At 51.2% G+C, this 71,645-nt stretch overlaps 1 long non-coding RNA gene across 1 annotated transcript; it reads right to left on the bottom strand.

Annotated features, from left to right (window-relative positions):
- Nucleotides 1-18,941: 18,941 nt before the first annotated feature.
- On the bottom strand, nt 18,942-34,875 carry LOC121478288. The gene is made up of 4 exons (XR_005984447.1): nt 34,732-34,875; nt 33,015-33,050; nt 31,782-31,891; nt 18,942-19,538 (listed from the first exon to the last, which is right to left on the bottom strand). It is a non-coding gene; the product is annotated as an uncharacterized LOC121478288 (long non-coding RNA).
- Nucleotides 34,876-71,645: the final 36,770 nt, after the last annotated feature.

The following is a 71,645-nucleotide window of genomic DNA, read 5'->3' on the forward strand; positions in this document are numbered from 1 at the left end:
CTATGTCCTGCTTTATCCTCATGTCTGGCCTATAGTAGTTACTTGGTGAGTATCCATAGTTGACAAAGGAAGGATGGAGAGAGAGAGAGGGGGAAGGAAGGAGGGAAGGAGGGAGGGAGGGAGGGTAGGAGGGTAGCCCTAATCTCCAGTGTGATGGTATTTGGAGATAGGACCTCTAGGGAGATAATTAAGCTTCAATGAGGTCTTAAGGGTGAGGCCCTAATCCAATAGGACCGATGCCCTCATGAGGAGAGGAGGGGATACCCGGAGTGTGTGTGCACAGAGGAGAGGGTCGGCGAGGACACAGTGAGAAGGTGGTCGTCTAGGAGCCAGGAAGGGAGGTCTCACAAGAAACTGACCCTGCCAACACCCTGATCTTGGAATTCAGCCTCCAGAACTGGAAGAAAATAATTATCCTTGGTTTAAGCCCCCAAGTCTGGGATCCTCAGTTATGGCAGCCTGAGCTGACTAAGACAAGGATGCTGTTCTGGAAGGAACATTCCATTTCTGAAGCAGCCAGGGTCCCTGGAAGGGGCAGTTCAGAGCCTCTCTACCATCTACCACGTGGTGGGGAGAGCACAGACCTCCCCTTGACAACCGGAGAGAGGGGCATGCTTGCTCAAAATGCAAACCTCCGAGTTGATAAGGAGAGAAAAGGGACCTTTTGTTTTCTTTGTTTTGAGGCCTGGAACAGCAGTTCTTTCTCCCTGAGGCCAGGCGCAGGGGTGGGGGGGTCCTGTCAGAGACCATCTCAGGGATGTCTGTTAAAAAGAAGGATTTCTCACTCTGAGGCCCGCTTCACACCTTCTCCTGTCCACACTCTGGCCCCAGGCAGGGGCAGCCTCCTCACAGGTGTCATCTAAGGGGTGGCCCCAGAGCCACACCCACCAGAGTGACACCATGGCCTCCAACCTACAACCTTGAGCCTCCCCAAGCCTTGGTTTCTTCATCAGAAAAGACAGAGTGCCAATTCTCTCCTCCCTGAGAGGGTCAGTGGGAATGTGCAACCACAGGGGATGGGGTGGGGGTGGCAGGGCTGGTGGCCGGACAGCCCCGGGGATAGGCAGTTGTCTACATGAGGCCCCACACAACCGAAGCTCCTTCTTCTTTCTTTAAAGACAACTCAGAAATCTGGAGGCTCTCAACTAATTGAAATAATTTAAATAGCTTGCGGTTTGGATTGAGCCTGGGGCCTCCGTTTTCTGAACCCAGTGGAAGTGGAAAGAACAGTGGACGAGGCCCAGCTTTGTCACCTCCTAGCAGGATAACTGCCTTTCACCCTGCCACGACTCCGCTGCTTCATTTGTAACTTGGGGAGACTGATGGCACACCCCTCCGTGGTCAATGGATTACTGTGACATTCAAATGCAATAATGTAGAAGAAAGAACTCTATGAAGCACCACTCATTCGTTCATTTGTTCATTCACTCAACAAATTATGCTTGATGGACTGTTAGAGAGCAAGCACTGTTCCAAGTCTCTGTATGTGGAAACATGGAATAATGTAATAATTGAAGGTGAAGACCCTGGACCAGACTGCCTTGCACCAAATCCTGGCCTTCCACACGCATCAACTATAGGATAGTTTATTAATAATAATACCTAAAAAAATAATAATACCCGACTCTAAGGGTTATCCTCAAGTGTTTTTTTTTTTTTTAGGTTTTTTATTTATTCATTCATGAGAGAGAGAGAGAGAGAGGCAGAGACGCAGGCAGAGGGAGAAGCAGGCTCCACGTAGGGAGCCCGATGTGGGACTCGATCCCGGGTCTCCAGGGTCACGCCCTGGGCCAAAGGCAGACGCTCAAACTGCTGAGCCACCCAGGGATCCCTATCCTCAAGTTCAAGTGAGTTAATACTTGCAAAACATTCACAACATGCCTGGCACGGAAGAATTGCTATAGAGGTTTTGGATAATTCATTTTCTCTGACGCGAACAAGAAGTTACGTTGTGCTTTAAAATAAAAAAAAAAAAAACCATAGCTGAATATCGTACTTTAAAATATACAAGAATTAAAAGTGTAATGAACACCAGTATAACTGAATCATTTAAATAAAAAATAAAGTTTAAATTATTAATCGTTAGCCATTGAGAACACAGAGATATCCAGAATGCTTTAATTTATAAGGGTTACAGGGTAAGGGTTACTCCTGCTGCCAGCAGAGCACCTTAGGTTTCTTTTTATGAAGTGCCGTTTTAATGACACCAGCGATCCGTGAATATATTCCATTTATGAAAAATATGAAAACATTTGGACAGAGGCTACAGTTCCCTTTGATACCTGATGTTATTCTGCAGTAACATGAAAAGAAAAAGCCCAAATCTCAGTAGCCTCATTAGCTTCGCAAATCCAACCTCACAGTTCAAGGAAGGTCAATCCCAGCAGCTACGGGACTCCACCACTTAGCGCAGAGAAAGCTGCTTAACTTCCCCGTGCCTTGGTTTCCTCACTTGTGAAACAAATATACAAGTTGAACACAAGTGTGGGGCTTATCTCAAAGCCTGGATAAAAGGAGCAAACGAGGGGTTCCTGGGTGGCTTTGTGGGTTGAGTGTCTGCCTTCAGCTTAAGTCATGATGTCCAGGTCCTGGGATCAAGGCCCACAAGGCCTTCCTGCTCAGCAGGGAGTCTGCTTCTCTCTCTCTCTCCCTCTGCCCCTCCCCACCGCTCGTTCTCTCTCTCTCTCTCTCTCTCTCTCTCTCTCAAATAAAGACATAAAATCTTACAAAGAGAGACTAAATGAGATCATACGTGTGAAGTGCTGGGAGCTGTGCTCAGCCGAGCGAGCTCTGGTGCTGCCGACGGTGCTGGAGGTGATGATGATTTCCGCCTGTGAGTATAATATTGTGTGCTTCAGAGTGAAATCCTCAGGTTCTGTAATTTACCTGTGGCTCAATTTTCAGCGCTAGCATAAAGAATAATCTTCCATCATATTCCACAATTTCAGCACATGCGTGTGCATATAAAGTAATGCAATATAATAAATATAATATGATAAAATATACATGCAAACCACCTGTTTCCTTGTATTTTTGTGAGAAGTCTGATTGTGTCCGAGCCTTCCCGTCCCCGGCCTGGTACCAGCCCGCGGTGGGTCCCCGCTTGGCAGCTCCTCCCGCGAGCGGGGACCCAGGGCTGTTCTGCAGGTGGTGGGCCCGCGCCAGCGATTGGCCCAGGAGCAGCACGTGACTGCAGCCTCAGCCAATCAGAGCTCACCCTGGGCCCGGGAGGGAAGAACAGGTGAGAGATGGGGATGCCGAGGGCCCCCCGGGCGGGAGGAGGTGGAGGTGGCTGCAGAGGTCCCCATGGGGACGGTGCGCCTCGGTGTGATGTCAGACCAAGCCGACAGATGGAGTCAGAATTGGACATGCCCGAGCCCCTCTATCCCTGACCTCTCATTGGCATGAGCCAACAAACTGTCCAAAACCCTAAATCGGTTGGACCTGCGTTTTCTGTCACTTGCAACTAAGTGTCCCCTGATAGATGGAATGTGCCTCCTTGATGACTGATGATCACTGTCTTATTAGAGTGGACAAGCTGACTGCCCACTCGGCGGTGACACTCCACGGGATTTCTTGGCTCACTTGAGTAGGTTATCTCGGTGCCTCAAAAAATTGCATTTTACTTCAGCCAGCTCTGAGAAACCCACTGTTAATCCATCCTTGACGAGCACGTGTCTTTGGAAGAGCCTCCCCAGCCACTAATATCAATTTTCCTTTTGAAAATTTCTCTCTGCATTATTAATGTCACATGCAGCTCGGTGCCTATCCAGCCCGTGCAGAAATCCCCATGGTGGTCAAACATTGTTTGGTTGACTTGATTTTTTAAAACAAATTAGAAGCCCTAATTGAACCCCTAAAATGTGTTTACTCTGAATGCATTAATGTTGTACTTATCAAATCAGAACTGTACAACCCCCTTAAATTACCTTGAAAATAAAATCAATAGTTTATTTAACCAGAGTCAAGAAAAGAAAAAAAAAAGGGGAAAAAATGCCCTGAGGAATCTGGGTAATAAATTTTACTTGGAATGAAACAATATGGATAAACATGGGGAAAGAATTTCAGTGTAAAGCCAGGAATATGGGTAGCTTGGAGGAATAAACGGGCACCTAATTTAATAGTGTTCATTTCTGTGCACCTTCTAACAAATAGCTCATCCAGGCTTGTCAAGCACAGGTTGCTTTCGGAGCAAGCCATGGGAATAAACAACCTTATGGCATTTTTAATAGTGGCAGTGGTTGGATTTAACGCAGGTATTTATACCATTTCTTTAACCAAATATTTGAGATCATTAAAACACAAGGCTGCTTACGCATGCTTTCAAATTGGACTCCAGGGGCAAAATTTGTTCTAATTCAGATACCTCTACCTAAGTTCCCTGTGTGTGTGTTTCAAATTCACAATTTCTCAGGATTTTCTGCTCCTCTGTACAGAAGAGAAATGACAATTCCCTGTGGAGTGAAGGATACAGCCCAATATCCTCAAAGATCTGAGACTTCCCATCAAATAATCTCCTGCTGGCACTTTGAAAATATGTCCTGGGGAGCAGGAGGCACACATCTTCGAGAAAAGCTGATGGATGTCTTCTGGGAAAGGGATGGTGGACTGAGTCTGAACCTAGAAGTCAGAGGGGTTGGTGATTTTGCCAGCTTCCAAATCTCTCCCACTTGCTTCCCTGTTGGGTCTCCACATATTGCTCTTAGAAGCCATAGAATTCTAGAGTTGGGAGAGAATTAGAAATTCTGGAAATCAAGTCATTATTCATTCAATCGCTTGTGTGCGTTTTTATCACACATTTCCTGAGTGTTTTCCCTGCACCTGGCCCGGATCCTGGCCCTGTGGTCTCTGTCCGGTCAATTTGAGGAGACAGAAGGGTGGGGGTGGGGGAAGGACCAGCAAACATGTTAACAAGATCATTTCAGGTGATGACAAGTGCCACAAAGCATATAGGTCTGAAGCTTCCATGGCTCTCCTCATTCCTAAAACCCAACTCACAAGATTTGCTTCACTTGATGGCTTTCCTCATACCTTTCCAATAAAGCTCATTTTTTTGGCTTAACTAGAGGCAGCTTCTCCCATTTATAACCAAAGAGCCCAACAGACACAATTGAGAGTGTCTTTGAGAAAACATAAAGAATTCACCCTAATAAGACTGTCCTCAGAAGAACTGGAAACAAAATTGCCATCAGAACATTGGGGAGAGGAGGGTAAAGCCTTTCCCATTGGTAGGAGACACTTGGCTTGGTTTTGACCGCCCTATCTAAACACACTTCCTGCGTTTGGGAGAATTTCCCCTCTTAGCAACCACCCCATCTTCACACAGACGTGGGAGACTTGCTTCCTCCTCTTCCCTTAAAGGCAGAACACAGACAGGTGCCCTGGACTCCACCAGTGGGCACCCACGTGCGGACTTCCGCTAAAAGGCTTGGCATGTAAAGAAACAGGGTTCTGGGGTGCTCAGGGTCCTCACTGGAGAGTTCCACAGTATAATTCAGACATTATTCCAGCTGCGCAGACTCTGAGATGCCTGACTTCTTGTCTCCCCAGAGTCTGGGGGCTCCCCAACACTACTTACTAAATCCTTTCCTGCTCCAACAGCTGGAATGAACACTAGCGAGTGAGCACCCCACCCCGACTGATGCGCCACTAAAACTTCCCACTTTATGTGCTTATCCTCTCCGTGTTTGAACAGCTGGTGGCCCTGCATGGCCACCCCAAGTGTCTGATGTGAAAGAGCTTCTCCTTGTCACCTCCCCGCAGCAGCTGACAGACTAACAGAGCAGAAAACATTTCTTTTTGCTTCAAAATATGAAAATTGGATTGTAAATCAATGGAGAGCCCATCTGCGAACATGTTCTCACAAATTCTAAATGTTACAAGCTGGAGGACACCACGTCCCTGGAGATGACTCAGTGTCGATATTGGAAACTAGTAAGGTAGGATTTTCTTGAGTGGGAGAGGGGTTGGGGAGGAGGGCTGGTCACAGACAGGGAGACTGAGTGCTCTCTGGTCCCTGAAGTCCATGAGAAGTGAGACAGAGGGTTGGGGGCCAGGAGGAGGAGAAAGGTCATGGCCAAGTTGAAAGACCGTAGGCCACTCTGGCAGACCTACTGGTCCCTCAGTGCCCAAGATCTCCTTCTTCTCTAGTCAGAGAATCCCGGATCTGTATCTGGCCACTCAGAACACACTTTTGCTACCCTTAAAGGTACTCTTGGCCGCTCCTAAACTCCAGTTAGTGGAATGATAAGCCTCAGTGCTGTGTTCTAATTCTGAGAAGTATCTTAAGGAGAGAGAGCATTCCCTGCCTCCATCACTCTGTCCTGCTTCCTGCTGGCAGGAGCACAGACTAGGGTGTCCTATCCGGAGCAGGATCCGGGCTCATCAGTGAGATGCCACAGGCTGAGCATGGCAGCATAGTGGGGCAGGGGGCGCCTGGGTCCTTGATGTCTCGGGAGCTGCTGTCCTGGCCCTGGACCATCCACACGTAGATGAGACAGAAATACATTTTTAAAAAATCCTGTTTAAGGCACTGCCATTTGGGTTTTTAGAAATTCACAGCAGACTGGTCTCAATCAACACACAGACCACTCTGCTCATCACTAGCTAGAAACTTTGAGCAGAGGAAGAAGGCATTGAAGACCAGGTTGATAGGGAATTTTAGTTAAAAAAAAAAAATAGTCTGATTCTAAAGGCAGTACAATACTCCAGGGCCTGGGGATCGGGCTGCATGGAGCCCCAACTCAGGGACTGGGCAGGCAGGTGGAGCATGGGAGCCAGGCCCTAAGGTTGGAGAATGAGAGACGGGAGAGCAGAGAGCGGGCTTCCCTTCCGAGGCTCAGAAGGGCAGTCGTCCCTCCTTGCCAAGTCAGAAGGGGAGACTTAACCCACACCAGAGCAGATTTCTGCAGGAAATCGTGTCGATGAAGACCCACCAGCCAACTGACATGTATTGATAAATGTATCTAATACGCATAGTGCCCAGCATACCGCTGGCGCTCAGCAACCTTTTGTCATATGAAGGTAGGATCGAGTAACTATGTGAATGATCGATCAACCAGACAGCAAGAGGCAAACAAAGGATGGGTTCTAGAATCTGAGGACAGGGATTTAAATGTTTAAATTCTGGCTTTACCATTTGGCTGTTGCTGGGTGATGTGGGCAAGGTACTTAGCCAGGTCCCTCACGTAGAAGTTGGTGCTGCTGCTGCTGCTAAAGCCTCTCCTCTGGGGGACTGGGTTGAGTGGGATATATACATACAGGCACAGAAATAGATGTGCTTTGCTCAGCTCAGTGCCTGGAAAACATCAGCGGTCGATAAATGCAGAATTGTAACGTCATTATTGTTAATGGTTGTGAACAAGAGGATCTCAGGGTCTTTAAGCTAATTTCCTTCCTAAGATGTCCTGGCAGCCTTCCCCCTCCCCCCCCCCCCATGTATTCAAATCTCATCCGTCCTTCTAGGCGAGTCTCCGTTCCTCTCTAGGAAATCTGCAGCCTTTTCTCTTCCTGACATCATTACTGCCCTGTCATCGGGTACCCGAGGCAGGCTGTCCTCGACATCTTGTAGATTCTTCTCTTGTTCCCTCCCCTGATTTCTCAGCCACGTGAGGGGCCAAATATCGGACCACCGAATTCTCAATTCTCCAGACTAATCCCTTCCGTTTCCTCCCACATGTAAAAATCCACGTACCCCTTCTCACATTGTTAACAATTTTGTAAAAAGATTTATTTATTTATTCATGAAGAAAGAAAGAGAGAGGCAGAGACCTAGGCAGAGAGGGAAACAGGCTGCGCTCAGGGAGCCCGATGTGGGACTCGATCCCCAGACCCGGGATCACGCCCGGAGCCAAAGGCAGACACTCAACCGCTGAGCCACCCAGGCGCCCCGACACCTAAATTTTTATCACAAGTTCAAATCATTGCACCCGAAGTATTTAATATTTATATAATGAAAGAAAACTGTTCTTTCGTTTTTAAAAACTGTGTGGTCAAGTGGAAACTCAATACCACAGTCATTTGATATCTACCATCGTCAGTTTTAAAAATACATGAGCAGCTCTTCTCTGATTGTTGGAAATTTTGCATTATTTCTTTGTCTCCTGGAGCTAGTCCCCTGGCAAGATTTGAGGCAAAGGTATCATATTTTTACGCTGGCAAGTCTTTTATTCCAACAAAAGCAACAAAGCATGTATGTTCCAAGGAAAACATGTATACATCATAATTGAAAATTTACAGATGTCTGTGACCGTAACACTTTAAATGTTAAACACATGACTCTGCGTTCGGTTATCACAATTGTGAATAGTACACAATTGATCAAAGCCATGTCACTGTTGTGAGACTGTTTTTCGATTAATTCATGTATTCATGAATGAATGTGGCTTACTGTTATAATGAGAAGTTACAGCATCAATGCATCTCGCTCATTTTTTTTTGGGGGGGGGGTGGGCTGATGTAAGCCTGCTGAACCTTGTTCACATAAATAAACAGATGACAATTAAAGAGTATCTGTCCAATGTCACTCAGCCCTTTGAATGACCTTCCGCCAACATGGGCTGCCTTGTTTTCTGCCTCCTGATTGTGTTGGCCACTGGGTGAGGAGAAGCGGTGGGAGATGAGAGAGGTGGGTCCTCATGCCCCTGGCTCCCACCTCATGCCCCTGGCTCCCACCTCATGCCCCTGGCTCCCACAGGTAGCTGCTGCGGCCTGTCCTCTCCAGGTCACCGCCTGTCTCGAGGCTCACTGTGTACCACCCCTCTGTCTCCGGGTTCCAGAAACATCCCTCTCCTCTCCTCACCCCCCCTCGCACCCCGTACTAGCTGAGGTCTACACTATCCTTTGTACTTTCCCTTCGTCCTCCGCCCACTCGTTTGAAATAGTACCTTTGTGAAATGATCCTCAAGTTAGCCCACAGGAGTGTGCCATCTGTTCCCTGTTGGAATCCTGACGGATCAATCTTTCTTTTATCAACTGCGAGAAGGGCATTTGTAAAGGAGGATGTGGAAAAGAAGAACCCACGGAGCGCACATGTCAGTCAAGGATCTAGAAATTGATTCTCTTAAAGCTGTCTGCGCCCGGGAGCCTTTAGGAAGTCCCCACGTACCGCCAGGGGTCTGAGTGCTTCGATTTGACGATCGCTGATCTAATACCTGACCATCTGCCCTTCTCTCTCTCTCTCTCTGCCCCATAATTGCAGAAGCAGTGCTGGGAACCAGAATGTCATTAAGAAAGCTAGTGAGGTGTTTAGCATCCAGGCTAAAGGATGCAGAGAGATCCCAGGTAGTCAGGATGAGTGACACCCCCATTGCTCTCATAGCAGGGAAGCCAAGTCCCTCCTTGAGCTGATGTTTGAGGGACTGACCCCAGAAGGCCAGGCCTCCAGGGTCACCTGCTTGAGCTGAGCATTTATCAGTCTTGTAGGGCAGCCTGTCTTGTTTCTTTACCTGCCAGGCTCTCTGCAGTGCTGATTTAGAAATTCCAGACAACCCATTGAGAGTTCTTTATTGCAGTGGCGGGCAGCCGATCTGCAGTAACGCGTAAAGAGATAGGGGTCCCCAGGCCAGGACGGCAGCTGCTGTTTAAGTTGGAATTGGAAGTAAAATGTGTGCTGAATCCACCTGCTAACAGAGCCAGGGGTGGGGGCCAGCGGGGGGTGAATGGGGGGAGTGCGGTCCAGCAGGCAAGGGGGCTGGGGTGCTGATCTCCTGCTTCCCATCCCTGAATCCTGCTGCAAACCCCAGGGTCAGCAGCCCAATATTCGAGGTGTCGTCATCCCCACTGAGACTGGAGGTGCCAGGCAGTGGCTGTGGGTGTGCTTGCATTAGCTGCCAGCAGGTGTTTGCCTTTGGGGTCACTCAGATGTAAGCATTTCTTCCTGCCTTTTCACACAAGGGGAGAGGCTCACATATCTTTGTCCATCGAGTTGTCACTGGGTCTTCATGAGGGAAATGGAGTTATAGATGTGCACATTCTTAGAACACTTTGCTGGGAAGGCAGGTATAAATCCAGCCTACTGTTTAGCAGCATGACATTCTCTGAGGTCGGGCTGAGGTGGGGTGAGTGGGGAGGAATCCTGCTCCTGCCTGGACAGGCTCGGAGGGTCCCCCGCCTCCCTCCCCAGCATCACATCAGCGGCTGTGGAGGAGACAGGATGGAGGAAGGTGATGCTTATCATCTCCCCTGAGGAGAGCAGGTGTTCTCACCTCTTGCCTGGGTTAATTGGCTCAGCCACTTGGGGGTTGGCCTTGTTTCTGTTTTCAGAAGAAGAAATGGAAGCTCAGAGAGGGGCAGTAACTCACTCAAGGTCACACAGCTGGCATAGGGCAAGAGCAGAATTTGCACACAAGAACCCTCTTATCCATCTAGTCATTCGATGATGTTGAGCTTCATTTAGGGGATAGTCACTGGAGAAAGAGCAATGAACACAATCAGCAAAACCCATAGTGGGCTGAGTTGAGGAAGACAGACAAGGAGCAACACACAGTCCACCAGGCAGCAATTGTGGCTGTGGGGAAAAAGTAAAAGAGAATAAAGGGTATCCTTGGGAGTGGTATCCCTTTTTATAAGGTAGGAAAGTGACAGCCAAGTACAGATCTGAAGGACATGAAGGCATGAACCAAGCTTCTAAATGAGGAAAGAGAGCTGTAGGAAGAGGACACAGCAGGGGCAAGGGCCCTGGGGCAGGACTGCGTCTCACATGTTGGATTGCAATGGCAGGTCACTGTTTATGTACTGCGTGGAGTTCCACTCAAGGAGATACAGTCAGCGAGGAGCGGCGGAGCGGTCTGCCCCAGGTACAGGCAGGAAGGGGGTGCATTATCTCTAGAGAGTTTCAAACCAATAATAAAACTGACTCAAATTTAGTGATGAAACACTCCTCCCCACCAGGGCAGATAGCTCCTCCCCCGCCCCCCCCGCCCCATGCCCAGAATGCTGCACAAGGCCAGAAAATGTTGCAGGGCCAAGCCTGTGTGTCCTGTTTCTTGTCACCTCCCTAGGATTCAACATCTTGGTCTAGAATCCAGTTTTTGTTGAAGGAAAAAACAAGTGAGGAAAAAAAAAAAAACAAAAACCATGTGTCCTGGGAGGGCTGTGAGCATGTGGCCAAATGTGAATGACATGCTGGGTGGGGAAGGACAGCTTAAAAATGATATGCTGGACCCACTGGCAGGGCCTGGACAGGGCCACTGGCGAGGTCTTCACATGGATGGATGGGTGTGATGTGGATACTGGGACCAGGGCCCCTGGGTGGGCTGTGGCAGGTACATGGCAGTGCCGTCCTGTCTGCTCCACTGCTCTGTGCAAACATCACAGGAGGCCCCGAGTGCAGAAGCCCCAAGCCCGGTCTCTGTCCTGGGAAGAGTGATGCCTCCAGCCCACTGCCCACCTCACGCTGCTCTGGTGGGATCTGAGCAGCCAGTGAGGACGGTGAGGGAGCAGAGCCCTTGGAGTGCCAAGGCCAAGTTCAAGTCCTGGCTCCATCAGCAACTGGCTGTCTGACATGGGCCAGGAAGTTTTTCCACCTTCTGAGCCTTGTTTGTGGTCCAGGGCTCTGGATCCAGTGACCTAGAAGATATTTTTAACACCAACTTCACAGGAATCCAGATATCTTCCCCCAAGGACTATTTTATGCAAACGCTGTCAGAAATTCAGAGCCTTGAAAGACTCGGTCCTTCCCGAGGTGATGGGAGTCACACGCGTGTGGAGATGGGTGCCTATGTGTATTAGGCTCTTCGATTGTTTATTGAACAGCTTCTGTGCTCTCCTCGGCGGGAGAAGAGTGGGCAGAAACAGCAAAAGCAGTGACATCTATTTGCCTTATAAACCACCAGGCACTGTGGTTCATTTGCCAGCTCATTAGCACCTCACAGCAGTCCCGTATGTGCTATTATCATGCACATGGCACAGGTGGGGAAACTGAGGCACACTGCCCAGCTTCTTCACAGACTTCTCAGGAGCAGATTTCCCACCATTCCCTCCTCCCCGGGTCTTTTCCCCAGGCCTCAGTGATGGTCCCTTACATCCCTCCAGACCCCAGGGAACTGCAACCATAGAGATGAATGGAAAATGGACTAGGATGTATCACATACCCCATCAACCTCGGCCCTCACCGAGTGGCCCCCAGGAGGAATCATGCTTATTCCAACAATGGAGTCGTTGTCAAGGCGATCATGGCCTCCACCGGGAGGAGGAGCTGGGGTGGGAACCACAGAGAAATCTGGCCCATTAGTGCACAGTCACACCTCGCCTGGCCCTCCGACAGTACTCTGAGCAGCAGCACATTTTCTTACCATTAACATTGAACCTGAGTCACCTCCAGACAGGTCTAAATGTCAACCTCACTCTCCAGGGCCAGCGAGGTGGGCATGTGACCTGCACAGTTACACAGAACCCTAGGTGGCTCAGAAGGGCCTGTACCTGATTTAATCCTCTGCCATGGCTGACTTGGAATTCTTTCTTTTTCCTTTTTAAAGATTTTATTTATTTACTTACTTGAGAGAGAGCAATATTGGAGGCAGGAGTGGAGGGAGAGGGACAAGCAGATTCTGTGCTGAGCACGGAGACCAATATGGGGCTCAATCCTACCCACGACCCTGAGATCATGACCTACGCCAAAATCAAGAATCGGATGCTCAACTGACTGAGCCACCCAGGTGCCCCAGCTGACCTGAAATTCTTAAGAATTTTTGGACATAGGACTCTGCATTATTTTACACTGGGCCCCAAACATTATATATTTGGACCTACTACCAGTTTGCCCCTTCTTGGGCGTTGAGAAGCAGGGATTCCAGAATAAAGGCAACTCCCTTCCTGAGAGAAATCCCCAAGTGTCTGATCAATCGGTGTGTCGTCAGAGGTCCCCTTCAGAAAAGATTGTGCTCATTGAGATTCATCAGTGTCACTGAGTTGGCTAAACAACATAGGTCTTACCGTTGCTCAGCTCATACCCCGAGAGCCAAGTCATGATTTTAATATCTGAGCCTGGCCAGAGATGGAACGTCACTGGAGTGTGGCCAGGAGGCCCCTGGTTAGTTTCTTCCCTTCTCATTTCTTGGCTCTGCCCTCCCTGCCTCAGGAGAGGTTTGATTAGGATGTCACTGAGCTCCAGCTGCTCTGTTGATAAGTTTGGGGCTGGGGTAGTTTGTGTTCTGTGCCCTGGATTGTCTATGCTTGGGTAGAACGATGCCCCCCTCCTTTGGTTGGCTTGTCCTGCAGGCTCATTCAGCTGAGGTCCCTCTCATGTCCCCAAGGCCCCCGTCCTCAACCACCCAGGAGGTGTTGCAAGAACCCATACCACTCCCTAATCACAGTCCCAGGAATGCCCCCCATCCCAGGTCATCCTTCCCTCTGAAAGATTTGACAGAAGGGTATGGAAATGAGGCAGACAGTTTTCCAGCACAAAATGAAAACATGGGGCCTCTTGTTAAAAAATTATGAAGGATTTCAGTCCAGCAGAGCATTGAATCAAGCGGGAACCCTCCTAAACAGGTCCTGCGACCCTGCCTGGTTTGTATATGTAGCCGGAGAGGCTTCCAGGGGCCTGAAACTCATCCTGGGATGAAGCCAGGCTGTGTGTGTCTTTGGAAAATAATTAAGAGCCTCATTTTCCATTCATCTGTATTGCATGAGTCCCAGCCAGCCGAGCCACACATAGCTAATCAAAGCCAGAGCCGAAGGCTGCCCGGTTTGATCTCAGGATGAGCAGAAGGAGGATGCAGAGGCTTGCCCGTGAACTTCTTACAGTCTGCGTGCGTGGCCCAGGATGCCAGCGAAGTGACTTTGCCCCCCAAACCCTCCCAATCTCCAGCTTCTGAGTGTGTTCACTCTTCCTACTCAGAAGGCAGCCTCTCTGTGTTGTTATTTCAAATTCCAGCTTCGTGGTTCTAAGTGTCCTTGCTTTTACCTTATCTTTTGATTATTGGTAAATCGAGTTTTTATCCATTACTGTGTGTGTGTTTATGTCTCGGTGCAGTGAACTGAGGGGCTGGTCGGGAAGGTGAGGCTGCTAAGGCACACGGATTTTGCTTAGCTTTTACTTGTATTCGGGGGTGGTTTATTCAGAAGCTATGAGGAGTCTGGGAGGGCAGATCTAAGTCCTCCAAGGCCACATCTTCTATTGTCTATGGGAGGGGAATTGAGAAAAATCTTTTACTTCATTAGAAAATTCTGTTTATGTTTTTTAAAGAAATCATTTAAAGATGTCCAGGTTCTCCCTCTGTGTATGACCTCCAGCCCTACCAGTCCAAGCCACTGTCTATGCCCATGGCCTCCTAACTGCTCTTTCTGCTTCCGCTTTTGCATCTTTGCCTCACAGAGGCCAGTCTTTTTAAAAACCATTACTTAAATATTTTTACACCTCTGCTTAAAATATTCCAGTGAGTTTTACTGGTGCTGAGGTTGGGATTTGGGGATTTTGTATCTCCTCTCTGAAGATGAGACACTTGAACAGAGACAGGGATGAAATGTGGTGATAAGACTTGGGAGGGAAAAGAACATCCTGGGCAGAGGAAGCAAGTGCAAAGGCCCTGGGGTGGGAATATTCTTGCAGTGAGACCAGTAAGGCTGGATTGGAGAGCGAGGGGGAGCCAACTCCAGGGTTTGTGTAGACACATGAAGCCTGGAGATGAGGACCATTGGAGGGTTTCAAGTAGAGCAATGGTATGGTCGGGTTATCATTCACTTCTGGCTGCTGTATGGAGAAAAGGCTGTAGGAGGTAAGGGCAGAAGCCCAGGGGACCAGTTAGGGCCCTATTACTGTTACCTGGCCGAGAGGCAACGGTGGTTCATTTCAACTTTTCTCGACCTTGACACTAGTGGCAATCCGAGCTGGCTCACCGTCTGCCGTGGGAGCTGTCTAGGGCATCGTGGGGTGTTTAGCAGCCTCCCTGGCCTCCACCCCCTACGTGACAGTAGCTCTTCCAGTCCCGTTGTGACAATAATGTTCTCAGACACGGCCAGATGCCCCCTGGGGGACAAAATCGCCCCCTGGTTAGAACCACTGCCCCAGCTGAACGCTTCCTGCTAGTTCTGGCGACATCCAGCCCAGGTAAGACAGTCCTCTCTCCCTGCAGGCGCCTCTCTCTCCTTAGGCTTTGGGACTGTTAACTGCCCTGTTGGGACCTAGAAAAGTCATGCACTTGCTGCTATTCTGGCTTCTGTCCTTTGCAAGCTTCGGGGTTATGTTCTTTCCAGCTGTGGCTCTGAATAGAAACTAGAAGGGGGCCCTCTAGTTTTCTGGGAGAAAAACATTTCCCAGAAGCCCCCAGCCGAGGGGCCCTCCCAGCTCATTGGCCAGAAGTGGTTAAATGCCCACTCGTGGGATTGTCATGATTGGCAGGGTTGATCTGTCCCCTTGAGTTGGACACTTTGCTTCCCAAACGGATCCCCTTTCTATCAGCAAAGGAGAGGTTAGCAGCCAGCAGTCCGACACCAACTTGGCTGTGCTCACTTGTCATATCTGCTTCAGCACTAGCCTCGAGGCAGAGGCCATATCCTATTTACAGTCCCTGTGTTTGTTTATGACCTGGTGCTTAACTCAGTAATATCTGTCAGACGAATGAATCCTTGAGCAGGAGTCTCATCAGAGATCTCCAAGGCAGCTTTGAGTTCTGAGAACCCCAAATCAAAGCATCCTCTGAAAGATCTTACACGTGGCTTCCCTTTCAATGTGTCCCCACGGGGGAGATCCGTCTTCCTGCTCTGAAGTGACATCGGAGGATCAGAACTGGCCTCTGCGGTACATCTGCACTCACGTCAACTTCACTTAATGCGCATGACAGCCGCGCAATAGCCTTGATACCATTCCCGTTCTTGAGATGAGGACGCTGAGGCCCGGGGAGGTTGGCAAAGGAGTCACCGGCCAGGGACACAGAGCCGGGTTGGTTAGAGCCCCAGCTTCGGGGCTGCTCTGTTCTTTTATTAAATCAACAGCCACATTAATGAGCTCACAAGTGAGTTTTCTGAAAGGTGATCGTCAAACAAGCTCCGTGGTCACAGAGAGACCTAAATTGAATCGCACTTATTGTCAAGTGGACCCGCTTCTCAAACCTTTAGAACACGGTCCCCCAGCGAGGGCCACAGAGATTTGCAGCGGGGCTGCCCAGGGCGTGCACAGGGTGACACACGACCCCGTGCGCACAAATGTTCCTTGTGGGCACCTGTTCCATCACACGCTGAGAGCTGCGTGTTCAATCTGCCTCCATCGCTCACCCAAAAGAGAATTACTGATGGACCATAAAGCAGACAGACAAATTGCCACCTTTATCTGTTCTCAGAGCAGTGTCCTAACTGGTCATGGCCCTGAGATCCTAAGAGTGAGAATTTAGTGTCGCCACCGCTGCCGCAGGAGGTCACACATAAAACAGCTCGCGGTTTGCAATCTCCTGCTTCCCAGCGCCACCCTCCCTCCGCGGGGATGCGCTGTCGGGCACCGGGTGCCCGGATAAATTAGACTTCCGCAGTTACGTGTAATTAAGAGGGGAAATGGGTACCGAGCCTCAGAGATGAGCCCCGCTTCGCCGGGGTGAATCTATCTCCGTGTCAGCGAGCCAGCCCAGGGAGGCTGCAGGAAACGCAATTATCTTTCTTCTGACTTAATGGGGGTTTATGGTGCTATGTTTCAGTATCATAACTTCTCAAGACATACAAACCTTTTTTTCCCCCTAATGCAATTACAATTCTACAGACAAGATGGCTTGTGTCTAAGAAAGTTCAGGCGGAGCTAGCCGCGAGAGTGCAGGGTTCTGGATGATGCTGGAATTTCTATTCGAGAACACGTGCATCGCTCTTCCTGCTCCAGAGGTGAGGTGTTTGGCCCCTAACCCCCGAGAGTTGACTGTGCTGTCTTTTGCTCTTGAAAAGCAAGTTTTGGCCCAACGTTGTGACTCTTAAAGTCCCCTTGCTCCGGCTCTGTGCCTTCTTTTTCGGATCTTCCAAGCCCAGGCCAAGCCGCAGTCATTTTCCCCACTTTCAATGGTTTCTCCTTCACACACTGATTTGTTCGACTTACTGAAAGCATGACTTTTACAATCTCATAAATCCCCTCAGCTTCAACCCAAACTCAGCCAGAAAGTGCTCAGATAAAAATGGTTCAGGTTATATTTCAGCTCTTGATGGAGATAAACACAGCAGGATTGATTCTTCTTTTTTTAATTGTTGTATAGGAGTTCCGGAAATAACACAGCATTCTGGCTTTGCGAGGGGGGTAGAGCCGGCCAGGCCTTGTGCGCAGAGGGCCACCAAGGAACTCCCGGAAGGATGAAATGAGGCGTGTGGGTGTCAACAGAAAGGTCCCCGCGAGGTTAGACCAGCGAGGGGGTGGGGAGTCAGGACTGGCATGAGGAGCCTGAAAAGCCCGATTATCCAGCCAGGACGCTCACAGAGAGAGGTACCGTCAGGGTGGCAAGGGACAGGAAGAGAGAGGCTGTCCCGGGCCATGGGGTTAGAGACAGGCCGGAGCTGGACTGTCAGGAGGCCAGAGGGTCCTGGAAATCACACTGGGGCCCCACCCGGGCCCTGCGCAGTGGCTGAGCGACTTCCCAGGCTGGGGGACATCTGAGCCCCTGAGTCCCCCCTTGTCTCCCAGGCACACACTGAGCCCCCTCCTGCCTGGAAGGGAGCTGGAAAAGTCAGGCTGAGGCCTCAGACCCAGAGGACCAGGGAGTTTGCTGTGAATTATGGGAGTGAGACGTGGCCAGAGGGTGCTTTGCAGACCTTAGACTCTGGGAGCCTCTGAGCTGGTGAGTGAAGTCCTCACCTGAAATCGGATCCACAGCACCTGCTTATAGTGAGGACACGCCCATGTGCTTGCACACACACACGTGCACAAAGGCACCTACATGCAAACCCATGCTCACGTGTCATTGCTTGAACAAGAGCTCATGTGTCCCTTCTGTAAGCATTTCTGTAGTGCCTCCCCTTGCCAGATGTTGCATTATGATTCGGGAAAACTCATATGAACAGTGTCCAGTTCCTATATACCAGAAACTCTTGGTCCACTTGGAGGACAGCTGGGAAAAGCAATGGGATCTTAGGGTGGAAGAATGTAAGGAGATCCCTCCCTGAATATCCTAGTTTTGGACAGTGGCCTCTGTCCAACCCGCCTGGAGACTGAAGACCCCTCCCTCCGCCCCGCACACAGTAGGCACCTGTGCAGAGTAGGACAAGTGCAGACTTTCCTGCTGACAATCCCCTTCTACCTCTTTCCCTTCCTGAAAGTTCTGATTCTTTCCCTGCCCCCTCTATGCTCTGGACAGTCTTTTCTGCAGCTTGTTTTAATGACTTTTTGAGTTAAAAGTCAATATTTAATTAAGCAAGTAATTACATTCAGCTTACGCTTGAATCTGGGTATTTGCACATCTGTGCATGCCCGGGTGTCCATCCCGGCCCCCTCCATCTGCCCCACCCTCCCTTCTTTTGGGGCAGCGAAGGGGAGGCTGCTCTTGAGCGGGTGCTCAGGTAGGATGGGCTTTCCCTGGAGGACACCAGCGTCTCTCCCCGGAGCAGCAAGAGTCACTCTCATCTCGTGGTTAATAGTGAAGGGGATTTCTTACTGCATCTCCACTACCCACCACAGAACCACTGGAGGGCTTTAATTAAATGAAAACCATTCCTACCTGTGTAAAGGGGGTGGGGAGGACAGAGACCACTCACCTTGTCAGATAGGTCCTCCCAGCTTTGCTTGTCCTAATCCTGGAGGAGAGAACACTCCTCAAAGCAGCCTGTCTGGGGGTGTGACTTAGGGTTCTACTAAGCATCTCGAAGGGCACCCCTGGTAGGCTTGGCTGATACCAGGCTCATTGCACATTTATTTGCACATGAAGGATCTGGCTTCCTGGGGCCAAGCTCACGTACAAAAATACACAGTGTTGGCATAACTGCCAATGCCGAGGAGTGAGTGGGTAAGGGTGTGTATATACACCCACGGGCATATACATATATACATACACACATGGACATGTTTTATTTGAATTTAGGACTTTTCCTTAAACATAATAGCAGATCCATGAGTTAACTGTAAAATGCCTAGTCTGGAGGACAGTGTCTCTGTGTGTCCTGTGTGTGCACATAAACGTGTGTTTGTGCATCTACCTGCCCCGGGTGTGAGGCACATGGAACGCTTACCCAGCGATCTGGGTGGTGCGGAGCTGCGAAGCCACCACAGAGGATTCCTGGTGGCTGGTTTGGTTGCCAGTTGTAGAGCATTTGGGAAAAGTACCTCCATAGCATTTCATCATTCGACAAAATGAAAATGGCTTATGTTTGAAGGCATCAGGAATCCCCACTTTGCGGTGGTTCCTTTGTATCTGTTTGAAGTGCCAAGCACCCCACAATGATTCCCAGAGGGTGGGGCAGGGATACTGATAAACAAAGCCCCTAGAGGATCCTCTCCATTAGTTGGGGTAGTTGAGCAACCACATTAAATACCGGTGAATAAGGCAGCTGAGAAGTTATGTTTTTCCACCCTCTGCTAGCTCTTGTAGAACCTCAGATGGTTAGATGGTTTCAGGCTGGTGCTAATAGGCCTTTACAGTGACCTGGAGAGAGAGAGAGAGAGAGAGGAGTTTCAAGGAAATATTATTAGTTAGAAATTCATAATTTTGTTTGTTTTTAACAACTTTTTACTTTAGATTCATGGGCAGCGGGCAGAGAATTGCTTAAGGGGCTTCTGTGAGCCTCCCCTGAGGGTAACATCTTGAATCAGGAAATTGATATTGATACAATCCACAGGGTTTATTCAGACTTCACCGGTTATGTACACACTCATTTGTGTGTGTACGTGCGTGTCTGTAGTTCCATGCAATTTTATCACGCGTGTGGCTTTGTGCAACCACTATCACACTCAAGGTATGGAAGTGCTCGGTTGCCAGAAGGACCCTTGTGCTACCCAGTGTAGCTACACCCACCCACTCCTAACCCCTGGCAACCCCTAACGGATTGCCATCTCTAAAATTCTTTTATTTCAACAATGCTGTGTAAATACAACCTTTCGAGACTGGCTTTTTTTTTTTTTTTCACTGTAAAATTCCCTTGAGGTTCATCCAAGTTGTATTTCTCAATAGCTTCTCCTTCATATTGTTGGCATGTTCTGTGGTGTGGATATCCTACGTCTAAACCACTTACCCGCTGAAGGACTTTTGGGTAGTTTGAGGCTGTTATAAATCAAGTTGCTGTGAAATTTCAGGTACAAATTGTTCATGTGAATACCATCTGGATAAATGCTCAAGGATGTGATGGTTGGGGCTGTGGCAACTCCACTTTTAGTTTTAAAAGAAACTGTCCTGCAGTTCTGGGACAAGATGGTGTAGTCATTTTTTCCTGCTCTCCCCCTCTGAATCCAACAAAATACCCTGGAAATAATTTGTATCCTAAATTCGACAATCCTGTGCAAACAATGCTATAATCCTACAATCCTAAAAGACTCAGAAAGAGGAACCGTCTAGCAACCTCAGGACTGGAATAACAGAACCTCGTGTGAGTTACCAGAGTCTTCCTTTACTTCACGTGTGTCCTTCATGGGGCTCTGCAGAGGCCTGCGACCCAAAGCCACCAAAAGGCATAGACAGAAACAAAACAATCCAACCAATGGAATAGGAAATGGAAGGCCGGGTGGAGACCCACCGAGTGGTAGGGGTGGGTTAATTCTGTCAGCGGCAGCACCCCCAGTGGGGTGGGGGTTGACCCACTCCAAACCCCATACTCACCTGCAGCCTGCAGGCCCTTCAGCTCACCCTGGGAGCACCAGCCAGCCTGGCATCTCGTGACCCTCCACCCAAGAGCAGAGGGTAACTTAGACCAGGTATCCCCGCCAATCTGCATCCAGCAGTAGAAGGTGAACAAGGCCCACGGTCTTCCGACACTTCCCCCATGGCAGAGAGCTACTCCGGCCCCTACCAGGAGGAAGCCAGGTGGGAGCTTCCCTCCCCTGGCGGCATCAGCAGTAGAATGGAATGCCAGTGGCTTGTCTGTGCCTACGGAGACCTTGGGATTTTAACTCAAGATGTGTTTAACGTGAAGATCAGGGGATCCCTGGGTGACTCAGCGGTTTAGCGCCTGCCTTTGGCCCAGGGGCGCGGTCCTGGAGTCCCGGGATCGAGTCCCACGTTGGGCTCCGGCATGGAGCCTGCTTCTCCCTCCTCCTGTGTCTCTGCCTCTCTCTCAGTCTCTCTCTCTATCATAAATAAATAAAATAAATAAATCTTTAAAAAAAATTTTAACATGAAGATCAGTTGGGAGAGAACTGACATTTTGCTCTGTTGAGTTTTCCAATCCACCAACAAGGTCTTTCTATTTAGCTCTTGAATTTCTTTCATTAGCATTTTGTCGTTTTCAGCATATAGATCTTGTACATGTTTTGTTAATTTTTGCATCTAAGTACTTCATTGTATTTGGAGCATTTATAAGAGGCATTGCAATTTAGATTTCACTTCCCATTTGTTCATTGTTAGGTATAAGGAAATGTGATCGATTGGCTTTTGTGTTTTGATCTTGCATCCTGCAACCTTGCTGAACTCACTAGTTCTAGGAGCTTCTGGGGGTAGGTTCTTTGGGATTTTCTCTGTAAGCAATCGTGTCATTTTCAAATACAGACATTTTCATTTCTTCTGTTTTCTTTCTTTCTTTCTTCTCTTTATTTTATGGCACTGTCTAGAAGTTCCAGTATTAAGGTATATAAAAGTGGTGAAAATGGACATTCTTGCCTTCTTCCTAGTCTTAGAGACAAAGCATTCAGTCTTTCACCATTAAGTATGTTGTTAACTGTAGCTTTTTTGTAGATGTTCTCTGTGAGACAAAGAAAGTTACCCTCTGTTCCTAGTTTGCTGAGCATTTTTTCATGAATGGATACTTTTTTCTGCATCCGTTAAAATGATTTTCTTTTTCTTTCTTAGCCTGTTGATATGGTGGATTATATTGATGGATTTTTTAATATTGAACCAGTCTTGCATATCTGGAGTTAAATCCCACTGGGTCACATTATAGAATTCCCTTATACGTTATTGGATTCAGTTTGCTAATAAATTGGAAAATTCTTGTGTCTAAATTCACAAAAGAGGTCTACAGTTTCCTATTTTTGTACTGTTTTTGTCGGGCTTTGGTATCAGTATCATTTCATGAGGCTGATAATTTTTTTTAGGTTTTTAAAATTAAATTTATTTTTTTAAAAGTTAACAAGTGTGTAATAGAAAAATGAAAAACCCAAGAAGCAAAGAACAAAGCCTCTGCTTGGAAGTGTTCCTTTATCTGTTTTCTAGAAGAGATTGTATAAAGTTGCTGTTATTTTTTTTTAAATGTTGGATGTTTTAAATGTTTTAAGTGTTGGATAAAATTCTCCAGTGGAAAATTCTGCGTCTGGCGACTTCTTCAGGAGCTTCTTCAAGAGCTTTCAAATGACAAATGCAATTTCTTACATAGTTCAGGACTGTTCATGTTGCCTACTTCATCTTGATTGAGTTTGGTAGTTTTTGGTTTTTGAAGAATTGGTCTGTTTTTTCTAGTATATGGAATCTACGAGTGTAAAGTCATTCACAGCACTCCTTTATTATGCTTTTACTGGCTATATGATCTGTAGTGTTTTATTCAGGGCATGGTGATTTGATTTTTTTTTCTCTCTTTTTATCTTTGTCAGTCTTGCTAGAATCTTGTCGATTTTATTGATCTTTTTCAAAGAAACTGTTCTTTGTTTCATTGATTTTTTTCTATTCTGTCTGTTTTCAATTTCACTGATTCCTGCTCTTATCTTCATTTGGTCCCTCCTTCTGTTCACTTTGGATTTACTTTGCTCTTCTTTATCTAGTTTCATAGGTAGAAGCTGAGATTACTGATTTGATATCTCACCTTTCTTCCCCCAGCGTGAGCATTTTAGCACTCTAAATTCCTCTCCGGCATGACTTCAGCTGCATCTCACATCTGTTGATATGTTTTATTTTCATTTTCATTCAATTCTATGTATTTTAAAAATGTCCTTTGAGATTTCCTCTTTGACTCGTGGGTTACATAGAGGTGTGCTGTGTAATATTCATGTGTTTGAAGAGTTTCCTGCTGTCTTTCTGTTACTGATTTTTAGTTTGATTTCATTATGGTGAAAGAACATCCTCTTCGTGATCTGAATTATTTTCCACTTGTTAGCGTTTGCTTTATGAACCAGGATATGGTCTCTCTTGGCAAATGTTCCATTATGAGCTGGGGAAGGATGTGTATTCTGTTGTTGATGATGAAGTAGTCTATAAATGTCAGTTAGATCCGGTTGATTTATGGTGATGTTCAGTTTAACTATATCCTTAACTGATTCCTGGCTGCAAGATCAGGCTTCCAGGTGTGTCAATTACTGATAGAAGGTGTCAAATCCTGATAAGTTAGGCGCTGAAGTCTCCACCTATAATTGTGGATTTATCTGTTTCTCCTTTCAGCTCCATCAGTTTCTGCCTCCTGTGATTTGAGGCTCCATTGTTTGGTGCGCACATGTTTAGGTTCGCTATATCTTCTTGGGAGAGTGGTCCTTTTATGATTACACAATGGCCCTCGTTGTCCCTAGTCATTTTCTTTGCAATCAAGTATACTTAATCTGATATCAATACATCCCCTCCTGCTTTTATTAAGTTAATGTTTGCACGACACAATTTCATCCATTCTTTTATTATTTTTTTAAGATTTTATTTATTTATTCATGAGAGACACACATGCACAGAGAGGCAGAGACACAGGCAGAGGGAGAAGCAGGCTCTATGCAGGGAGCCCGAAGTGGGACTCGATCCCGGGTCTCTAGAATCAGGCCCTGGACCGAAGGCGACGCTAAACCTGCTGAACCACCCGGGCTGCCCTCATCCATTCTTTTACCTGCGGCTCACCTATGTCATTATGTTTGAAGTGAGTGAGTGAGTGAGTGAAGTGAGTTTCTTACAGACAACATATAATTGGGTTGTTTTTTTCAATCCAACCTGCCAGTCTCTCTCTTTTAATTAGTCTATTTAGACCATTGGCATTTTAAAATAATTATTGATCAGTTAGGGCTAAAGACTGCAATTTTATTATTATTCTCAATTTACTCCCTCTGTTTCTCTTCCCCTCCTGTGGTTTCCGAGTCCTTTTTGTAATTCTGTTGTGATTACTTATAACATTTTAGAGCACAGTGTTTTATATCTTTTTCTCAGTGGTAATTAGTGTTCGGTATGCATATATGTAACTGATCCACACGACTGCTACCATGTTTTAACACTTAGAGGGAAGTATGGAAGTCTTCCTGATATTTAAGGTCCTTTATCCTTCCCACTTGTCAAGGGCAATTGGCCAGGGGGGCCTGGGTGGGTCAGTTGGTTAAGTGTGCAACTCCTGATTTCAACTGAGTTCGTGATCTTAGGGTCGTGAGATCGAGCTCCGAGTCCGGCTCTGTGCTCAGCAGGGAGTCTGCCTGAGATTTTCTCCCCCTGAACACCTCCCCTTCAAATAAATAAATCTTTTTAAAAATGCCACTGATTCCCTGAAGTGTTACCCTTCACACCTCAAGCATCCCATCACACGATGCAATTATATTTGCTTCCGCCATCCTATACAGTTTAAGAAGCTCACGAAGTGAAGAACAGTCTTTTAAACTCACACCTAATTTTGCCCAATCCAGTATTTGTTTTTCCTTTCTCGAGTTCGAGAGTTTTCTTCTGATACTGGTTTCTTTCTGCCTGTGTAGTTAATTTGAAATGAGTTTCTTGTAGACAGCATGTAATTGGACATGTTCTTAAATTCAGTCTGCCAAATTCTGTGTTTCCCTTGGTGTATTTAGACCATCTGCATTTAATGTAATTAATGGTATGTTAGGGTTTAAGTCTGTCATTTTATTTTTGTTTGTTCTTTCTGGGGTTTTGTTTTGTCTTGGCTTTCTGTAGGTTATTTGAACAATTTTTAACATTCCATTTTGATTTATCTATGGTGTTGGAGGGGTTTTTTTGTTTGTTTGATTTTTGTTTGTTTGTTTTTTAAAGATTTTATTTCTTCACCCATGAGAGACACACAGAGAGAGGCAGAGACACAGGCAGAGGGAGAAGCAGGCTCCATGCAGGGCAACCTGATGTGGGGCTCAACCCCAGGACCCCAGGATCACATCCTGAGACAAAGGCAGATGCTCAACTACTCAGTCACCCAGGCGCCCCTATCTGTGGTGTTTTTAAGTATATCTCCTTGTATAGGTTTTTTTTTTAGTGATTGTTTTTGATATACACATAATTTACCACAATATATGAGTGTCATCACTTTAACAGTTTGAGTAAAGAGTATACTTCCTAGGCTCTAGTAAGATACCACATAGTGCTCTATGTGCATTCTTAACACAGGAATGGCAGTAGTAAAAGAATAAGAGCAATAGCCAACCCTTATTGAGGGTTTATTACATACCAGACACTGTTCTAGGCACCTCCTATGCATTCACTCATTTAATCATTACAATAACCCAACAAGGAAGGTGCCCTTATTGTGCCCAGTATATATATCAGGACTGTGAGGCATAGTGGGGAGTGGGGACTTTTCTAGGATCATGGGGACTAGAAACTGAGAGGGGCCCTTACCAGCTCCAGGCCTGGGGCGGGGGAGCCCAGGGAGAGCTATACCTCTGAGGCAGGGCTGCCAGTGAGGAGCTGAAGCCACTGGGAGAGAATCATGGCCACTGTCACATCATGAACCCTCAAGGGAGGGGGACCTGCTGACCCCGTTCTCCTCCTATATAATTTGTTCTGCCTCCTACTATGGACCAAACACAGAAAGCCACAGGGCAGGGAAGCCCAGATGACCTGGCTGTAGAGGTGGGACTCTCCTAATGCACAGAGCAGACAGAGAAAAGGACGAGCAAAAATATCCACCCCCCCACCCCACCCCCAGTTTGTGCTTTTAGCTTTTCTTTCTCTGGGGCTGATTTGTCTGTTGAATTGGTTGGATGGTTCAGAGACAGGCTGGTTTTCTGACTTGGGTCTTAGGCTGCCACTAGCACATCCTTCTGGGCCCAGGGGAGAAATTCTACCTGCAGAAGTGATCTCAAAAGGCTTTTCTGCCAGTCTATTGACCGAGCAAATTGCAAATATTTTTCTTTTGACTTTAGCAAAGTTAAATTTTTGCTCTGCTAGAGCTTCAACTGTTCAAAGAAACTCATTGTTCATGCCAGGAGACATTATACAAATCGTTATCTGAGTGCTGGTGTTGGGCCTGCCATTGTGTAAATATCCACATGATTCTTTTCCTTTAGACCCATGAATATAAAGGCAAGGCGAAAAAGAAATAAAACAACAAAATGCTACTCCTGCTTCCTGAAAGAAACAAGAGATCAGCCCCCTAGCTCCTACTTTGCCAACTTTCCACAACTGCTTTCTCTCTGCTAAAGGGTGGCTCAGGCTTGATTAAGCATCTGACTTTAGATCTCAGCTCAGGTCTTGATCTCGGGGTCATGAGTTCGAGCCCCACGCTGGGCTCCACACCCAGCATGAAGCCTACTTAAAAAAACAAAAAACAAAACAAAAAACAAAAAAAACCCTTAAAAACCTAAAAAGAAGTTCTATGTTTTTTGTCACATGACCACCTGAAAGGCAGGTTTCAGAGGGACTCTCTTTGCATGTGCAAAGATCCTGAGGGAGAACTAGGAGGGCAGGTATGGCTGGAACTGACTGAGGCTGGGGAAGGCAGGTAGATCATGAGACTGGAGGGAAAGGTAGGAGATAGGTCCTGGAGGCTCTCTGGGCGTGGCAAGAAGTGGTGGCCATGGATAAGCTGAGGGTTGGGCCTTTAGCCTGTCCATTGTCAAGAACAACAGAGTTTGGAATATTGTTGCTAGCAGAAATTTTTAAGATTTTCTAGGTGAGATTTTGCAATCAACTCTTAAATTGTGGTGATGATACACCTGCAAATCTGTAGCCTTTTTGAATTCATTATTAAAAGCATGAATCAGTCTTTTAGCTGCCAAGAATAGATGATTAGTGTGAAACCAAGGTACTCCTCATGTGACAATATGTATTAATGATCATGCATATAGATTTTTTAGGGCAGTTTTCAAAAAGAATATGCAGTCAGGAAGCAATCAGAGCCCCAGACTTGCACTGACAATTTGATACATAAGAACACGGTTGTGTTTAGATTGGGCCACCTGGAGCCACCTGCCGGACCATGGATACTGTGGTGGACTTTTGTGTCCAGACAGAACTTTGCTAAGTGGACTTGTGCTTAGAGAGGGTGGCAATGCCACGAAGTGGGGGCCCATGGGCTGTGCTGAGGTTCCAGGCTTTATTCCAAGAGAGAGACACGAATTAGGGGGTTTTAAACAGAGGAGGGATACAGCTTGCCTCAGATCCCAGCAAGATCCCTTTGTGTTCAGGTGGAGAAAGAATGGTGGAGGGTGAGGAGGGAAGCAGGAAGATGGTGGAGGATGGCAGTGTGATAATCAGGTGAGAGGTGATGGGGGCTGGCCAGAGCCCAGGTGGCGTTGAGAAACTGCAGGACCCAGTGTGGGCTTGGGAGGTTGAGGCCCAGAAAAGGAGCAGGGACATCTCTTAGAATTTTTACCTGAATCACTTAGGTTGGTGACTGAATGCCAGAACTTTTCTCTTGGGATCAACAAATGTCTGCTGTACAATCAGTGCTTCAAATAAGCTAAATATCAGGCTTGGATTATGATCTTACGTCCGTGACTCAATGGAAACCAGCAGAATATACTGGAGTAAAAAAGGGAGCATTGGGTGTGATGGGGTCGCAGAGCAAGGAAAATCATGGAAGGTTGAAAAGGTATCTGTGTGTGTGTGTATTTATACATGGCAGGTATATATACATATTAATTTATATGTGCATATTTTATGGATATATTGGAGTAGCAGCGCCAAGATTTGAACACATGTTCTTAACCACTGCACTGTTCAACCAGTCTGGTAGAGGATATTGAGTGGTTCCAATTTGAAAGGTTATTTTTCAACTGTTATAAATAGCGTTGCTGGCAATGTCTGCACACACAGATCTCTGCACTCCGAGGGTTTCTGAAGATGAATTCAGGGAGAAGATGTGTCTGAAAGTCCCTCCCATCTGTGGCATCTGTCAGCCCCCACCCTACAGCCCACCCTCTTAGATCAGTGCCTCAAAGCCTTTCCTATTACAAAGGGCCAGGACTTCCTTTCTAGCTGCTGAACCAGGCTCTGAAGGTGGCCAAGCTCCTTCTGAGACAGGGGGAATGGGCAAGAGGATGGGACGTCTGAGCCTGGAAACAGACCCAGGTCAATGATGCTCTTCCCCCCAAAGTTCAACAACACATTTTCTCACAGCTGGGTACAGCCTGCATGCAGAGGTGGGGGTCGGGGGAAAATGTGCCATCTGCTGTTTTCTGTTCAGCTGTGTGGCAGTTTTGATGGTTCTCAGGGCCAGAGGCTTCTTGACTGAGATCATCCCAGGCTTCCTTCCAGTCCCAGGGTGGGTGAACAGCTGTGCCCCTTTCCTTGGGGCTGGTTGGGATAGCTGGCATGGGACACAGCAAGGAAAGGGAATCATCTTGCTTCCTAATGATGAGGGAGGCATAGGGGTGGTGCCTTCAATAGGTAGAGTCTTCCTTTCTCTGCAGAGAGAGAGACACAGGAAGGTCCAGCCCTTGTTTGCATCGTGTCCTTTGGAAGAGCGGCTGTGGCAATAGTGACCTTTTCCAGAGATATCTGTGGAGAGGTGGTACTGACTTTATTCAATCTGGACAAATCCCCAGGGCTAGTAGTTGGCCAGGCCTGAGGACTCTCAGATAATAATTCATGGCCCTTGCCTTGCAGAGCATCCGATGTAGCTCAGAGTTCTCCACGAACAGCCAGCCGCCTGCAGTTGCACCACTTTTGCAATAACCCAGTGCCAGCTCTGCTATTGAGACTTGTCTGAATTGGACTTTTTATTTTTAGGCTTAATTTTGTTTTAAAATAAAATTTATGTCCTGTGAGCAGGAAACCAATATTCACAAAAATAAGTAGAAGTTTGTTGTAAAACCAAGTACAGTGAAAACATATTAATCTTTAGCAAGTTATTGCCTCCTATGATGGCTGATACATCTTAATTCAATGAGAGTGAGAAGAGAGGTGTTTAAGATAAAGTCGTACCTCCTGGAGACTTTCTACTTGATGGCTTAGCAGGATGGAGACTAGGAAAGGGAAAACATTTCTCCAGGGTGAGTCATGGGCTTCTAATGCTGGGGCCACGTGTCCATGGGTCAGCAAAGTAGTGGCTCTTTTGTCTGGAGCTAAGTAGATAGTCCCCAAACCCTAGGATTTCGGGCATTGCTTCTCCATGACTTACTTTCCTGAGTGTCCACACCAGGCAGAAATAAGGTGCCTCTCAGAGATCCCCTTAGATTGCTGATCTTAAGGATGCCCCCAAAACTAATGTAAAGGCAAAAATATATATATATTTTTTGCCTTTGAGGATTTTCTTAAATGTCACACTGAAGGACCACATACTAAGTTTGTGACCCAGGCCAGGCCAATCGCTGCTCCCTCATTCATGCTGCGGGGCAGGGGAGGACAGGTGAGAGACCAGGGTGGACTGGCATGGAGACAGGTCAAGCAGGGCCCAGGAGGCCATGAAAGAGCATTTGGATTTGATTCTAAGAACAGAAAGCTACTGACTCCTTCCAAGATGAGTTAACATCTGCTTGGTGTTTTCAAAGGCTCACTCTGGCTGCGGTTGTAAAGGGACCTGAGGGCCAGATAAGAATGAGGGAGACTCCTGGTCCACGGGGGAGATGGTGGTGGCAAGGGCAGGACAGGGGTGCCGCGGAGTCTGGGCGTGGGTGGATTAGGTCTGGTTTGAAGGTTTGCAGGGCTCGTTGATGGATTACGAGTGGTGGCAGGGGAGTCGGGGAGAAGCCTAGGTTTTGGCTGAGCAGCTGGGCAGATGGTGGTGCCTGTTAGAGATGGGGAGACCAGGGGAGGAGGAACAGATGGGGGGGCAGGAGGGAGGGTGGACATTAAGCTGCTCTGCAGACACGGTCCAGCAGCAGTTTCTGGTCCACTGGCTCTTGTGGGGTGACACCCCGAACTTGGAAACACGCCTTGTAGGCTACACCTCATTAGATAAAAATCCTGCTGCTGAAGACAGAGCCTTATTAAGTCACAAGTGACACAGTCAGGAAAAGACAACTTGTGGGCAGAGCTTCTCAGAGAGAAAACAGAAATGCCCAACAGTTGCCCAGGGCCGTTGTGATGCCTGCGACCTGCCCTTTCCCAGGCCCTCTGCCATCTACCCTCCACTCAGAACGATCGCATCCCAGTGTTCTCTCTGAAGCTTCTGCAGCCAGAACCAGCAGAAGGCAGAGGGAAAACATTACTGCATAATTTTTCTGATTTTTCCATTCAAGGTTCATTAATGAAATTCCAACACTGCCTCTTCGACATCTGCTTAATTGATACCGGGTTTAGGAACCAATTTTGAGCCTTGGCTTCTTGTAGCTAAAACCAGCAATAGCATTTGATTTTATTTTGTAACATCCCAGAGCCAGGAGTGGCTCCCCCTCTGCTCCATCGGGAGGAAAAGTGGTCTGAGCAGCAGGTCCTGGGCACCCAGGGTGACTAGTCATTGCCAGCTGACTGCAGTGAGCACATTCCAGCACCAGGAGAGGAATCAAATGTCATTGTTCGGGAAACAATGGAGTCCTTCTGCCCAGATGTGGCCTCCACTTCTGCGGCCCCTCCCCAGATCTTCCTCTCACCTCCCCTGCTGGGGACCCGGCAGTCGGATTGATGGGGCAGGTGGCTCACAATCTGATCTGGTGACACTGTGGACATTCCAGGGACATTCCAGGATCAGATGAAGGCCAGACAAGGGCTGCCATAGGAATTCCAGCCTGGCGGGCCCACGCTGGTGTTTGGAGGGCGGTGCAGGACGCAGGTGCTTTCCCATCCCTGGGCTGAGCTGATGGCCCTGCCCCAGTTCTGAAACCACCCCAGACCTGCAGCTTCTCTTCCCCCCACAAACACCCATCTGGAATGTCCCTTGGGCCACAGCAGAGTGCTCTATTCACAGGATCGTTGAGCTGGGGCTGAAGTTGTGAACTCAGCGTCTTTAGGGGCCAAGCTGGGGTCACGTGGACTAGAGAACTGGCAGAGAGGGGCCTGAGGGGCGCTAGTGACAACGTCCCATCCAGGGCAGCCCTCGCTGTGTACTCCCCCTGTCCCCATGCAGAAAGAGGGACAGAAGAGACAGGTCTTCCAACCTTTTCAGCACAGCTGGAGGTTTGCTCTGATGCACAATCCTTCAATTAAAAAACAGTTGATAGTTAATTTAAATGTGTGTGTGTGTGTGTGTGTGTGTGTATTCTAATACCTTGGGGGAAGGATGAACCCCAAACAAACTGGTTTGTAGAAAACATTTAGCCTGTGATTGCTGGATTATGCTCTACTTGCGAGCTGCAACATTAAAAATGCTAAAACAAGACCATGGATTAAGTGCTTAACATACGCCTGGCATTGTTGACATGTAGGCTTTACATATATTTTCTGAATCAATAGAACAACTTCCAAAGCGGTGACCATGTGATTCTTCCTGTATCGCAGATGGGGAAACTGAGCCTTTGGATCCTTTGCCCAAGGTCACACAGAGAGTAGCAAGGTCAGGACCCAAGGCCAGGACCTCCACCCTGAGAGCCGGTGCTCTAACCTCCTCACCATCCTGGGTTTGGTGGCTTAGAATATGCTGGAATTGTCCCAGAATTTTACAGTTAGAAGAAATCCTGTAACTATAAAGACATGCCATATATATCTGCAGATGAGAAAAAGTAAGGAATTTGCTGGAGAGGAAATTACCTGGTAGCAGAGCAGTAAGTCCAAAGCTGAGGGTGGGCCTGGCGGTTCAGTCTCGAGCATGTGTCTCTCCCTCCCTCTGATAAAGGCACCGGGACACAGAGATGATTAACCTATCATCAGAAACAGAACAAAGCAAACCCATCAAGACATCACCTCCTTAGTTATCCTTCTGAGGTCTGGCTCTTGTGTCTTCTCAGAGGGGAGGCGCTGGAGGAATGTGGCCCGAGGAGGGCGCTGTGTGTCATCTGCTCCCACCTGACACTCCTCTCCTGGACTTGAGTGTCTGTGCTTGGAAAACTGAGCCTTCGTCTTTGAATTTTCAAAGTAACAGACACCCTCCAGGTCCTAGTCCACATGGTCTGCTCTGAACCGTGGTATATGGAGTCAACTCAGCATACGCCAGGTGCACTGCCCAGTCACACCAGGAGAGCATGGTATGCTGGCAAGCATTATTTTTTTTAAAGGATTTATTTATTTATTTATTTATTTATTTATTTATTTATTTATGAGAGAGCACAGGGATGGGGGTGCAGGGGCAGGGAGAGAAGGAGAGAGAATTGCAAGCAGACTCCTGGATGAGTGTGGGGTGGGGGGACCAGAGGGGATGGGGGTGGTGGTGATTGATCTATCCTCCACCCTGAGATCATGACCTGAGCGGAAAACAAGGGTCAGAGGCTCAACCGACTGAGCCACCCAGGTGCTCCATGCTGGCAAGCATAATTTATTTCATTATTTGTTTTTTAAAGTTTTAAAGAAGAGCATTTATAACTAGCACCTCAAATCTATGATTTCATAGACAATATTGCTTGGTTTGAGGCTAAAATTTGAATGAGTGAGTCCATTTAGATAAACCCATTAAATAGTAGCACAGGTGGTGCAGGGAGGTGGCCCCAGTGACAAACATGAGGGGGCTGTGTGATGGGTGCCACTCAGGACACGCCGAGTATCTGGCAGGCGGGGCGGTTTGGGCACTGAATTTTAAATCCCATCACGGGGGTGGGAGGGGACCCTCCTCTGCCCATCAAAACGACAGAGAAAGGTGCCAGGGTGACCCCACCCCGAGCCCGGCATGGTGGGAACGTTTGGTCATGGAAAGAAATCGGGTCTGTTTTCCTCCACATGTTCCCAGGCTAACATCGGAGAAAACAAATTTTGGTTGGCTGGCCCGGCTTCACTTAAAATATTTAAAACTGGCTTCTTTTGCCTTTCATGGCGTGTCTTTCAGGTTCTTACCTCTCATCCGAGCTGTCTGTCTGCATCAGGGCCGGGCTGCGGGAGGAGATTAGATCATATATTTTTGTGTTAATGATGTTGATATATAAAGCTTGGTAGTTACAGAATTTTTAATAAATCAGGTTAGTGTCCCAAGGGGAGTCTTACCATGTGCTATTTATGCACAAATGCCTCTATCATTTAAGAGTCTTGTTAAAAATTGTAGTTCAAGAGCAGATTAACAGAGCTCTTCACAACTGGCCTATTTGGGCAGAAATGAACACACTGAAGCAGCAGACACGCAGAGCGGGCGCTGGCGGGCAAGAACACCCAACAGCTAATTGCCTCCCAAATTAGTAGGATGGAAAAGTAAGCGCTTTAAGGCCCTGGTTTTGAGTAGATTAAAAATAAGAAACAGTTCTGCAGGCTGTTTGCTTTTTGCCAGCGCAGCATTTGGGGCTGCTGACTGCAGGTGAATTATTCACCAGGTGGCGGCCTCCTGCTTTCCAGGAGAAGGGTCCAGCTTTGTCCTGTTTACCATGAAGGTGCAGGAGAGCAGATCCAGCCTCCATGATGAACCAGCAAAGCTGCCAGCAAGCAGAGACGGCTCCTGGGATCTGCGGACCCCATCAGCTGGCTCATCGGGGCCCTGCAAAGCTCTCCCTCTGAAAGCAGCCTCCGATCATCCCGTAACAGGGGCCCTAAGCCTCAGCTTCTTTCCTTCTTGAGTTGCCTTGTCTGGACTTTGCCCTCCAAGCCCCAAATGTCCCCTTACTGGCAATAAAAACACAAACAGGGACTAGGAACATTTCCGATAATGAGAGGAGACACAGAGACTCGAGTGACAGGCTGACAAGCCCAGAAAGGGAATGAGGGAGGTGGTCCACCTTAGGTCGGATGCTCAGAAGAGGCTCTTCCGAGGGGGTGGCTATGGGAAGGGGCCTATATGAACCTAGGGAGCCAGTTATGATGATATCTGAGGGAGACTCTTCAGGCAGAGGGAGCAGCAAGGAGGAAGGGCCCTGAGGTTGGATGAGCTCTGCGTGGCATGTTTGGAAATAAAAAAGGCCCAATGTTGCCCAAGTGAGATGGGCAGGGCTGGATTCTGGAGGAACTTGTAGACCAGTGTGGGAGCCTGATCTGGACTCTGGATGCCACGAAGGAGGCATTAAGGAGCTTTTTGTGAGTAGGTGACAGGGGCCTGAAAACCACAGTAGAAATCTGCTCCTTCTTGTTACCTGGAAGATGGAAGGGGTGATGGGGGTGGGGGAGGGAAGTGGAGAAGCAAGGGGTGATGAGGGGAGATGAGGGAGGGGTAGAGAGTGACGGGGAGGAGAGATGGAGGGGGGTAGAGGAGGTCACAGGGGAGGGGGAGGAGAATAGAGGGGATCACAGGGTGGGGGGGATGGAGGGGTGGAGGGGGGCCACAGGAAAGAGGGAGAAGGAGGGGACTGAGGGGTATACAGGGTAAATGGAAGGGTGGACAGGGTCCCTAGGAGAGAGGGAAGGGGAGGAAATGAAGGGGAAAGTGGGGAGGCGGTCCTGACTAGATGTAGTAAGGGGCACCTCCTCCTCACACCAGTTAATAATAACTCTTTACCGAGCTCCAACTATGGGGGAGGTTTTCTTCTAAGTCCCCATGACAAATTACCTGATTCGATCCTCACACAACCCTCTGAGACAGGTGCTATTATTATTTCCATTTTACCCAAGGGGGGACAGACACGGAGTCATTTACCTAAGGTCTCTTAGTGAGCAAGTGTCACTGGCAGGATTTAAACCAAGGTCATCTTGCCGTCCTCTGCTCCAAGGAGCCACAGCCAGCTGAGATGCAAGTACTGAGGATCCCTGTAATGCAACATTCAGGACCCTGGTGTGGCTTTCCCAGGCCTGGGTGCAGGAAAAGAGCCGGCACCCGGTTGCTAGGCAACGTACTGTTCAAAGGCTCAGAGGGCAGAGGGGGGCAGGGTCCTTGGCAGCCCCAGTTATCACATGATCAAGGTCCGACCAATCAGAGCAGCCCCTTCCCCTGACTACAGGATGGGTTCAGAGTTGCACAGGTGACCCAGGTTGGTCCAGGTGAAGTCAGTCCCAGGACTTTGGCATCAGGGTCTGGCTGGAGGGGCCGAGATGGGGAGGCCACCCCTGACGCTCTAGAAAATGTCAGGCTTGATAGAGAAACTGGTGCAGAGGCAAGGCGAGCTGAGAGTTGGGGCAAGGATTCTGACAAAGTTCTCAGAGTACAGGGATTGAGCTGAGCTCTATTAAACTAATATAAATTCTTTTTTTTGTGGATTTGTTTGTCACTTTTAACCCAACACATCTTAGCCGGTAGTCCTTTTACCTGAGCTGGCTTCCCATTCGAACTCCCTGTATGCTCCAGACTTGCATCACTCTCAGGGAACCCGGAGGAAGGAGGGCCTCTCTTCCGCTCTCCATCCAGCTGACATCCCCAGTGTGTTTCCACTGGACCAACTTGAGCGGATGTCGGTGTCGGACCTGTCACTGTGGCTGGAAGTGGAACACACAGGGTGGACAGTCTGGAAAACTGTCAACCGCAGACACCAGGAGTGTGTGCGCTGGATCACACAGAGAGAGTGCTGGCCAAGGAGATGGGGCGGTGGGAAACCATGAGGTAGTCTGGAAGCTACCAACCATGGGCCTCTGGGCGAGGCCTGGCAGCAGGTGGACCTCCTGCAGGAGGAGGGTAGGTCGGTGGGCAGGATTGGGTGGACAGAGGGGAGAGCCACGGCCCTCCTTTTCTAAGCATACTGTGGTCGCACACAGAGTCTGGTCCCTGTATGACCCTCCACACTGGGGACGAAGGTCACTCTACTGGCAGGGAAGAGGTGAGATGGGCCTAGAGAGAGCTGTCCTGTGGAGACGGGAAGCCTGGTCCCTGGTCTCCAGCCCTGAGCTGATGGATGCATCATCTTTTCTCATCTGCATAATGAGAGACGTCAGCCCCTCTCTGGACTCCAGATCCCCTCTGGCAAACGGAGAGATGGGGAACCTGGCTGGTCCAGAAAGTGTCTCTCGGCATCCAGGCCAGCCTGGTGGGTTCTACCCTCTGGAATCTATCAGCAGTTTCAAGTCCGTGGAAGCCTCAGGAAGCCGCTTGCCTCCCTGTCAGAAGCATATCATTAGCTGTGCTAGCCTGACTATGGGGCCTGTGTTTGGTGCCTGCCGCCCCTGGAAGAAGGGAGGTCTCAGCAAGGAACTGCTAATGTGATGACCTGGTGGCTTTATTAGCATATCTCACAAACAAGCTGTGCACTTAGCACAACAGACAGTGGAAGAGTAAATATCAGCAGTAGGTGCCGGAGGGGAGGGGAGGAAGCACTCCAGCTGAGCTCCAGGGAAGCTTCTGGAAAGAGTGAGGAGTAAACAGTAACAAGCCTCCGCCCCTCCCACGATGTGACTGCCTGGGACACGGAGCCTTATGGGAGATGTGACTGCTTGGGACACAGAGCCCCTACCCCACGGGCTGCTTGTTCCCTCTCTGAATTTCCAGATGTGAGTCTCCAGGTGCTCCCGGAAGAGCCCGCTAGGACGTCTGTGGGCACCTCAGACATAGCAGGTCCCCAACTGAGCTCCCATATTCCCCACCTGGAGCCTGCTCCTCCTGCAGGTGTCCCGGTCAGCAAGCGCTCAAGATGATGGGTGAGAAGGCCGCTAGCCAGGACGTGCAGGACAAGGAGAGAGCTGAGATGGTGCCCAGAGGAAAACATGATCGACAACACTTAACTAAAGCCACCTGCCTGCAGGGGAGGGAGGAGTGAAAGCACTGAGGACTTTTAGGGCAGTGAAACTACTCTGTCTGACACTATAATGATGGGTACATGTCATTACGCATCTGTCCAAACCCATAGAACGTACCCCACAGCCACGAGTGAGCTCCTACTGTAAACTATAGTCCCTGGGCGATTGTGATGTGTCAACGCGGGCTCGTCAGTTGTAATAAATGTGCCACTTATGGGGAACTCTCTGCACCTTCCACTCAACTTCCCTATGAAGTTAAAACTTCTCCAAAAAATGAAGTTTATCAAATTCAGTGATTGTCCATAAGGTGAGGAAATGGGCCACTGCAAGAGGTAAAAGAAACTTTAATTCTATCTTCAATTTCATTGCCTTTATTAGCAAGAAGAACCAAAGACATGAGTAGGATGAAGTGTTAGTGATTGTCCATTCTGGGTATTTTGATACATGTGCATTTATTCATATTCTTTGTACTTGTCTATTTATTAGACGCTTCTCGAATACAAGCATGACAAAACAAATGGACGACCCACTTGTCAGGGCAGGGGCCCAGGGAACAAAGACCATGGGTGCAAGGCTAGGGCCCAGGCTAAGGGTCTGGCTGTGGGGCGCAGTGGGGGCCGGAAGCAGGAATGCTTTCACCAGGAAGGTCTGGGAGGTGGCCTGAGCTGCCCTCGAAGGGAAGAACCAGTGGGTGGCCAGTGGGGGACACAGGGCTGCTCACTGAAAGTCCTGTCATTCAGTTCATCTTCCTGAGGGGCAGACTTTGCACAGGTGACAGACTCTTGGGAAAGGCTTGGGGCCCATTAGGTCTCTAACCCCGTGAATTACTGCCCATGGGTCCATCCGGGTGAGGGATGGCTGTCAAAGCTGCTGGAATAACTGGCCCTATCCCCAAGACGATGCCCACTGCTTCTCCAGAAAAGCAAGGAAGAGGGGTGCAATTTTGGGCTCTCTGGGAGCCTTGTGTGCCACGACACTGCTCTCCCGGATGCCCCCGCAGGAGGCCGTGCAGTGAGGCTTCTCCTTACTTTGCTCCTCGTCACCCAGGTGCTGGTGCCCTGCACTGGGGTCATCCCTTGCAGCCTTCATCCCTGCCTCTGCCTCGCTGGGTCGCCCTAGGATACCCATGCCCCAGGCCCCTCACCTCCATTCTCCGGTCTGCACAATGGGTTGAAGTCTGCAAAGCAGGAAAATCCCCACAATGCCTTGAGAGGTGGCTCCCGCCCCACACTCTCCAAGAGTACAGGGTAAGAAGTAACTACTCTGATTTCCACTGAGGTAGTTAGACACTCACCACTCATTTATAACAGCAACAACAACGATAATAATATTGATGATTTTTGGTATTCTTTCTTACTATTATGTACCAGGTGCAACCAAATTATTATTTAATCTTCTCTATTATAGCCATAGGGTGCAGATGCTGCTTATTAGCATTTTCAACTTAAAAATGAAGTAACGGACACAGACGTAGAATCACTTTCCCCAAGTCCCTGAGTTAGGGACGAGCCCGGGACTGACACGGTTCTACTTTGCCTTCTGCACCAGGCTGTTCCACCTCAGATGTGTCCTCAATGCCCTGGGCAGGGGGGGGGGGTCAGGCCCGTGGATAGATTTCATGGATACGGTGACAGTCCTCACTCTCCAGGAGGTCACAGTCTTTACCATCTGGGCTTTTAGTGCTCCACGGATTGGCACATACCACCCATCCTGAGATGATCTGTTGACACAGCTGTCTCCCCAGGACTGGGGCCCCTCAAGGAAGAGAAGCCAGGGTAATACTCCAGTGCCTAGTCCAGCACCTGGCAAGAACGCTACTGTCTCGTCTCTCCTGGGATTTGTTCTGGAGTCACCGTTCCGTCGTGCTTGGTTCAGTACGATTACTCCGCATTCGAGACCCACTGCCTTGCTCACAGGGCTCTGCAACCTGGCTCTTCCTGAGCATGTCTTCTTCTTCTCCTTCTTGTCTTTGCTGCCACCAGGAAAAGAAAACTAGGGATTTCCTTCTAGGGTTTTTGTGTGTGTGTGTGGGGGGGGGGGGGGGGCGGGGTTCCCTGTGATTTGCTGAAGAGCCACTCCTCTTTCCTTGGTGGCACTTTTCAAGTGGGTAAGTTCTGGGGCCCGTGGGTCTCTGGGCAGAGTGCACGGCTGACTTAGAAGGGAGGCTCTCTCTTCAAGGACCATCTCTCTGGATGCAGAGTCTTTTCTTCGGACTCTCTGTGTGGAGCTGTGCTTGCTGCTGGGCTGCGGATGCTGACCTGAACTTTGCTGTTGGCCCCACAGCCAGCAGCACTCACGCTCTCAAAGGGAAACGGTAGCATTATGTCTTCTGGGTATTGGAGGAAACAGCTGGAAAAGAACTGGCTTCCCCTGGAGTTGAACCCTACTGTCCTTGCCCATGAACAGCACATGGTACGGAAGCTTGTTTGCTGTGATTTATATAATGTTTAGCAGAGATTTAGGTCGGGGGTAGTGGGGGGTGGTGTCTGGATTCTTGTTTGTGACGTTGAGGGTATGTGCTCACTTTACTTATGTTGTGACGTCAGTGATTCTTTGAATTCATGAAGGGAGTGATTACTTGGCCCACTTCTATGTACGCACATTACACACTTTATCTAATTTTTCTGTCTACCAGGTAAGGCTCATGGCTCCGCTAAGCTGATAAATATATGATACGTACCTGGCTTTCCCCTTCTATGTCTAAATCTTTGAATTTGATAAGATCTTAAAAAATATAATTTTATACACTTTAGAACTCTTGTACCCTTTTATGTTCTTAGGACCATACAACACGTACATCCTGTCTTTTAGGTAAAAATAATGAAGTTAAATGCTGTTGGATTTTGAGTCGTTTATATGGCTTTGTCTGACTTGACACCAGAGCTCACTAGGTCATTCTATTATTATTCCTCCTGGGGCTAAAAACTGCCTTTTAATTGATGTACTTATATTTGCCATTTCTGTTCTTTGTTGATACATTTAATGAGTCAATATCTACATGTGATTAAATAATAAGGTAACAGAAATACACAGAGTTTTTTACTTTCTTTTAGAATGTTCTATGTTAACTCCTTTTCACTTATATAAATATTATAAGTGGAATATAAAAATATAAAATTTAATAAAATATAAAAATATAAATATTTTTCTAAGCACATTGTTTCTCAGACTCATTTGAGAATGTGATAAATTACTGACCCTCTCTCCAAAAACATATACATATCACACCTAACTATTTTGTCCTGGTTCTTCATCACTGATCGATCACTACTGGGTTATGCTAACTTTCTTGCTCTGTACTTCATATTTGTTGTATTGCTGCCTTCTGATATTTAGAGTTTCTCATCAATCTGCTCATCCTGTCGACCAGCTTTTCTCTCTTTCACTGTAGTTAGATACTCTGACACAGCTTTGAGCACAGTGTGATGGGCACATGGAGTATTGAACAACTAACTCCACTCTGGGGTCAGAGAAAATTTTAAAGAGAGATGGTGATGACCTCGGCACTACAGCCTGAGAGACAACCCGAGGTCTCCCAGGCAGAGTAGGGGGAGGAAAAGACTCCCAGTTAGATGGAACAGCATGTGGAACAGTATGGAAACTTCAACAACACTTCGGCAAGAAGGGGCAAGGAGGAAGGGTCCAGAGTGTGGCTGAAGCAGTAGATGAGAAAGCAGGTGTCAGCAAGATCGCACATCAGGAAGCCTCTGCTTCAGCATGTAATCTTGCACACAAATTTCCAGACAATTTTGCCCTGGAAATTGGTCTACCGGAGTCAGGTCCTGCTTCTACCACTTACAACCTGGGTCACTTGTTGGCCCGCCTGTGCCTCAGTTTCCTTATCTATAAGTAGTAAGGGTGACTACTGGATTGGGCTTTGTGGAGGGTGGGTTGAGTGAGATCCTGGGCTCTTAATTAAGGTAGTGGCAGTAGTGGCCAGCATGTGGTCATTGCTCAATAAATGGTAGCTCTTTTACTGTCATCGTTATTATTAAAATTAATGAGAGATGGGAGGACTCCAGTCCTGTTTGCCTTGGGGTTGCTGGGCTTCATCCTCCAAGAAGCATGTCCGTTCTTGAGTCAAGGAGGCGATGGAAGCAGGCAGGATGTATGAGAGATTCTGGGCCTTGCTGGGGTAGATGCAGCCAGTGAACAGTGGAGGAGAATTCATTGTCTCTCCCCAGGAGGCCAGGGCCAGGCAGGCCTTGGCAGCATCTAGCTGGTGGCATTTTACCAGCTTTGGAGATTGTGCATGTCTGGGAAAGAAAATGCCACAGGGAATGGTGTGCAGGGAGGCGATAAAACCTCTCAACGTGAGGCACCTCCTATAATCCCTGTGCACATGCTGTGATCATGCAAGATCCATGCTCCACTCCCACACACACAGATGGCACACACAGCCCAGGCCCACACCAGCCCATGGGTGCCCTGCTACAGCGCACACCTGCACACCCAGTGCACAAGTACTCTGCTAGAGGATCCCAGCCCTTGGGACTGTCCCCAGACTCTGGGATTTAGAGCCAAGCAGCCTGGCTTCAGAATCAGTGATTCCACCCCCTATGTGTGAGGTTGCGTGTATACTGTGGGGCATTGTGCACACAACTGTTTCAGGAAGTACGTGCATGTGTGTGTGTGAGACGGTAGGAAATGCTGTGTTTTGGGAGTTGTGCATGGCCCCATGCATGTGTGCATTTTGGATGATGTATGTGTGGGCAGGCACATGTGTGCTGTAGATAGGTTTTGCACACACATGTAAACGTGCTCACACATGTGTACCCATGTGTGTCCCTGTGGGTGTGTGCTTATGTAGACTTGCACATCCCTTTGGGGACAAGGTGTGGATTTGCACCCGGACGTGATGGAAAGGGATTGCAGGGCCCCCTACAGTTCTAAGGGAAGCAGATGTCCTGGCAGCCTCCACTCTCTTCCTCCCACACTCCTCCCTCCTCCCCCCATCCCCCCTTCCCTGCAGGGAAGGAAGTCCCTGCAGGTCCCCACAGTCAGGGAGGAAGAAAGCCACCTGATGGATGAGTCTGCATTAGGTGTTGCTCATTTGTGTTTTCCAAGCTGGGAGATGCGGCACTGGTGGGGGCATCAGCAGCCCCTGGGAACATTCGGGATGGACAGGAGGGCTTCCTGGGGTTGCTTCTACTTCACAGGTTGCTTTTTCGGGGTGCACAGATGAGGCTTGCCCTCTGGAGACAGTGCTGCCGTCCCGGAGAGAGGCCTCACCCATGAGCCAGGGCCTCCTGCAAACTTTGCAGGTGTTTCACATGGAAAACATCGGTGACCCCGCTCCCTCAGGAGCTGCGTGTGAGGCCCTGCACTGAAAACCCTTCTCTGGCCACTTGGAGCTCCACGGCCTCGGCTGACGCACGTCCCACCTCTGACTCTCTCTTCTGCTCTGGGGTGAGGAACCACGCGAGCACCCACGATTTCTGAGTCGTGTCCACCCCTGTCCACCCCTGATTTTTCACTGGGGACATGGCCTCCCTCACACTGAGCCATGGTGTGGACTGAGCAGTGTGACCCCAACTCCCAACACCAGGATGGACTCGGGACCCAGGTGCGGACCAGCGGGCCGTCCATCCTCTCGGATGCTCTGATTGGCTACGGGAAGGACATGTGACCCGAAACGGGCCAATGAGAGGCTGCCCTGGGGCTTTTTCTGGATCAGGTGGGGAGAGACTCTGTCGCCTGGGGCTGCACCTTGGTCACCCCACGGAGACCACCTGCTTGAGAGTGAAGCCAACCCAGGGGAGAGCAGAGCCCAGAGAGGGAGAGGGACCCAATCATGACTAAGCTGTGGGAGTCCCTGGATCTGGGTGGGTGGGCACCCCAAACACCTGACTTTTAATTACCCGAGCTAATACATTTGCTGTTCATTTGCTCTTTTGAATTGAGTTTCTGTCACTTGCAACTGGGAGACTCCCAGCTATTAGAGCCGAGTTTGCCTCTGGGACCCCTCAGTGGTGGCACCAGCCGACTGTGGCAGGGGGGCTGCTCCAGGAAGGCTGTGTCCTCAGTGTCTGGAGACCCGGCAGGCTGGGGGGCTTCTCCAGGAGGGGCCGGGCTGTGCTGTGTCCCCTTGTCCACCCCCAGGACGGCCCCCTCAGCAACCAGGGGAGCCTCAGGACCTGGCTCACGGTCCCTCTTTACCTGGATGACACAGGTCCCGCCCGGCTGGCTCAGCCAGGCCCAGGCAGGTGCTCTAGAGGAGGAGAGCCAGCAGCAGCTTCCATAATGTGGTGAGATCTGAGGGGCATAGGGGAGGAGACGGGTAGGCAGGGTCCGCATTACACTTAAACAAATAGATTGCCTCCTTCTGGTTCAGCATCTAGTCAGCTCATCACCCAGAGGCGGCATTCACCATCTCACTTGCTCACGACGCACACTGTTTTCGCTCCGCTTCCAGAATACATCCAGGATACAGCCACTTCTTGTCAGCGCCTTTGCTACCATCTGAATCCAAGGCACCACCCTCTTTCTCCTAGTCTGCTGCTCCCATCGGCTCCTGTGACAGTCTCCTCTCTGTACAGCAATCTGGGCGATCCTGTTAGAACCCAGGTCGGATCCTGTCCCTCATCTGTTCAGAACTCTCTGGCGGGTTTTTATCTCACATAGAGTGGCAACTAAATTCCTTACAATGGTCTGCGAGGCCCTGCAGGATCTGTCCAGCTATATTGGGCTCAGGCCAACTTGTCTTTGGCCCCAGGGCCTTGTCATCCTTTTTTTCTTTCTTTTCTTTTCTTTTCTTTTCTCTTCTTTTCTCTTCTTTTCTTTTCTCTTCTTTTCTTCTTTTCTCTTTTCTTTTCTTATTCTCTTCCTTGAGATATCACCTGACTCACCTCTTCCGATTTTTATTCAAGCATCACCTTGTCATTGAGGCCCTCCCCAGCCACCGCATCTGACACAGCACACCCTGTCCTCCTATCCCACTGTATTTTTTTCCATAGCATGATTGTCATGATTATTATGTAATTAATCATTAATTCATTTATTATCTGGCTCCCTCTCTGGGATGTGAGCTTCAGGAGGAATGTCCTCCTTTCTTCACTGCTGTGTCTTTAGTACCTACCATATTGCCTGGTACTGGTGGGCACTTTTTAAGAATATGTTGAGTGAATGAATGAATTCTCCCTCTGGGCACAGTGCCTTGATTGTCCTTTGGGAAACCTCCATCCTCCACTCTCAGTTCACATTTTTGGGGAGGGAGGTGGACCCCACACCCAACTCCATGCCAGGCACACCATCCAGGCCCGTAATCGACATATCCAGAACCACTGGGTACACCAAACAGGTTATATCTGAACAAGGGGCTAAAATTTTGTTCACCAAGCCTGTGTCCTGGTGTGAGGCTGCTTTTCCCAAGAGGAAGGGGCACCTTTTGTAACTGGCACCAAGACACTCCAGTGGCAGCCCTGGCCATGAGCAAATAAATCCCCTATTCCGACCCTAGTGTTGGGTCAGAGATGGGCTTGTGACCAGGTTGGTCCAGTCAGGTGAATCCTGTGAAATGCCACCAGGAAGAAAAGTCTTTGCTTCGGGGTTGCTGGCAGGTAAGTGGCATCTCCCTACAGCGTAGGGAGAGGAAGAGAGAAATGCTACAAACTGGAAGAAAATGGATCGAGTGCCTGGATCCAGCCCTACGTGAGGCCCACACCACTGTTGGGATCTTTCAGTTCTGTGAGCCCATTCATACATACCCTTTGTGCTTATATCTCTTGAAGTTAGGTTTCCCATTCTTGCAACTTTAGGCTGCTGTCTCACCCAGGGGGCCGGATGAACCCTGCCTTTGGAAAGCACTTGGTCATTTTAAAATTCTTTATGCATATGAAGGGCTGCTGGAGGTGCTAGAAGGTGTGACCTCATCTCCACACTTCCTCTCCCCTGGGCTGACCCCCACAGGAGTCCAGACCTCTCCCCAGGGCAGTCTTTGTCCCCTCCCCAAAAGGGGTGTCAGCTACTCACAGCTCCTCTCTCTAAACCAAACGACTTTCTCCTTTCCCATTTTTCATCTTGAAAAATGGCAAATTGAAGCACTTAATTTTCCTCCTCCAACCCAATTAATGTGGACGTGCTCAGTGCCTATGCTCAGCTGTGAAAGGCAAACCATTTATATCAATTAGCAAAACTAACATGAGCTTATGGCTGTATGCAGACTCCAGCAGAGGCTGTGCTCCAGGACAGCTGAGTGGGGAAGCTCAGGGATGAAGGCCCCCCTGGGGGTGTGGGGTTTGGGGGGCCCATTTGGATTGTATGTGACATTTTTGACGGGGCACTGGTTCAACCACCGCTCCTTCCCATGATGTCTACATGTGAACATGTCCAGGGAACAAGAGGATTTCCAGACACAACCTCATCTCATAATAAACAGAGGCTTTGTTCCCTAAGCTTTAGTGTAGACCCCACACGGCCCAGCTGGAATCACAAGCCTGTCACCAAAGAGCATCTGAACCTCCCACATGCCTCCTAACCTGAGCCCATCATCCACCATGGCACTCCTGGATCAAGACAGCTGGCTCTTTCTTGGGGTTGTGAGTTTGAGCACCCTGTTGGGGGTAGAGATCCTTAAAAATAAAATCTTGAAAAAAAAAATCAAATCAATCGTGTCACTACTCGGCACTTCAGTGGCTCCCTATTGCACTTAGAATAAAACCCAAATTCCCTGTCATGGCCTTCAATACCTTGCACGGTCTGGCCCCTGCTGACCTCTTAGACTCATCTCTCTCTACTCTCCCCCAGCCCTCTCCAGTGCAGCTGCGCCGAGTTCCTTACTGTTCCTCCAACTCACCAAGCTCGTTCTTGCCCCAGGGCCTTTGCACATGCTATCCCCACACCTCTCTTCCTGGTAGCTCCTTCTCATCCTTCATGTCTCAGTTCAAATGTGACTCCCCACACCCAGACTGAAGTCTCTCTCCTCAGCTGCTGCCAATCTCTTTCACATCCATGCAAACTCAAACATTTAGGGAGCATCCACTGTATACCAGCCACTGCTCTGTGTGCTGGAAGTACAGAAGTGAGTGAGACAGACAAAAACTCTCTGCCTCCCTTGCACTGCCCTTGGCAGTCTAGGGACCAGACACGTTGGAGAAGAGATCTTTTGTCTGAAGAAACTTTCAGTTTCTAACTGGGGACTCAGTTTACTCAAATGACCTTCTTACAGAATAAAGTATGGGTAAGTCATGCAGAGAAATATCACTTATAGAAATTGGATGAAGCAAAGAGAAACAGTGACTGGGTCCATCAGCAAAGGCCTGTCCTGGGCTTCACTGACAGCCAGTCTCAGTAGGATAGAGGCAGCCATGGTGCCTGGCACCAAGAACACGTCGAGCAAAGGCTTTCGTGTTTGATGTTTGAGATGTGTTGTAATGGAGATGAAAACAATTCCAGCCAGGGAGAGCACAGGTCGGCCTGGGAAAGAATCCCTGCCCTCTTGAGCAGACACCCTCTAGGAGCGAGAGACGTACAGCAGCAGAGATACTGTAAGAAGGTTGTCAACTGGTGACATGTGCTGTGGGGAAGAAGGAAGGACAGCAGGGGTGAGGCCCAGTGAGAAAGTAGGTGGTCTGGGTGGGCTTCACAGAGGAGGCCTAGGTTGCCAATGGAGGGAGCCAGGGGACCCTGGGGAGGAATTTTCCAGGCAGAGGGAAGAGCAGGGACACCTGTTGCAGAGGGGGAGCGTGTCTGGTGTGTTGGAGGAGGCGTGGCAGCAGCAGAGGGAGCAAAGCCTGGGGAGGAGCTGGACCCAGGGATGCAGAGGGACGGGGCAGGACACAGGGCCCGGGTCCCTCTCGAGGCCTGCGGCTTGTCTTCTGAGTGAGGTGGGAGCCGCTCTGTGCAGGGAGGGCATGGCCAGACGTGGGCTTTCACAGGATTCCCCTGGCTGGAGTGGACAGTGGACTGGAGGGGGTGAGGGCAAAAGCAGGGAGAGCAAGCAGGTGAGGAGGACCAGGTACCTTGTCTCCATCTCAATCCTGGATTATTTCGGGGAATTAGAAAGTAGGTAAGAGGACGTAAAGAAAGGTTTTGACTCTCCCTGGGGTTTTGCAAAGTCTTCGTGGGATCCCTGCTGGAGGGGCCCTTAGGGTAACATGTATGTGCTCATATATCCACTCATTCGTTCATTCTGGAAACCATTCATTCATTCCAAACCTTTGAGAGGCTTTGGATCCAGATGTGCCTGGTTCGGTTGATGCCTCTACCACTTCCCATTGGGTCCCTTTATCCTTTCTGGGCCTCAGTCTCCACATCTGTAAAATGGGGGGACCTCACAGCGCCTTGCACCTAATGGGTCGCCGTGAACTTCCAGCAGGACAGCGCGTCAGAGCCCAACACAGAACAAACCAACGCGCTGGTGTTTGTTTTCCTTCCTCTCTCTCTCCCTCCCTCCCAAATGGCCGCTGGTTTTCCCTTCCTCTTGTCTTTATTTCACTTGATTAGCCAAGAGAGTCTAAGAGAAAAGTGGCTTTTATCTGTTTTTCTGGGGGGGGGGTGCTGTCATTCAGGGTTTCATCCCCAGGGCCTAGAACCTTCCTTAGCACGGAGCCAGCACTCCACAAGTATCTGTTGGATGAATGAACTCCCTTGAGTCTTGAGCAGATGGGAAGTCCTGCTCAGGGTGCAGGGGTGAATTCCAAATCTCAGAAAAGCAGATCAAAGTGGGGGCAGCAGACACGTCTACAGGGACCTTGCTCTAAATTCTAAAAGGCCCAACAAATGAGCATTAATGAAATGTTTAATGTCTTCCTTAGCTCATGTGCAAACTGTAGGTCAAATTTATGGGCCAGAGAGAGTTGTATTTCTAATCTGGTCTATGTAACTTTTATTACATTAGGGCCCATTGTGTAATCACTATGCTCTTCCATATATATACATGCCTAGGAGCATATTTTTATTGTTTAACTATTTATGAAGATCCATTAAGGCTTCTCTCTCTAGGAGTTCAGCAGCACCTGGTATATTGGGGGGCCCCCTGGAGAGTTCCCAAGAGCCCAGGTGAACAGCAAAGGTTCCAGCTTAATGAGCAATCAGCAGGTCCCATCGTAGCTGTCCATGTGTGGGACTCCACTGTGTCCTCAGGAGAACCTGGTGACAAGGGGTCCTGTTGCTATTACCATTTTACAGATGAGGAACTTGATGCACAGAGGATCTGATGTTCTTCCCAAGGTCACACAGCCCTTAGGATCAAACCTGGACTTGACCCCAGGTCCCACCTGACTTGCTCCAAAGCCCGGCCTTTGAATCAGCTTTTGTCACAAACTTAGGCCAAATAAATTATTCCAAAACAGCCTCCAAAACTCTAGAAAGAAAAGTATATTTATTCATGTGAATAGAAGATTTAATGTCCGTTCCAGCCCTTATATTAATTTCGTGTCATATTTATGGTTCTGGAGAGTTATCTTTTAATGTATATGTGTATATTTTTATGATACCGGGGGCCCTTGATGCAATGAATGTTTTATAAGACTTAGAATATAATTTCATTACTTTTCAATATTTACAGAGGTTCAAAGTTGTAGCATGGCTTTCATGGCGTATTGTGACATAACACGGTCCTGTCTGTGACTTGGCAAGCAAAGTCCGTGGTGAGGAATGACCCCTGGGGGGAACCGTGGGCGCCGGGGGTGCCATGGGCAGCGTCCTGACCACGTGGAGATAAACCCGCAGGGAGCGGGCAGCTGGAGCAGCTCGGGGCTCAGAGAAGACGCATCTCTGGAACCAGGAACCACAGAGGAGACAGTGGGGAGGAGGCCAGACTGGCAGGTGGAGGTTCAGGGGACACAGGAGCTGGGGGCAGAGCTTCCCCAGGGGGACCGTGTGACGCTACCCACGGGGCAGCTGCAACTGTGGAAAAGCTTCCTTCCCTGTGAAAATGCTGCCTTGGCCTCCCCGGGCTCTTGGGAAGTTGGGCTGCCTTCTTATTTCTTCCATGAATCTTTCCCACACCCTCACGGAGAAATGAGGACAGAACATAAATCCACAGAGATTTAAGGGTCCTCTGCCCAGAGGAGGAAAAGTCTAAATAAGTATCTTCTTCTAAGCCAGCAGGTGTCTGCAGGGGATTGAAGGTGGGGCCTGGCTCCACGGGGGGCTCCTTGAAAGCTCACAGGAACTGTGTCTCATCATTGGGAAAAGGTCCCATTGCTAGGAGGGGGGAGACCAGGGTGTGTGTGTGGGTGTGTGTGTGTGTGCATGGATGTGGCTGTCTGTGCCCACTATATATTCACTAATTCATTTATCCATCCAGGGAATATTTACCAACTACCTGCTGTGTACCTGGAATTGTGTTCTACCCTTAAGGTCCAGTGGTTTAAATGGCCAACAGGAGACAGACAAAACTAAGTACGGTCTGCTAATAACCAATAAAGTTAATTTTATGATGACATAAGGGTAATGAGAGAAAATAACCAGGCAATCTTTTAAAGATTAATGGGGAACAGAGGTACTCCCCCCTACACAGGAGGGCTGTGCAGGGAGATGAGGAGAGTAGTCGTGGAGGGCAAAGGGCAAACAGGTGGCACAGGCCCACAGTCAAGGCCAGGGCTATGGCACTGATGCTGAGTTAGGTGAGGACCCCCAGGGGACGATGAGCTGAGAGATAACAAGAACTGATTTACACGTTTCAAGTGTCACATCACTGCTATGGGGACAAAGGATCGTGCAGTCCGCACAGTGGGGGCAGGAGGTCAGTGGGGAGGTACATGCTGTGCCCCAGGGAGAGGTGACCTGGCTCCAGCTAGGAGGGAACAAAAAGCCACACGGAGGAGTTGCAGGTGGCCTTGGGACAGGGCTGGCTCTCAGGTGCGGCTTGAACGCCGAGGGACAGCTGTGCCTGTGCACACACACGGCCTGAACACCTGGGCAAGTGGGGATTTCAGGCCCTAGAGACCGTGGGGTCGGAGCCAGGGATGTGACCCAGAGTCTCCCGCCTGTGCCACCCCTGAGGAGCCCACGGCTGCCCCAGAAGAGCCGACAGAAGGAGCGTCAGGGCCCCGGGAAGGCCCTGGGCCAGGGCCGCGCTGCTCAGGGGTTGGGCTTCCCCGCCCAGTAGGAGGACACGCGTGGGGCCAGGGCCGTGTCCTGCTGGAAAATCACTGTGCCCTCAGAGCTCACCCTTGTGTCCGCCCCTGCCCTGAGCATCCATCAGAACTGGCTGTGACAGTGCCACACTCAACCCCAGAGGGACCGCGGGCCCAGGTCCTCCTGCAGGGCCACCGCGGCGGGGCCACTGGCTCAGCCCTGGGGCCTGCCCCGCCTGCAGGAAGGAGACCCGCTGCACGTGGATGGCAGCAGGCACCCGTCTCCCTGCATCCCGGGCTCAGACCCCAGCTCCACACTTGCCAGCTGGGTGACCCGGGGAGTCACCTCCCCTCTCTGGGACTCAGTCTCCCCATCTGCAAAATGAGGCTTTATGGTCAGAGTATCAGAGCTCTTCACGGCAAACCACAGACTCTGCTCCAGCTGGTTTGAGCAGAGAAAGAAATGGATTTCGGGGTCAGCAGGCTCTAGAGCTGCTGCGAGGACAAGAGACGCGGGTTTGGAGGCTCCACAAGCAGCAACCAAGACCGACTTCCCTGGCAGGACAGCTCCCGGGGACCCACTGCTGCTGCCCGGGGCACGGACACCCCAGCTTGCACCCAGACACCCAGCTCTGGGCTCAGCAGTGGAAGCTCCTCCCACTCCCAGTCCATGTGGCCTAATCCCCTCCTCATGTGACCTCTGTCTGGCCGATGAGCAGCACCCTGGGGCTCAGCTGGACTCCTGGAAGGAGGTCTCTGGTTTCTGCTTGGGCTGCTAAGTTGGTGGATGGAAGCCTGGAGCTGCCAGTGACCAGTCTGCCCCCACCTGGAAGAGCCTGTCTGAGAATGACACCAACACAGAGGGAAACCAGGCCTGAGAGATGAGCGGCAGCATCTTACTGACATTGTAGGAGCCCCTGGATGTAGCCATGCCTGAAGCCATCCTGTCAGTGTGTAGAGGTCAGAGGTCACCTCTACAGTCTCCTTTTGTGGAGTGAGTCCAGTGGAGGCTAACCTCCACTGGGAGGTCAAGCCCAAAATGCTACCTCATAATCTCACCACAACCTTCTCTGAGCCAATGGCCCACCTAGGGGCAAGCCTGGCCTTCTGGAATCTTCTTCTCACCCGTGTCTGGAGGAAATGCCAAGGGGAGATGTGGGCAGATCTGGGGTTTAGCACCAAACACACTGCGTGCATGACCACCCTCTGCCACTCACTGGCTGTGTGACCCGGGGCAGGTCACCTCACCCTCCTTGAGCCTCACTGTGCTGATCTATGAAATGGGGATGATGGACACATGATCCTGCAGAGTTAAGGGAGCCAGTGTGTGTAAAAAAGCTGAGTACGTGGCAGGGGCTTAGAAACAGCTGTGCATCCTGGTCTTTCCTTCCTGCCAGGAGGCCTGATGGGCGCAGGATTGACAGCAGAGTCCATGTCTGCCTTTGGTCAGTTTAATGAGGTGATACACGAACATGAAATGTACCTCCTGGTCCACATCAGGGCTCAGTACTAGTTCATTATTGTCACCATTACCATCACCATCACCATCACTACCATCACCAACATCACCATCACATCATCACCATCACCATCACCATCACCATCACCATCACCATCACTATCACCAGTTTAATGAGGTGATACACGAACATGAAATGTACCTCCAGCTCCACATCAGGGCTCAGTACTAGTTCATTATTGTCACCATTACCACCATCACCATCACTACCATCACCAACATCACCATCACATCATCACCATCACCATCACCATCACCATCACCATCACCATCACCATCACCATCACCACCATCACCATCATCACCATCATCACCATCATCATCATCACCATCACCACCATCACTATCACCACCATCACCATCATCACCACCATCACCATCACCGTCACCACCATTGTTACCATCACCACCATCACATCATCACTATCACCATCACCATCACCACATCACCATCAGGATCATCATCACCTCCATCACCACCATCACCACCATCACCACCATCACCACCATCGTCATCATTCATCACCATCATCATCGGTTGCAGAGGCACATGACTGACAAGCTGACCTGGGAGGTCTGGGGCCCTGCCCAGCAGCATGTTATGCAAGGGAGCCCAGGAACCTGTGGTGGTCAGAGAGGGCTCCCTGGAAGAGGCAGAACATGAAGTCACATGGAAGTTCCCGGGGGGTTGGTTGAGACAAGATCTGTTGTCCAGTGACACATTCTCTCTGGGCAGCTCAGGCCCAGGAGCTCAGGGGTAGCAGCTCTTTCAGCACAGCCCGGGAACCCACTGTGATTGTTATGGTGCAGTTTACCATGAGCTAACTAACACCGGAGCTGTTAGGCGTTCACTCAAGGTCACACAGTAATAAAAGGGTGAAGCAAGGATTTGAACCCAGGCAGCTGTTCTCAGGAGTCCACTCCCTTGACCACCTTTACCTGAGTACTCTGTGCCTCAGTTTCCTCATCGGCAATAACAGAACCTTTACTTAGGGTCCTGAGAATAAAAAACACTTTCCTGTGAAAACACTTAGAACAGTGCCTGCCATGTTAGCTATTTTTGGTTCTATTTGAGTCACTTTTTTTCAAGAAGATGGAAACTTGACCTCAGACAGTTTGGTGCCAATCCTTCTCCTTTTCTGAAAATATACCTGGTTCCAGGTGACAGAAGGAACAACAGAGTCCTCAGGCCCCTTCTCTCGATCTGGCACTCTCCAAGACATCCACTCTCTGGCTGGGTCCGCGGGTTGGCTCAGACAACTACCATGGAGATGCTTCTGTGCCTGTCCCATGCCCCTCCCAGTGGCCATTCTCTCTGCTTCTTCTTTGCCACTTGAGGCACATTGAAGTCCCCCCACAGCTCCTATGCTGCAGGATAGGGACTCCCTGTCATCCTCAAAGATCCAGTTGCCCGGGGGAAGGGTTACCCACTCAGCCACCTGCAGGGGTGGGCAGGTGACCTACGTGGTGAATGGGCGGGAGTGGGGGTGGCGCCCACCCTGAGCCAGAACGCTCGCGCTCTGTGTAAATGGGATCTGGCCTATCATTATGTGAGAGAAGGGAGGCCTCATGGAGCTTAATTCTTTACTTTTGAAAGAAGCCTGAGCTTTTGTGTGAAATCTCTTGATTTTTAAATATTGGCAAAATGGCAATTTAAGAAGCACCAAATAGGTCAAGCATAAAATGTCTTTGGGCCTCTGCTAAGCCTACACCTGGATACAGTGGTTCTGTGTTTGGGCCTTGCTACCTCCCTGGGCTCTACCCCAGCCAGTAGCCCAAGTCTTGGCTTTGCTCAAAGTCCACACACCATCTGGGGACTCTAGCCACCTCCCTGTGGCATTAGGCAGGGGGGATTCCTTAAGTGCTCTGTGTCTCATACAGGGCCCAGAGAAAGCAGATCAGCTGGAAGGGACAACACAAAGCAAGCCACCCACCCATCCATCTGTCCATCCATCCATCCATCCACCCATCCATCCATTCACTCATCACCCAATCAAGAGAAAATGAGCACTAGGTGCTATGGTCATAGCTTGAATAAACAAATGTCCCTGCACTGCGGAGCTGCTGCTCTAGCAGGGGAGCCAGAGAGTAAGTGAAGGAAACAAGTACAAAAAAATTAGCATATAGAATGGTGATAATTACAAAGGAGAAAAATAATGCAGGTAAAGAGGACAGGGTGTGTGTGTGTACGTGTGCGTGTGTGTAAGTGCACGCATGCACAATTCTAAAGTGGGTGACCAAGAAAGGCCTTGTTGATCAGATGACATTTGAGAAAAGACTGGGTTAGTTGAGGAAGAAAGCCATGTAGGCTGGATATCTGGGAAAGGACATTCTAGATGGCGGGAACGACAGAGCAAAGGTCCTGAGGCTCAGTTATGTGTACTTGTGTGTGTGTGTGGCCCAGCACGCAGGCCAGTGTGCCTGAGGGGAGCGAGTGAGGAGAGTGGGGACTATGTCTTCCCATCCTACAGGGCCCAAAGTGAGCTATTTAAGAATCTTGATCTTCTACCCACAGAAGACTGCTTTCCTTTTTATCTTATCTCCTAATCCCATTGTTGTACATGCAAATAAATCTGCTTTGCATCGGAACAAGGGTGGGTGAGATATAAATGGGAAAGACCAGGCACAGCCTTGTGGATGGCTGCGAGGATGCTGGCTTTGGAGGGGGCTGCCCGTCAAGGAGGGCCCCTGTAGCTGAATGTGGAGAAAGAACCACAGAGGGCAGGGTCGGGGGGATGCAGACCGGGGAGGGACCCACTGCAGTACTCGGGAGGGACATAGAGTGACTTGGATGCACCCTGCAGCAGGGAAGCCCACTTTACATTTTGTCACTAGACAGACCCTGACCTGCACTACTCTGCACCCCTTCACAGGAGCCCTGACATGGGCTGAAGTTGGGGCAAAGACAGGATGGATTTCCTGCTCCCCCCGAGCAGGGGGACGAGGGTTCAGCCCACTGCCTGACTTGTGTTCGCTCTTGTTGGACTGGGCATTGCTGAGGGTTGGGACAGTGTCTGCTCCCTCCCTGCGTCCCTAGCACCCAGCACGGCCCCAGCTTGGGGTAAACATAGGCTGCCTCTGTGTGGCACATCTTCCCCCAAGGCAGGAGCAGGAGCACCCCTCAGCAGCCTGGGGAGGGACCCTGTTGGTAGTTCCTCGGCCCCAGGTACATGTCTGCCCAGACCCCATTGTACCCTGACCTTTGGGGGCTCAAGTGTCACTTGTGCCTGATGGGGCAGGGGAGCAGAGTGAGAAAGAGAAGACAAGCAAACAGACAATGTTCAGAGGCCCTAGAAAGGCTCTCCTTCAGCAGCTGGTAGGGTCCATGATGCACCGTGACAGGTGTCACCAGGCTCGGCTTCTATGACCAATTCTACAGATATTTACTGATGGTCAACTACCAGGGTCACTTCTGGGTATCCCAGTGTCAAATCCAGCCCACGGTGTGTGATGGGGTGGAGGGTGTTCAACGCCTCCAACAGCAGGTGACCAGGATGCACAGCACTCCTGGATGAGCGGGGCCACCCAGGGAGTACCCTCCGGGTGAGCACCCGCTCTGGCACCCGCCCTGTGTCCTGCCCTCACTTGCCCCCAGATCCCGGGACCCTCCCGCTAGGACTGCTGAGACCCTAGTCAGAGCCACCCCTGGAGACCTGCGTCCACCCACCAGCCAGGGCATCGAGAAGGCCAGGTCCCCCATGTCCCTGCCTGTCACAGCCCTGTCTTGAGAGCCCATTTCTGGGAACCGGGCCCCTGCCAGGAAGCTTCGGCCGACGGTATTGATCGATGGGGGCCTCGAGCTGCCCAGGCTTCCTGCAAGACCTCGGTGAACCTCAGCTCAATGAGCCTGTCCTCCCAAGGCCCAGTAGAGCCTCCTGGAAGCTTCCGCAGGAGGCAGGCGGGCGGCAGCGGCCACATGAAGAAGGGGCCCCGGAGGAGTCAAGCCCTGGACTCTGCTCTGCCACCATCGTGGTCTCAGAGCTTGGCCTTCGGATGCTGCGACTGTCCTGCGTAAGTAACCGGGGCTGCAGGTGACTCTGATTTACAAATGCTGGAGGCCTGGACGCTGTCACCCCAGCCCGGATCTCCCGCTGCTGAGGCTGGGCCCACCCCGGGGCCACCCCCCTCTGCCCGCGGTTCCCCCTCCGCCCCTCTGACAACCACCTTCTGCCCGGAGCCACCTGCCAGCCCAGGGGACCCCCGGACCCGAGCCCGACAGGACCCACCCCGGTCTGCCCCGGGTGGGCAGTGAGCACACCTGACCGTGGCCTGGGCTCCGGGGCCCCGGGGCCCTGTGGGAAGAGGCTTGCGAGGGGGAAGAGGGACCAGAGGAAACAACACAGGCCCCGCGCCCTCTTCGCCTTCCCTCCGGCCCCTCTCCCCCCGTTGCTCCATACACACCGTCGTCCAGCCCGTGTGCCCCCTCCCTGGCCTCCGTCCTTGCCCCGCGGGGGCTCCACGCAAGGCCCCGGGGAGCCTTAAAACCCCACTCAGGGCCCTCCGGTGCTGGGACACCCGCTCCCATCTCGCTCGGGGTAGAAGCCGAACCCCTCACCCTGCTCACGGGCACCCCAGGAACGACCTCGCCCCTTCCCCCCAATTCCTCTCTGCCCACCTGGCACCCCCTCGCCTGCCCCTGCAGCCCTCCGATCCCTACGTGGTGCCCACCAGGCCTTCTCCCTGCCTCTGCCCTCTGCAGGGCCCCCTGACCCACGCCCACACCCGGGGGCTCCTCCAACACCCCGGGGCTCTGCCCACGGGCCGCTGTCCCCAGAGGGCCCCTCCACCTGCCCTGCTGACTAGCACAGCATCACTCTCCACCCCCTTCCCGACATCCTCCCTAAGATTCAGCCCCAGCTGACGCTCTGCTGGGTATTTAACCTTTACACAAAGCTTCAGTGTCTGCCTCCTGCCCCCGAAATACGGACTCCAAGAGGACAGGAGTTTAAGTCTCTTCTCCCCCGACGGCTGTATTCACACAGCGCCTAGGAAGGGCAGCCCACACGTGGCAGGAGTCTGTGGATGACTGTTGCGTGAGTGAAGGAAGAAAAGGAGGAGAGAGGGGAACAGGGTGGCTAACTCCCAAGGAGCCTGTCCGTGCAGCCAGGGCTCGCGGCCCTACGTCCCGTTCACTCACTCACCCACTCATCCATCCATCCACTCACCGTCTCACCCAAACCTGCCTTTACTGAGCACCTGCTGCGGGCCAGCAACTGTCATGGGTTCTAGGAGTAAAGCAAGGAGCACAAGATCAAAATCCCTTTGTTCAAGGACTTTAAATTTCATGGTGGAAGCCAGACAAAGAACAAGAGAGAGAAGGGCAACACGCAGCGTGGGCGGTGGTGCTACGTGCCATGAGACAGGCGCTGACGAGGGGCTGGGTGGAGACTTTAGGTGAGGCGGCCGGGGACAGCCTTGCTCACAAGTGACATCAGAGTCCAGAGCTCAAGGAGTCCAAATCCCCCAACGAGTCAGTGAGAGAGAGACCATGGTCATCCCTGTTTTCCATGTGAGGACAGTCAGCTCAGAGGGGTTCGGTGACTCGCCCAGGGCCACACAGCCGCTGAGTGGCAGAGCCATCCAACCCCAAAGTCGACTGTAACTCTGCTCCTCCCTGTCTCGCCCAGACCCCGCAGGTGCTCTGGGTCTGAGGGTACCGGGGGCTGTGTCTCCCCTTCCCCAGCCCAGAGCTGGGCTGCCGTGGCATCTACCAAAGAAGGAGCCTCACGCTTGCTCCTCGGGCCTCCTCTCCCTCCAACCTCCTGATTTTCTAACAGGCAGGAGAGAAGATGTTGAATGGCACAGCTAGAAATTCATTTCAATATTAATTCTGGAACCTCATTTTCAGCAGATAATTAAATTACTTTTTAATTACAAACAGAATACCTGTGCATTCCCTCTGGGCGAGCGCGGGCGGGTGTGCAGGGGAGAAAGCCCTGCAGGAATGGCGGGGCCTGCATTTCCCTCCCGTCCCCCATATGGGCTGCCCCGCTGTGGCCAGTGAGACCGGCCCCTCCTTTCCTCCTTCTGCGTCTGGGTGACCCTCCGCCAGGCCAGTCACCTGTCAAACCCCGGCAGATGCTCCTGCCGCTTCTGCGCCACGCGGGCAGCACACCTTCTTCTCAACAGCCTGCCTCCTCCCCAACCCCTAGAACTGCTCAAAAGGGGACACACCAACTTTCCACTAAAACAAGACAAAGGGATCCTGTTGAGGTCGGCACGGATTTGGGCTGCAGAGAGGTGTCTGCAGTGAGACAGCGGGCTGTCCTGACCTGGGGGCTTCTGCAGCCAGCAAGGAGCCTGCCCCCCTGTGCAGAGTCCCTGCAGAAAGAGAAGACCCCCGTTGGTCTTCCTTGCTGGAAACTCAAGTGTACAGGGGCCCTGCCAGAGGATGGTGTCCCTCCTCCTCCCCCGCCTGCTTGCTCCTGGGAGAGCCTCTCTTTGCTCCCTCATCCCGAGCCACCTCTGGTTGGAGTGTCCAGGTGTCCAGACCTGGAGGGTCAGAGCTGGAGGGAACCTCCCAGGGGGACAACCTCCTGACCACCGAGCAGGTGTGGCCTAGGGACCATCCTAACATTCTGGTAGCCGAGGAACTGAGGCAGGATGGCCTTCTGGGCAGACCTTGGAGGCAGATGGAGCCCATTCAGGGGTCGGCTCCGCAGCAGACAGCAGAGAGGGGCCAAGCACCGGCTGCGTCGGATCGGCCGGGCCCTGGGCAGGGAGGGGTGCCTCTGAGCCGGGCCGAGCCCAGAACCGCCTCCAGGGACACGGGCACAGATGGTGACCCAGCCCAGAACAGCCCTGCCCTCGAGAGCCCACCCTCCACATGAGCCGCCCTGCAAGCACCTGCTGCTGGCTTTCTTCCCCTTGACCCTCTGCCCCAGCCAGCCTCTCCACCCTGGTCGCGGACACACGGCTCTCAACACAGCGCTTTTCCAGGAGCAGATGGCAGCGTCGTCCCCCGTGTCATGTCCCGCCCGCCTTTCACATGAAAATGGGGGCAGACAGCCAGACAGATGTCCAACAAGCTGGCCTGTCCGGGCCGTGTGGACCCAAGGCCATGTCCACCCTGGGTTCCTGGAGCAGCCCCCGGACCAATGTCCTCTGGTCAGCACCCCTCCCTGTGCCTCGGTGCCCCCATCCTCTGTTTTCTCCCTCTCCTGGGCCTTCTGAGGCCACAGGGATGGGGACACAGAGCTGGTGGGCCAGCGACCTGGTGAGTGGGAGCAGGACTTTCTGTTTTAAAGTGACACCCTGCCCCCCGCCCCCCGTGGTGAAGAGCAGAGTCAGGTGTTGCCTCTGGACCAAGAAGAAGCAGCCCCTGAGGACCTCCTCCCCCTCCTCATGAGTGACACAGGCCTCCTCTGTGCCCTCCCAAGACCCTGGGGCAGCAGAGATGGGGAGTCACCCCCCTGTTCCTTTGTTCATTCAACAAATGCTGGGGGAGGGGGACTCCCGCTCAACAGGTAGGGATGACAGCAGTCCTCATTCCAAGGTCGTTGGAGGATTAATTCGAAGGTGCTGGGAGCGCCTGGCCTGGCCTGGTCAGAGGGCCTGGTCACTAGGGTGTCCTCTCAACCTGGGTCCCGTGGGAGTCATGGAAGTCTTGAGCTGGGGTCTCTATGGCTCCATGGAGGGTGGGTGGAGGCGGAGGCAGGAAGGAGATTCCCATAGAGGGGAGAGTAGCTGCGCAGAGACCTTCCAGGGACCTGAGTCAGAGCCGGGCTGCCAGAGAGACGCAGCCTGCCTTGCCCTCTCTGCACACCGGGCCCCTGCTCCTGACCTGAACCTGCCCTCTGGAGCCAAGACATGGGGCTTGCCCACTGGCACCCAGTGAGCCCTGGAGCCCCTTGCCCCCAGAGTGCCTGCAGCACAGGGGAGGGAGCTCCTCCTTCCTGACTATGGGTGCTCCCCCCTCCCCAAACCCAGTGGCTCCTCTGGGGCGGCCAGCCCAGGGTGGGGGGGAGGGTCTGCAGGAGGCTGCGTGTGTAAGTCCCCACCCATGGTTTACGAGCCTCCCTCATGCTGGCTCCATCAGGACCACCCACCCCATTCTCTCCCCCATCACCTGCCAGACTGGATGGGGAGAGGTCAAACAGTGGAAGCCAAGTTCCCAGCCCTGAAGGAGACTTTGTTTTCCCATCTGCTAAATGGGCTTAGGGAGAAGATAAGAGTCACTCAAGAACAATGAGGAATTTCTGCAGGGCTCATGGGCCTGGACAGTGTCAATGGGGACAGGGGTCCTGCCCACTTCAGGAGAGTCACCCCCTACCACCCCCAACATTAGTCTATTTGCCCACCCCGGGGTGCGCCCCTCATCCCTGCCGGGCCCATCCTCTCCACCACCTTACTCCCTATGCCTCCCGATCTCTCTCTGAAATCACCTTTTTTAAGCTACTCATTCACTTCTTCTCTATCTTCTGCCAGAATGTGAGCCCCATGAGAGCACAGGACCTGCTCATCGAGTGTTGGATTCCAGGGCCTAGAGGAGCAGGTGCCGGGCACGTAGTAGGGCTTCCAAAAATATTTGTTGAGTGAATGAACAAACTGGGAAGTGGAATGAATGGATCTTCTATGACCTTGGCCCTGCTACCTGTCTGGACTCGCTGCCCAGCACGTCCTTCTGGGTCATTCCAGCCACACCTGCCTTTGCCATGTCTCAGACTCCAGGGAGTTTTCTCGCCTCAGGGCCTTTGCTCATGCTCTTCCCTCTGGCTGGCACGTTCCTCCCCTAGATATTTCTCACGGCTCCTGCCCTTACCGCCTGCAGGGGTCTCAGGCCTCCCTGCCTACTCTGCCCAGATCTGCACCAGATCCACCCTCCTGGCATCTCCTACCCTCCCTTCCAACTTCCTGCTTTCTGCTGTTCTCTCTAGCACTTGTCATTTCCCATGCACTAATTTCTCTATTTTTGCTTGTCATTTTTCACTCCCCACAGGTAGGAGTCACCCTCTGCTTTGCCCACTACTGTTTCCCCAGCACCTAGAACAGAGCATGCCTGGCACATAGCAAGTGCTCAGGAAATAGTCACTCAACAAATGAGGCCATTGCAATAGGAGGTCAGACAAGAGAGCACCCACCGCAGGGTAGGGTAAGCAGGGAGGGCTTTTGGAGGGAGGGTACTTGGGGTGGGACCAGTTGGGCTGAGAGAGGGAGAGTTTTGAAGGGAGAAATTCCAGGTAGAACCAAGTGCTGTGAGCCAAACGCAGTTTCTGGGGCCAGGAATAGGGAAACCGCAGGCCTGGACTCAGGGTATTTTGTGCTTTCTAAGCCGCTTAGATCACATGCAGGCTGGCGACAGTTCTTTGGCAATTAATTCAATGTTTTATTCATCCTTGAATTCTTTAAAGCTGCAAATCAAACAGTCACTGGATGCTTTGCTAACCACGTTCTGGGCTCCTGTGTTGCAAATAACTGTGCTCTTTTGCATATCAAGCAGACCTTTCTCTGTCCCGGGAAAACGAATTTCTCCTGGTGTTCGTTGCTCTAATTGCATCCACAGCAAGTCCAACCAAATACGTTTCCATCACCATTTGCATTATGCAAAACCTTAATCTCCCCAAGTTTCCTAAATCACTGTGAATGATTCGCAACCTCCCGATGCCAGGAAATGCACTGTTTGATCTGTCAATCCATATAAATTAGATTTATTGGAGGGAAATAAAGGAGCCCTGATACTATAAACTATCAGGAAATAATCACCCATGTGCATGTGTGCCCCATAAATTTGCTACTTAGCAGGAAACGGGCAGCTGACCAGGCACATGTTGCTGAATTTATGTCCTTTGTGCAATTATCAAGATGAGGAGGATGTTGGACTTCTGTCTTTGCAGACCCCTGTGCTATCTGGCCCATCCCCGTGCTCCTTGAACTGGGGGCAATTGGCGGATGGAAGGCTCTGGAAGGACAGCAGAGTTGCAGGATTTCTGTGTGACTCTGAGTGGCTAATTTACCTTCTCTGAGCTTTAATTTCTTCACGTGGCATTAGGAAGATCACAACTTAATAGACCATGTGGTTATAAGGATGAGATGAGGTCCTGGATGGAATCATGACTGGGTGCCTTCTCTCTGACAGGTCCCGGCCTATGCTCCCGGGACACTGGAGAAAAAAGGCAGGCCAGGCCCCTGCCCCCAGGAACTCAGAAAGAACAGACCCCAGGGAGCAAATGCATGGCCTGAATGAGCTCGGACAATGAAAAGTGAGGTGGTATATTGTCTTTATCATACAACCCAATTCTTGTTGGATTTTTTTCTATTACTTGCAGCCCAAAGCACTCGACCTGCCACTTTGCCCTTTATGCACAGTCCCTCCCCTTTGGTGAGCAAGACTTTGCAATTTACAAAGTGCTAGGATTTTGTGTATTCACACCTTCTTGTATATCTGAGGTGTGGGTTCTAATCCCCATTTACAGATAGGGACTCTGGGACCAAGGAGGAAGAGGAGTGACTTTTCCGGTGTCAGATGTGCCGGTGATAGCTGAGCTGGGACCAGGTCCTGGGCTGAATCCCACTATGGAGCTTCCCTGATCCCACATGCTGCATCCAGGAGGCCTGCTCAATTCTGTGATCCATGGCTCTTCCAGGCCTCCATGCCCTAAATATCCACATCCCCTCATTGCCACCATTTTACACTCTCATTATTGGGGTGACTTCCAGGATTAAACAACTCTATGTCTGGACATTCCTTATTGATATCAGCATGGATCAACTAGAGAGAAGCAGCACACATCCACCCACGTGAAGTAGTTCTTCAGATTAGGTCTCAGAGGTGGTAGGATTGGGAAGAAATGGGACAGATAAATTTTGGGTAAAGTCTAATCATGATGCCAGCGTACACTTCCATTCGTTCATGTCTTCATTTGTTTATTCATTCATTCATCCAACAGGTATTTCCTATGTGTCCCATGCCCTGGGCACTATGCTCTGACCTTCAGAAGACCAGCCACCATGCCAGCCCTCATGAAGCTGGTAGGCAGAGGCAGCAATCATATAAACAAGATAATTCCAGATTAGATACCTAGAAGGTTCTAATACCAGGGAATGTGACAGAGGGTGATGGCAAAAGGGAAGGATGATCTGAGATCGGGCTCCCCAGGAGATCACAGGTAAAGATTCAAGGGCAAGTGGCTCATGTGGCAGGTGGTCCAGGCAACCCAGGTAAGAGAGTGGGGAAGTGAGAGAGAGAAGGGAGGCAACCAATACAGGGGGTTATCCAGCAGGCAAACACTGTGGGCACCTGGCATTCACTCAATCCCTGCAGGCTGGGATCTCTGGGAAACACATATACACATACAAACAGGCAAACACACACCTCTGAGTTATCCCCTAAAGCGTGAGAGGCCTTGGAGCATTCTTTAACCAGCTGTTGAGAGTCCCTGGTTGAGAGCTGCTCCTGCAGGTGGCAAGCCTCCAACACTTCCAGGCTGCCTGAAGAGCAGAGTAGCCTTCCAGGGTTCTGGAGGTGTCCTCAGGCACAGTCAGCTGGAAGCCTGCGGGGCACACCGAAAGTTCTGAGCATAATGGGAGGAACACTAAGCATGGTCCATAGGGACCCGTGTTAGATATCACGGGCATGGTACAGGGTGAGCTTCCATCCATTCGTCCCTACACTCGTGCACACAGAGAACCCCAGCAAAGTGCACCAATGTGCTCCAATGGTGTGGGGTCCTGGAATCACGGCCCAGGGCTCGCCACAGTTCCTGCCCTCACGGACCTGGCTTCCTCGAGTCGAGACAGTCAATGATCACATGAGCCAGATGATCAGAGGACTGATAAACCCCACAACGGAAAGAGTAGAGCATTATGGAACAGGAATCGACTTCAGAGGAGACAGGGTGGTCAGTGAGGCCTCCAGGTGGAGGAGCCAAGACCCAGCTAATGGCACAGGCCCCCCTCCTGCGGGGAACTCAGGCCTCTGAGAAGGCCCTTGGAGCCTGGAAGTCCGGGGAGAGGAGCAAACAGCAGAAAGATGGGGGCCCTTGGGCTCTGGAGGCCAGAGACTAACCCCTCTGGTACACTTCTCGGGGGGCTTGAAATGTGGGCCCCATCAGACTTGGCAGGAGCACAGGGTCACCCAGAGCCAGGCTGAACCACCACTGCCCTGGAATCTCCTCCGCCCGAGCCGGCCCCCCCCTGCAGAGCGGAGGCTCCAGAGTCCACACGGTCCAGCGTGAGCAGGAATTCACGCGGGCTCCACGGGCTCCTTTACCATCACTGCTCTTGGGGGATCCTGCGTTTGCTTAACCAGGCCCCTGGGCGGGGACACTGACGGGGAGCTTTGTGCGAGCCTGGAAGGCTTGAGAAGGCCTCTCACGTGTACACACGCACACACACATTCACACACACGTATGCATCCATATGCACACACATACATTAACACATATACACGTACACACATACAGATGCGTACACACATACACAAGCACATGCATTAACATACATACACACACACACACACACACACACACACACACACACACAATCCACAAGCAAGACCGGTCGTTGAGAACTGCTGTGATGAGACCGAGGCCCTTGTGCAGCAGACTCTGGTCTTGGGGACCTGACATGCAGACAGACGCATGGTTCCTGCAGACCCAAACAGACCCCGTCTGTCCCTCCTGACAAATTAGTGGGTGCCGGGGAAGGACCCCCGGGAAGGAGCCCCCAGGGGCACCAGCTCTGAGCCCGTGGCTCTCCGTGGAGGGGCTGCGGCAGAGCCCAGCTGGCCTGCGGGGAGAAGTGTCACCCTCAGCATGGGCGCGGCTGCGCAAGACCCAGCGTCTATGCGGACCGGTTCCCGGGGACACTCTGGAGGCCGGGGCCGCATCCCCCCTACAGGCTCACCCCTGCACTGCCCACCTCTGGTTAATGAGCCACGAGCACAGAGGTGGCCTCACACCTGGGGTTGGGCACCCTACTGCCCTGCAGAGCCCCCCACCCCCGCCACCCTCCCTTCTCGGGGCCCAGGCGCTGGGGATGCAGGGGCCGGGCTGCCCTGTCCCCGGGTCCCAGGTGAGGAGCCTCCTGAGCGCAGCTCCCGGGTGAGGCCGCCCCTCTGTGCACCTGCACTTGGAGCCAGAAATCCGCCTTCCGGGGCGGGGCCTCTTCTTGGGGGGCTGTTTGTGGTGCAGCATCGCTGGCCTTGCCCGACTGTGCGTCGGGGGGTTCAGACCGATGCACCCAGAGAGGAGCCGCTCCGTTCACGGCGCCCCGCGGGTGCCAGGCATGCGTCCCTCCGTGAAGAACACGACCTGGGCGGAGCGGGGCGGCCCATACGCTCCCATTTCACGAAGGAGCGAGGAATAATCGGCCCCCGCGCACCCCGAACCGGGCGGGCATTGGCCCCGCTTCACGGCGACTTCTCACAGCCTCAGGGTCCCCAGGGAAGGCTGTCTTGTGCTTTATTTCCACGGGACAGATGAGGACACTGAGGCTCGGCGGGGTCATGCAGGGACCTCGGCCCACACGGCCAGTCAAGGGCACAGCTGGCTTTGAACCAAGGCCCATCCGACTCCTGACTTGGGGTTCATGCTGAAGCCCCCCCAGGCACTGGTGGGGACCCGAGGGCCGGGGCAGGATGGGGGGACGCAGGTGCCACCCCGCCCCTGAGGGTCCGGCCAGGAGCGCTGGTGCCAGCGGGGCCCAGGCCCTGATCCTGCAGCTCCCGGTGGCCGTGGTGACATCCCCAGGGAGCTTCTGGGTTGTCCCCGACCCTCCACCCGCTTTGCGTTCAGCCCAGGGCGTCCAGGCCGTCCTCCCCGCCTCTTTGTCTGAAATGGACCCTCCATAGAGTAAACCACATTGATTCTGCCTAATTAGCTCTTCAAATGAAATCACCGGTTGTTTTGGGAGCAGCATCCTCACAAATGAACGTTTCCCTGGAGCATTCAGGTGGAAAATGCAGATAAACACAGCGCTTTGTAAAATAAATGGATGCAATCCGTCCCCGGTGCCCGGGCTACACCGGCCCCGGGCCTCACTTGCACAAAAGGCCTGACTCTTAGTCTTCTGGAACTCTCTCTGAATGAGGCGCCCGGAGAGTGGGAGAGGAACCCTGGTCTGGGCGCCCCCTCCGCCCCCGCGGCCTCCTGAGCCCTCCCCGAGGCCCAGCGCCCGGCACAGGCGTCCGGGCTCACCCCCAGCCCCGCTCCAGCCCCGTGAGGGGCCCACTGCCGAGAGCCCTGCTGCCCACGGGGAGACTGAGGCACGGGAGAAGCCATTCGAACCCAGGGAGTCTGGCCACAAAGCTCAGTACTTGGTCACGAGGCCGCATCCTCTCTCCCCCGCCCCCCACCCTGTCCTCATGCCTCAGCGCACCTGGAATTAGCCCCTCGTTAGATCGATGCGGTCCGGGTTTTGGCGCAGCACCGTGACGGGCGTTGGCCACTTCACGTTCAGCCAGCCCGGGGGCCTCGTCACCCTGTCTTGGCATGTCCCCCGCTTTTGGTATACCAGCAGCCCCCCAAGGGGGAAGCCTCCTTGACCCGCCCTCGGCGGAGGCCTCTCCCATCCCATGAGCAGCGGGCAGGCCTGAGGGCTGGGGTGACACCTGGGACCTGGCGTCACGCTCTCCAATCCGGCTCTGACGCCCTCCCCCACGGGACCCTGGGTGAGCCCCTCACCTCTTTGCCTCCCTCCTCTCTGCAATGGGGGGGCGGCGAATACGGGGCCCCCCAGGGCTGCTGTAGGGTGAGGGAGGGGACATGCTCACGCGAACACGGGGCAGGCACACGGGAGGTGTTCAGTGAACACACGTCAGATTGACTCTTCGGTCCCAGGGGGCACTGGGCTCCCTCCCATCTGTCAGTTCGGAGGAGGCTGGGGGTCCGTTTATGCCCCTCGGGCCGGCTCAGGCCGGTCAGACACGCTGGGCTCCACCGCCAGGCAGAGTCGGACGTTCTGAGCTGCCACCAAGTCGGACCCGTTGAAGCAGAAGAGGCCTGGGGGTCAGGGTGGCAGAGTGTTCCTGGCCCCCGGGCTACGGCTGAGTCTCTGCAGACAGAGCCCAAGTCTGGCTTGGCTGCCGCCAGGGCACTGACGTGGGGGCCCTCCCTGGGCCGCCCCCCACCCCCGGGGCAACATCGCCTGGGCCATCCCGGCAGCTCCCTGACAGCAGGGGGTGTGAGGGATGGGGGCAGCTCTGCCACCCACACCCAAGCCTCCCTGGTCTCTGCGGGCTGTTCCCCATTGTCCCTGATGTTGGCCACACCCCGTGGGAGCAAGTCCCACCTGCCAGGGCCATTCCCGTGGTCTTTGCCAAAGAGCTGTTTGAACCCAAAGCCAGAAAGGAGAGCGGCAAGTGTGTGCTGCCTCTGCGGGGCTGCCCTCCTCCAGCATGTTGGCCTGCGGTGCGCCGTTCCTGGAACAGTTCGTCCCCCTCCATCGTCATGGTGTCTGAACCCCCTCACCCCTCGCCCTGGCTCAGGGAGGTCCTGGCCAAGCACAAATACGTAACTAGGGGATGTCTCCCCATTACTCCGGTGGCACTGTGAGGCCTGTGTCCCTCCGCAGGGAGCAGGGCCAGGGGGAGGGGGACAGAGTATGGGTAGGCTTTGACTGGAGAGAGGGTGAATGGGCAGGAAGGATCTGGAAAGATCTGGAGGCTGAACCCAGGGCAGCAGGGATGGGCTGCATGGTGGGGATGCTGGAGCAGCCCTGCACTGGAAACATGGGCATGGAAAGTACTGGAAGGGAAATAGGACAGCAGGAGGACTGGGCAGTGGCCTCCCTGCATGCTGGGCAGAGGCTGGCTGAGGCCCACCCAGGAGGGGGTGACCTGGGGCACTAGTCCCCCACCCCGCCCGAAAGCCCCAGAACGTCTGGGCAGAAAGGCAGAAGAGCTGAACACGGCGTGCAGGGAAGAGGGTGGGAGCAGGGAAACCAATGGAGAGCATAGAATATTCTAGGGAGAGGATGATGGTTTGGACCGGGGTGGCAGCAGCAGAAGTAGAGTGACGTATCCTAGTGTCCAATATCCAGAGCAGGAAGGAAGGGCACAGGGAGAAAGGAAATGTTCCTCATGAGCTCCCTCACTTCAGGGAGAAAAGATTTTTCCAGAATACTCTAGAGCAGAGGTTTTGCACCTCATTGGTCAGAAGTGGGTCATCGTCCACCAATCATAAGCAAAGGGAAAGGGTCCCATGGCTGGCCTTAGAGTCCCCATTATTCATCCCTGGGCTGGCTTCAGGAATATAGGGGGGAAACTGGAGTGTTGGTAGCAGGAAGCAGGATTGTGGGAGGTGACAACCCATGCTGGTCATAAGCGCACCCCAGCGTGAGGCCACGGGTGCACAAATTGCTGTGCCTGGGTTTCACTGTCCCTAAAAGCTGGGTAATGGCATGGAGAGCTGTGGGAACATTTAAATGAGAAGATGCACCTAAAGGGCTAGAATAGGGTCTGGCACAGGTGAAGCCTCATCACCGTCAGCTATTATATTCTTGTTCCTATAGGGACCCCTGGTCCGATGGACTCACATAATTGTAACCCTCGTATTCCTGTAGAACTTCTCCCCTGGCCCCCTGTCATGATGCCTGAAGTCCCCATTAGTCACACATCTACCAGTAAGACCACAAATGCCCTGTTTTGGAATTCATTCAAGAGACAACTATGGAGAATAGAGAAAAATAAAAGTCTGTGTCACCATAGCTCTGTAAAATTCATGAAATTCAAGCAATATAGCATTTGCCATACCTGCACATGCAGCAGAGAGGGCACTCCCGTTCCATTAGTGTGAACATCGTGTGGGCCGTGGCACTGCAATGAATACGGGGTGTCCCCATGCCACCTCCCTTCCTCCTGACCAGGGCATGAGTGTCAACCCAGAGACCAGCTCTTCTCTCTGCCTTGGGAGGAGGTGACCCCCCAGGTGTTGACAGAACACCTCTGACTGGCCACTCAGTGAACGGGCATCATTCCCTTAGCTGCGGTGATTGGTTGACAGGTGGGCACATGGGTCAAGTCTATCCAATCAGATTGCAGGAGAGGCTATTCCAGTCCCTTCACTGGAGGGAGTGGATACAAGGCTCTCTCCTTCCTGCTGGGTTTCAGGATGGAACTAACAATGGGTTGGGAACCATTGGCATCCTTCCTGCCACCACGTGGAGCCTGCAGACTGCAGCCAACACAAAGACAATCAGAACTGGACGATGGAAGAGCCCTAGTCCTCATACCATTGTTTGGGGTTCTGGATTTGGCGGAAGGAAGATAGCTGAAGTCGCAGGATTGCTGGCATTTCTGTTTAGCCGAAGCCAATGGGGGATGGCTTCACCGACACACGGTAGCCTGTCGCTCTGTCCAGCCCTGTCACATTCTGGGCGAGGGTCAGCCTCAGTGGAGCATGGTGCAGAGCGCAGACCAGCAAGCCAGACTGTCTGCTGGGCAGCCTTGGATAAGACATTCATCTGCTCTATGTCTCGGCTTCCTGGTCTAAAGAAACAGGGATCATAGTACCGACTCCGCAGGGTTTCTGTGAAGGATGAGTGAATACACTGAAAGCACTTAGCACAAGCTGGGGCCCGTTGTCAGTGTCCTGTGCTTTATTTATTTATTTATTTATTTATTTATTTATTTATGGTTTTGTGGTTTTATTTATTTATTCATGAGAGACCCGGAAAGAGGCAGAGACATAGGCAGAGGGAGAAGCAGGCTCTGGGGGGAGCCCAATACAAGACTCATTCCCAGGACCCCAGGATCACCACCTAAGTCCAAGGCAGACCCTCAAGCACTGAGCCACCCAGGTCCCTCTGTCCTGTGCTTTAAAGAGCAAATGGAAAGGCAGATTGGGAGCCAGTGGTAGAAGGAGCGGGTGTGCTGGTTCTGGGCCTCTACAGGAGAAACCTCCATGGCACCTCACGCTGCAGGCAGGGCTTAGGGGAGCAAACTAAGGGAGTGGCTCTCACACCAAGGATGAAAGCACTGCCTGGCTCCTTCCACGGGAATTCAAAACACCAATGCCCATTATTATGCCCATTTCACACCAAGGACTCAGGTGTGAAATGGGCATAATAATATGTAAAAGGATTGGAGGATTAAATGAATGATAGATGCGAAGCCTTGCACTCTGTGAACGTTCTGTAGGTATTGGTTGTGATTATTATTATTTTATTATTATTATTCCCTTGTTAAAACATTATTGTCTTGGGTGAGCCTATCCTTAACAAACTAATTCTAAGTGAATGGAGCAATTCTCCCACCTTTTAAATGGTCACTGGGGACATGCTGTGTGCCATGCAGGTGGTTCCAGGTAAAGGGGATCCCACAGTGGGCTGACCTCCCAGATCTGACATTCAGACCCAGCAAGCCAAGCAGTGAGACATCTGAAGATCACTCAGGATGAGATGATATGGTCATGTGGCTGTGCTCAGAAGGGTGCTCGAGGAAGGGCTCCCAGAGAGGTGGTGCTATGAACTGAATATTTTCATCCCTAAATTCATATGTTAAAACCTATTCCCCAATGTGATGGTATTAGGAAGCGGGGCTTTGGGGAGATAGGTGTTTGGGTTGTGAGGGTGGAGCTCTCGTGAACGTGATTAGTGCCCTTATGCAAAGCCTCAGAGAGGTCCGTCACCCCTTCCAGCAGGTGAGGACATAAGATAAAGAAGACCTATGAACCAGAAAGTGGGCTGAAGCCTTGATCTTGGACTTCCTGGCCCACAGAGCTGTGAAAAATAAATTTCTGTTGTTTATAAGCCACTCAGTCCAAGCTAGTTTATTATAGCAGCTCAAGTGGACTAAGACAGTTGGCATTTGAACTGCACCCCGAGGGGCAGAGGAAGCAGCAGGGGAAAAGGCCCTGAGGTGGGAGTGAGCTGGATTGTGACCCCACGGTATGATCGGAGGCTGCTGCAGCAGGTGGGAGTGGGTGGGAGGAGTGGTGGGGGGTGGGCTGTGAGCCCACGGCTTGGGAGGTGGGGCAGCTGATGTGGGCTCTGGCTCCCAAGTATTTTCCCACGACCTGCACCCCTTTCTCCAACACTGTTGTTGAGGCCAAATTCCAGACAGTTTTATGAGATATCAGAGAATTGGCCGGTGAAGCTGAGAGACCATTATTATGGACATTGGTTAAGTGGCCTTCTGGGAGCCATGAGGCAGAAGGAGGGAGGGATGGGGCGTCGGGGCTGCGGCAAAACCACGTCTGTGAGGCCAGACAGTGGAGGCCTGGGAGCCATCAATCTCTCCAGACCAGAGGGAAGAGCACAGCTGGGGATGGTGCCGGTTCTTGGTTGGGACCAGATGGTGAGAAGCTGGAGGGGTCTGGGGTGGGCAGGGGCACAGCTATTCTGAGAATCCTTCCAGCCTGGAGCTATCTGCATAAAATCTATCTTCCACCTCCAGAAAGGCCGCAGGGGTTCTCAAAGGAAGGGTATTTAAGGGGAATTTAAAAGAAGCTGGTATGTGATGCCCCCAGGCCCTGAATTTGGAAATCTCTGGTTTCTGATCCAGTTTGAGTTGGATGTCGTGTATGAGATTGTCACTGTGAGTGAGCTGGGCAGACAGTGGGAGGTTGGGGCCCTCTTCCCATTGGAAAGACAAGCTCCTAGCTTTCTCTGGGCCCTAGATTCCCTTTTAGAAAATAGAAATAATGATATTACTAAATTTCTGAGCATCCATTCAATTAATTCATTCTAGAAGCACTTATTGAATACCTACTGCATGCTAGTGTCCACTCCAAGCACTTAAGAATGAGAGTGAATGTTTACTAGGAGCTGACCACATGCCATGCAAGACCTGGGCTGAGTTTTCCATCATTATTCACTCCTGGAATCCTCCCCAGAGCCTCTCTGAGGGGCAGAGTGGTGAAGTACCTGCCCCAGGCTATGAAACCAAGAGGCACAGCAGGGATCTGAAGCCCAACCGCCTGGCCACGGAGACCAGACCTTCATCCTCACCCATGGCTGTACTCCTAGTCTAGGAGCAGGACTGGCAATTGTTATGAACCTCATTTGGAGAAAGAGGCCCCCAAAAGTCAGCAGCTTGCCAGATTCTGTGTCCGTGTCACTTTTCCTGAAAGCTACTCCAGGGCATGTGTTTCTGGGGCAGGATTTTCCTTGGGCTCATTTGCCACTGCTCCTGAGGGAATTCCGGCTGACGGCAGGGCTGTGGTCGCCTGATGTCCTTCCTGGCGCTGGTGCTAAAGGTCTGCACAATGCCTTCCAGTTCTACTCACAAGGCCTGCTGTGAGGGAAAAGTCTGGCAAACTCATTCATACGACCAGTAATCGCATAATGAGGTCCCATCCATCCATCCATCTGTCCATCTATCAGAAATCCATATATCCGTACATACGTCCTTCTGTCCATCTATCCATCCTTCCATCAACCCATCCGTCCATCTGTCCATCTATCCAGAAA

Source organism: Vulpes lagopus, chromosome 18 (assembly GCF_018345385.1).
Source record: "Vulpes lagopus strain Blue_001 chromosome 18, ASM1834538v1, whole genome shotgun sequence".
Lineage (NCBI taxonomy): Eukaryota > Metazoa > Chordata > Mammalia > Carnivora > Canidae > Vulpes > Vulpes lagopus.